Source organism: Cervus canadensis, chromosome 3, assembly GCF_019320065.1.
Source record: "Cervus canadensis isolate Bull #8, Minnesota chromosome 3, ASM1932006v1, whole genome shotgun sequence".
Lineage (NCBI taxonomy): Eukaryota > Metazoa > Chordata > Mammalia > Artiodactyla > Cervidae > Cervus > Cervus canadensis.
In genome coordinates, this window is record NC_057388.1 from 10,629,984 (window position 1) to 10,702,072 (window position 72,089).

Sequence of the window (72,089 nt, forward strand, 5' to 3'; positions counted from 1 at the left end):
TACAGGAGACAGGGATCAAGACCATCCCCAAGAAAAAGAAATGCAAAAAAGCAAAATGGCTGTCTGAAGAGGCCTTACAAATAACTGTGAAACAAAGAGAAGCGAAAAGCAAAGGAGAAAAGGAAAGACATTCCCATTTGAATGCAGAGTTCCAAAGAACAGCAAGGAGAGATAAGAAAGTCTTCCTCAGCAATCAATGCAAAGAAATAGAGGAAAACAACAGAATGGGAAAGACTAGAGATCTCCTCAAGAAAAGTAGAGATACCAAGGGAACATTTCATGCAAAGATGGGCTCGATAAAGGACAGAAATGGTATGGACCTCACAGAAGCAGAAGATATTAAGAAGAGGTGGCAAGAATTCACAGAAGAACTGAACAAAAAAGATCTTCATGACCCAGATAATCATGATGGTGTGATCACTCACCTAGAGCCAGACATCCTGGAATGTGAAGTCAAGTGGGCCTTAGAAAGCATCACTAGGAACAAAGCTAGTGGAGGTGATGGAATTCCATGAGCTATTTCAAATCCTGAAAGATGATGCTGTGAAAGTGCTGCACTCAATATGCCAGCAAATTTGGAAAACTCAGCAGTGGCCACAGGACTGGAAAAGGTCAGTTTTCATTCCAATCCCAAAGAAAGGCAATGCCAAAGAATGCTCAAACTACCTCACAATTGCACTCATCTCACACGCTAGTAAAGTAATGCTCAAAATTCTCCAAGCCAGGCTTCAGCAATACCTGAACTTCCAGATGTTCAAGCTGGTTTTAGAAAAGGCAGAGGAACCAGAGATCAAATTGCCAACGTCTGTTGGATCATCAAAAAAGCAAGAGAGTTCCAGAAAAACATCTACTTCTGCTTTATTGACTATGCCAAAGACTTTGACTGTGTGGATCACAATAAACTGTGGAAAATTCTGAAAGAGATGGGAATACCAGACCACCTGACCTGCCTCTTGAGAAATCTGTATGCAGCTCAGGAAGCAACAGTTAGAACTGGACATGGAACAACAGACTGGTTCCAAATAGGAAAAGGAGTACGCCAAAGCTGTATATTGTCACTTATATGCAGAGTACATCATGAGAAATGCTGGGCTGGAAGAAGCACAAGCTGAAATCAAGATTGCCAGGAGAAATATCAATGACCTCAGATATGCAGATGACACCACCCTTATGGCAGAAAGTGAAGAGGAACTAAAAAGCCTCTTGATGAAAATGCAAGAGGAGAGTGAAAAAGTTGGCTTAAAGCTCAACATTCAGAAAACTAAGATCATGGCATCTGGTCCCATCACCTCATGGGAAATATTTAGGGAAACAGTGGAAACAGTGTCAGACTTTATTTTGGGGGGCTCCAAAATCACTACAGATGGTGATTGCAGCCACGAAATTAAAAGATGCTTACTCCTTGGAAGGAAAGTTATGACCAACCTAGATAGCATATTAAAAAGCAGAGACATTACTTTGCCAACAAAGGTCCGTCTCATCAAGGCTATGGTTTTTCCAGTGGTTATGTATGGATGTGAGAGTTGGACTGTGAAGAAAGCTGAGTGCCAAAGAATTGATGCTTTTGAACTGTGGTGTTGGAGAAGACTCTTGAGAGTCTGCAAGGAGATCCAACCAGTCCATCCTAAAGGAGATCAGTCCTGGGTGTTCATGGGAAGGACTGATGCTGAAGCTGAAACTCCAATACTTTGGCCACCTCATGTGAAGAGTTGACTCATTGGAAAAGACCCTGATGCTGGGAGGGATTGGGGGCAGGAGGAGAAGGGGACAACAGAGGATGAGATGGCTGGATGGCATCACCAACTCAATGGACATGAGTTTGGGTAAATTCCGGGAGTTGGTGATGGACAGGGAGGCCTGGCGTGCTGCGATTCATGGGGTCGCAAAGAGTCAGACACGACTGAGCAACTGAACTGAACTGATGCTGAATTGAGGAAATGACAAAACATCCAATGGAAATCTAGAACTAGTTGTGTATATAAAGCTAATGTTGAGTTCCTGGAGCAAGAGTCAAGCTTTAGTGGTTAGAGTGATGATATTTGGTTCTTTCTTTGACAAAAGGTCTTCTCAGAGAAGTAGAAGAAGGGGCTCATCTTTACGAATCAAGAGAAGGAAAGGAGTTACAGAGTGAACCCCAAATAAGCCAGCATTAATAAGGCTACTGGTAGTGATGTCACTGAAACTAGCAGCTGTTGCCTACTAGTCAGCAGCAGAAGGACATCCTGCCTCATTCTCAAAGATACCACATGCAAATCTAACATCAGATCCATAGCTCTGCCTTTCATGTTCTTTCCCCATCTCTGTTAATGACATCATCATCCACTCAGTGTTCCAAAGGACTAAATGTCCTAAATTAATTCCTAAATGGAATTATTCACAATTCTTCCCTTAACCCTGATATTCTTGCAACAAGTTCTATGAACCTGTCCTTGAAACATGATTCCTTTCTTCTTTCTCCTAACCGACTGACCACCACTGTGTCATGTGGTACAGTTGCTTTTTAAGTACCTGCCTTCAGTATCAACTCCTTATAATTCATTCTTCCCATTGTCGGAATAATTGTTCTCAAACATAAAAGTACCCTACTGAGAATCCAATGATTCTCCACTTCTTGTAAGAGATACCTTTTCTCCTCCACGACATCAGTTCAGTTCAGTTCAGTCGCTCAGTCATGCCCGACTCTTTGCAACCCCATGGACTGCAGCACACCAGGCCTCCCCGTCCATCACCAACTCCCGGAGTTTACTCAAACTCATGTCTGGAGTCAGTGATGCCATCTAACCATCTCATCCTCTGTCATTCCCTTCTTCTCCCACCTTCAGTCTTTCCCAGCATCAGGGGCTTTTCAAATGAGTCAGTTCTTCACATCAAGTGGCCAAAGTATTGGAGTTTCAGTTTCAGCATCAGTCCTTCCAATCAACACCCAGGACTCATCTCCTTTAGGATGGACTGGTTGGATCTCCTTGCGGTCCGAGGGACTCTCAAGAGTCTTCTTCATACCACAGTTCAAAAGCATCAATTCTCCTGCACTCAGCTTTCTTTGTAGTTCAACTTTCACATCCATACATGATTACTGGAAAAACCATAGCCTTGACGAGATGGACCTTTGTTGGCAAAGTAATGTCTCTACTTTTTAATATGCTATCTAGGTGGTCATAACTTTTCTTCCAAGGAGCAAGAGTCTTTTAATTTCATGGCTGCAGTCACCATCTGCAGTGATTTTGGAGCCCAAAGAAGTAAAGTCTGTCACTGTTTCCATTTTTTTCCCATCTATTTGCCATGGAGTGATGGAACTGCATCCGATGATCTTAGTTTTCTGAATGTTGAGCTTTAAGCCAACTTTTTCACTCTCCTCTTTCATTTTCATCAAGAGGCTCTTTAGTTCTTCTTCACTTTCTGCCATAAAGGTGGTGTCATCTGCATATCTGAGGTTATTGATATTTCTCCCGGCAATCTTGATTCCAGCTTGTGCTTCCTTCAGCCCAGCGTTTCTCATGATGTACTCTGCATATAAGTTAAATAAGCAGGGTGACAATATACAGCCTTGACATACTCCTTTTCCTATTTGGAACCAGTCTGTTGTTCCATGTCCGGTTCTAACTTTTGCTTCCTGACCTGCATACAGGTTTCTCAAGAGGCAGGTCAGGTGGTCTGGTATTCCTATCTCTTGAAGAATTTTCCACAGTTTGTGGTGACCTACACATTCAAAGGCTTTGGCATAGTCAATAAAGCAGAAGTAGATGTTTTTCTGGAATTCTCATGCTTTGTTGATGATCCAACAGATGTTGGCAATTTGATCTCTGGTTCCTCTGCCTTTTCTGAAACCAGCTTGAACATCTGGAAGTTCTTGGTTCAGGTATTGCTGAAGCCTGGCTTGGAGAATTTTGAGCATTACTTTGCTAGCATGTGAGATGAGTGCAATTGTGCGGTAGTTTGAGCAGTCTTTGGCATTGCCTCCATGACATGGATACTACCTATTGCTCCACCTCTCTTCTGAACCTTTATCATAATCAGCCCACATTTGCCAGCCACGGGAAATTATACTCAGCTATTTCAAACACAACATGCCTGAAAGGGAATTGCATATTCCTGTTTATTTCACACAGTGGCAACCTAACAAACCTTAACCCATCAAGATCATCATCTCCTTCGGGGGGCGGGGGGGCTCACCTTATTATTCTCAGGCAAAGTTAGATACCTCATTTTTGTTTTCCCACAAAAAGACCTCTATCACATTGTTTTGTTTCCTTCTCATAAGTCCCCGCTAAATTATGAGTAACTGGAAGGCAATGATCATCCTAAGCAGCCTTCTCTTCTCAGTGCCTATGATTCAATACATGTTTGCTGAATGAATGGACAGATGATTCCCTTGAGAAGGAAGTCACTATTTCTTCCAATATTGACAGATGGAGTGATCCTTTTCTAAGAGAAATTTTTATTTTTAATCAAGATGTATACATAATTTCTGGAGAAGGCAATAGCACCCCACTCCAGTACTCTTGCCTGGAAAATCCCATGGATGAAGAAGCCTGGTGGGCTGCAGTCCATGGGGTCGCTAAGCGTCGGACACGACTGAGTGACTTCACTTTCACTTCTCCCTTCCATGCACTGGAGAAGGAAATGGCAACCCACTCCAGTGTTCTTGCCTGGAGAATCCCAGGGACGGGGGAGCCTGGTGGACTGCCGTCTATGGGGTCGCACAGAGTCAGACACGACTGAAGCGACTTAGCAGCAGCGGCAGCATACATAGTTTCTATGAACTTACAAAACAGAAAGAGACTCTTAGAGAACAAACTTTGGTTGCAGAGAAAAGGACAGCGGGAAGGGATAGTTAGGGAGTTTGGGATGGACATGTCCACTCTGCTATATTTAAAACAGGTAACCAACAAGGACCTACTGCATAGCATGGGGAGCTCTGCTCAACTTGAGGCGGCTGGCTGGATGACAGGGGAGCTTGGGGGGAATGGATTCATGTATACATATGACTGAGTCCCCTCACTGTTCACCCAAAACTACCAAGACATTGTTCACTGGCTATGCTTCAAAACAAAATAAAAAGTTTATTTTTTAAAAAAGATGTATACCTCATTTTTAAATGAAGTGTCTCTATAAAAGTTGTTCATTTAAGAAATAATTCCCCCCAACTCTTGCTCCCAAAGATAACTACTTTTACTTCTTTCACTTTTCTGTTGTGTAGTTGCTTTCATGATTCTAATAATGTATTTATGTTGAGTTTTGGATTTTATGTTTTTATTTTGGATTTTTTTTTTCAGTTTTAATAATTATGCCCTTTGAATAGCAGGATTTAGCTTTCTTAAACACACTACTCCTCCAACCCCCACCCCTCCCCATGGAGCTATCTATCCTATTAAGTGATTCTAGTTCTCCATTACCATACTTGGAAGTTATTATAAACATATATGAAACAACATACTATTTTTTTAAAGGTGTGCAGGAAATAAGAGTGTAAATATAGTAATTTTGCATTAAGAAAATAACTTCGGTTGATTATGAGACCACTCTGACAACCCTTTATTGTTCACTACAGTACATCTCTGAGCCCACTATTTTTAAAAACAACTTAAGTAGTGGAGATTCCTTAGTGTTCTTTGGAAAACTGGTCTAAAATGCTTTAAAGGCCATTTGATCTTTTTGTGTCATGAGTCTCCACTAAACTCTCTTGAACAATTATTTTTTTTATTTGTAATCCTTCAACTTACCACTGTCATTTTCTAGCTTTATTTTCTACAAATATTTTGGAGATGAAGTCTATAGAAAGAGAAAATTAAAGTTCTAAGAACTGATGAACTGTACTATTTCAGACCTTTGCCACTGACTGGCCACGCGACATTGATGGAACCACTTTATGTCTCTGGAATAACTCCATTACGCCTTACATGAAGTGCAGCAATCAGCAGTATAAAAATAGAACAAATGGTCTCTTCAATCCCTCCTTGCTCCCTGCACCTGCCATGGGCTTTCACAGCCACTGAGGCTTTTTCTGGACAGTTTTGTCAGCTTGAAGAACATTTTGTATCATTTGAGACAATTACAGATAGCTCACATTTATTTGCCATATTTCTTTACCAGTCTATCTTTCTCATGAGACTGTGAGCTTCCTTTAAAAAAAAAAATTATCGAGGTAAAATTCACATAACAGAAAAGCAACCATCTTAAAATGTAAAATTTAGTTAGTACATCCACAGTGTTATGCAACTATAACTATATACTATATAGTTCTGGAACATTTTCATCATCATCAAAGGAGACCCCATACCTGTTAAGAAATCATTCTCCATTGCCACCACTAGTATGCTTCCTGCCTCTGTGGATTTATCTACTCTGGATATCTCAAAGAAATGTAACCAGACATTATACAAGTTTTGGTATCTGGCTTCCTTTACTTAGCATATTTTTGAGGTGCATCTTTGTTGAAGAATGCTGAAGTGGTTTGCATTCCCTTCTCTAGTGGACCACGTTTTGTCAGAACTCTCCACTTTGACCTGTCTTGGATGGCCCTACATGGCATGGTTCATAGTTTCATTGAGTTTAATCCATGTGATCATTTTGGTTAGGAATAATCCTAGAAAGACCCTGATGCTGGGAAAGATTGAGAGCAGGAGAAGGGGGTGACAGTGGATGAGACGGTTGGGTGGCATCATCGACTCAATGGACATGAATTTGAGCAAACTCCAGGAGAGAAGGACAGGGAAGACTGTAGTGCTGCCTTCCATGGGGTCACAAAGAGTCAGAAATGACTCAGTGACTGAACAACAACCTTTTAACTATTGTCAATAGTGCCACTGTGAACAAGTTAATTTCTTAAAAACTGGAATCATTTACCATGATTTCCTTAGTGCCTGGGAAATCAGTTAATCAAAAGTCTGTTAAGAATACCAATATAAGCTAATGTTTTAATAGATACACAGAGACAGGCTCACACACACATATACCACAAATCTTGCTTCTCCTCCTATCTTCCTCATCTCAGGAAATGATACCAACATCTACTTTGCAGCCCAAGGCAGAAACTCCTCCCCCATTTTCTATATTTAATTAATCACCAAGTTCTAAGGATTCTAAGTATTAAATCTCTCTTCAGTCTGCCCTCTTCTATCTGTCTTCACTGCTTCAGCCTTCGGTTAGGCCCCCATCATCCCTGACCCTATTACGACACTTTTCTAAGTGACTGTCCAGCCTCCAGGCTCTTTCCTCACTGCCTGGTCCTCCTAATAAAACATAAATCAGATGGTATAAGTCTTCTGCTGAAAACCCTTGATGGAGCAGTTCTGTGTGGACTATACATTAAAAGAATACTCCTTCAGATAGCATAAGATGCCCTTCCTAATTTCTCTTTATCTTATCTATAACCTTATTTTTCCAATACTCTTTAACTCCATCCAAGCTTCCAACTCTGAATATGCATTTTCCCTCCCCAGACATTCTCTCTTCTCTTTCATGCCTCCATTCACTCAATAAATTTAAAGGATTGCCAACTCTGCCTCAAATCACATGAGGTCCTGTAGTCACAGGGGTGAATAAGACAGGCTAGGTCCCAGCTCTCATGGGACTCACCTTATAGAGAAGAGACCATGATGATTTAAGGTGGATGCTTACGTGTTACGGAATCTGTCCTATGTACTGTAGGAGGCTTAACAGTATCCTTGGCCTCTATCCACGAGGTACCAATAGCACACTCCACACCTCGTTAATTGTTATGACATTAATTACTTTTAAGTACAAATTATGATAAATGTCACTTACCTCTACACATGTTATACCATCTCCCTAGAAAGGGTTTTCCTTCCTTTTCTGCCTGATCAATTTCTCTAAGAGTCAGTGCCCACATTCCTTTTCCCTGTTCAAACTTCCCAAGTAGAATCAGTTACTTCGTGCTCTTTGATCCTCATTATCACCCCCGATAGGCCTTGTTAATATGTTGTTCACTGAATAAATGCAGTGAAGTAATAAATGCAGTAAAATATCTCTGTTTTCATGAGATAATGCCTTACTTTCTCCAGTTATAAAGTAATCCCTCCCTGTGAGCAGACCACCTCTGCTTCAGATTTTAGTAAACAAGGGATTTCAGTTGATATGGATTGAGTTTTGTATACTTTTCCCCAACCACAAGAATGTTAGTTCCAGTATATAAGAATTATGAGTTACTCCTATTGGGGATAATTAGAAAAAGGAGAAACTGGGTGTTGGGACTAAAAAAGTAAAGTAAAGCAGATGGCATGGCAGTCACAGAGGTTTTTGCCTAGAAGGTTTAGGAAAGAAGGGACTCTGAGGAGCCATAAAGCAGTACCGTAAAATGGTACTCCTTCAACTCAAGGAGGAGGAAGTGATCTCTGTGTGTGAAGGGCCTGGTGGCATGTGCTGTGGAGAGCTATCTCTGGGACCCAGAATGTAGGAGTCAACAATTCGAAATTATGAAATCTGAAAGGCCTCACACATTTGGATGCAGAAATAAATATGGGGTGGTGGGGGATGGAGAATATCGTTTCATGTGCATATTATCTTCAGCAAAGCAAAGCAAATTTATGGGCATTTCATTGAAATGGCAGAGGAGAAAGACCCTGAGAAATTTCTATTGAGCAAGAGATGGTAAATGGAAAGCAACTGTACCATAACCCTTACTAGTAATTTAAGATGTGAAAAATGTCACTGATACTCTCTTCATTTAGCATGCTGTCTTGATGTTTTAGAGATGATACAAAGGTTTATAATGGCTTGCCTTTAATCTTATTGTCCCCCTAAAATCTTAAATACTTCAACAGAAATATCTCCTTCCCCTCACAACTGGGGAGGATCCATTCTATTTGTGATGTTTCCTGAGACTGGAATCCATAGCTTATCCCTTTATCCCTGTATGTGCATCTGGCGTGTGACTGAAGCTCTATCACTGATTATTGAGGATGCAATCCCAAACAAGATGTGGTTGGTAAAACCCACCCTCTCCTCTCAGATGGAGAGTCTAGGAGAAAAGCGGAGATCGGGAGCAGGCACGACAGCAGTGGACTCAGCTGCAGGCAATAGCTGGAAGCTGGGGGCCGGGAAAGCACAGAGATAACTAGGATGTGCTGGGCCCAGCCAGGAACGCCAACAGCAGGTGAAGGAACGCAGGTGTTGCAGCAGGTGCTAAAATAGAGAGCCCGGGGAAGCAGAGCCAGGTAAGCAGGTTTGTCACAGTAACAGACATGAACGTGGAGATGGTTCTGAAGTTCAAGGGCAAGACTCCTGTCTCCAGGGTGTGGGAAAAGGTCAGATTGCCAAGATCCTAGCCCAAGCCCAGTTTCCAACATTGCATCTTGCATAGAAAATAGGTGTTTTGTTTTTTTTTTTTGACAGACTTGTCATTTTTTTTCTCCTTTCAAACTTTAAACTTTTTATTTTGCATTGGGGTATAGCTGATTAACAATGTTGTGGTAGTTTAAGGTGAACAGTGAAGGTATACATATATGTGGGTATATGCAAACCCCAAACCCCACTCCCATCCAGGTTGGCACATAACATAGCGTAGGGTTCCATGTGCTACACGATAGATCCTTGTTGACTATCCATTTTGAATATAGCAGTGTGTACATGGCCTTCCCAAGCATAGACAACAGGTATGTTGAGTGAATGAACACACGAATGAGTGAATGGAGTGAATAAAGCCAATTAGAGAGGAAATCAGGGGCAAGAGGACAAGATAAAAAGAGATGTTCTCAGAATGGGCTTACCATGTAGACTGGGTTTCAGATACATGAAGCTCAGCTAAAAGAAGAGTGCCACAGAGTCAAATCCAATGAATGGCAGTTAGAAAATGCTAGAAATGGAGCTTCTTCAATTCATCATGTGCAAGGACAGGGCCTGTTTCCAGAGTCTGGACAGGACTGGCTTTGCAGTTGTGCCTAAGTGGCGACAGCTGTAAAATAAGGAACCTGTCAGAAAACCCAGCAGGGACTCACAGGCAAAAATGATGACTTCCAGGATTGTTTTAGCCCCATATATTGCACATTCTGAAATTCTGAGTAGGAGTATGTATCCTCTTAGATACTCTCCTGGGTGCTTCAGAAGGAAAGTCCATTTTTCAAGGCTGTGGAGTGCCATTTTAACTCAAGTATCAAAGCATGACATGGGAAAAAGGGAATAGGTGCATATGTCTATGATGTCAATATAGAAATAAAACATTTCAAAACATCACCTGGGCTTTGTGGGGAGCGGAGCGAGGGCATTTTCTAGAATGAGTAATGGATTTGCAGTAAACCATGAACCTTTCCTGTCTCACCCAAGGAATTAAACCCCAGGTTCACAGAGTGGTGAATTCCAAGGTATTATAACAGGAGAAGTTAATTGGTCCAGAGATGAACTGATGTTACAAACGAGAACTTCATGTTCTAACCATTAGGCCAATCACACTCAGGTTTCTTGAGGTAAGGTAATATATCCTTTAACACAAATTTTTCCACTGGAAATATTATGTTACCCAAAGAGCCTTAAATAAAGTTTGGAGCAGGAAAAAAAGGCTAAATACAGTATCCCTTTGATGTTAACAGTATTGTGAATAAAGAACAATTAATAGCCTTTCAGATACCCATCCTCTTGAACCAAGGAGAATCAAGAAAAGATGCACTGTCAACAGATACATTAGAGAGCAAAAATGGATGTGGTGGAATACAGTATAATAACACATATATATGGAATTTAGAAAGATGGTAACGATGACCCTATATGCGAGACAGCAAAAGAGACACAGGCGTAAAGAACAAACTTTTGGACTCTGTGGGAGAAGGTGAGGGTGGGATGATCTGAGAGAATAGCATTGAAACATGTATATTACCATATGTGAAATAGATCACCAGTCCAGGTTCGATGCATGAGACAGGGCACTCAGGGCCAGTGCACTGGGATGACCCTGAGAGATGGGATGGGGAGGGAGGTGGGAGGGGGGTTCAGGATGGGGGACACATGTGCACCCATGGCTGATTCATGTGAATGTATGGCAAAAACCACCACGATATTGTAAAGTAATCGAGTGAGTGAAGTCGCTCAGTTGTGTCCTACTCTTTGCAACCCCATAGACTGTAGCCCACCAGGCTCCTCCATCCATGGGGTTTTCCAGGCAAGAGTACTGGAGTCGGTTGCCATTTCCTTCCCCAGGAGATCTTCCCGACCTAGGGATTGAACCTGGGTCTCCCGCATTGTAGGCAGACACTTTACCATCTGAGCCACCAAGGAAGTTGTAAAGTAATTAGCCTCCAATTAAAATAAATTAATTAATTTAACTTAAAAAAAAAAATGGATGTGGTGGAAGCTCTTTGGAAACTGCCTACAATGCAGCAGACCTCGGTTTGATTCTGGGTTGGGAAGATCCCCTGGAGAAGGGAAAGGCTACCCACTTCAGTATTCTGGCCTGGAGAATTCCACGGACCATATAGTCCATGGGGTCGCAAAGAGTCAGACACAGCTGAGCAACTTCCACTTTCCTTAACTGGATTTTCCTACTTTACTCTCCTACCATACTCACATCTGTTCTCTCTAATACCAGAACTGTCTAATTCAAGTTTAGGGGCTTCCCTGGTGGCTCAGTGGTAAAGAATCTACCTTCCAATGCAGGACATACAGGTTCGATCCCTGGGTCGGAAAGACACCCTGGAAAAGGAAATGGCAACCCACTCCAGTATTCTTGATTGGGAAATTCCAAGCAGAGGAGCCTGATGAGCTACAGTCCATAGGTTCACAAAAGAGTGGAACACGACTTAGCGACCGAACAACAACAACAATTCAAGTTTAACCGTAATAGTCACATTCCTCAATACTAAATCACCCGGAGGGCTATTAAAACACAGATTACTGCTAACCCACATCCCAAATTTCTGATTTAGTAGATCTGAGATGAGGCATGCAATTGTTCTAACAAGTTCTGAGGTGATGCTAGTATTATTGATCCAGGGACCACACTTTGAGAACCACTAGTCTGGAGAATATTTTTTTCTTTGTTGAGCCTCAATTTATACTCTGTAAAATAATAAGTAACGTTCAGATTGTTGTAATGGTTAAATATTGAAAAGTATTCCAGACAAACGCTGCTGCTGCTGCTAAGTCGCATCAGTCGTGTCCGACTCTTAGCGACCCCATGGACTGCAGCCCACCAGGCCCCTCCGTCCATGGGATTTTCCAGGCAGGAGTAATGGAGTGGGTTGTCATTGCCTTCTCCAAGACAAACGCTAGTTGTGATTTTAATCCGAAGAAAAGAGCAGGAGACTGTGAATCAGGAGACTCCTGGTTACAGGTCTACCGTAGGCTAGCCAGCCACATAACCTCTCTAGGCATGTTTTCTCATTTATAAAATGTGTTAACTCATGCAACTAAAACTTACGGAACACCCACTGTGTAACTGACATCTGCCAGACATTAGAAATATGGTAGAAAAACAAATCCCTTAATTTGGGAGAACAGCACTGAAACATATATATTACCATATGTAAAATAGATGACCAGTGCAATTTTGATGCATGAAGCAGGGCATTCAAATCTGGTGCTCTGGGACAACCCAGAGGTATGGGGTGGAGAGGGAGGCGGGAGGGGGGTTTGGAACGGGGGACACATGTACACCAATGGCTGCTTCATGTTGATGTATGGCAAAAACCACCGCAATATTGTAAAGTAATTGCTACTGCTAAGTCACTTCAATCGTGTCCAACTCTGTGCGACCCCATAGATGGCAGCTCACCAGGCTCCCCCGTCCCTGGGATTCTCCAGGCAAGAACACTGGAGTGGGTTGCCATTTCCTTCTCCAATGCATGAAAGTGAAAAATGAAAGTGAAGTCACTCAGTCGTGTCCAACTCTTAGCAACCCCATGAACTGCAGCCTAACAGGCTCCTCCATCCATGGGATTTTCCAGGCTAGAGTACTGGAGTGGGGTGCCATTGCCTTCTCTGGTAAAGTAATTAGCCTCCAATTAAAATAAATATTAATTTAAAAAAAAGAGAAATCCTGATTCCACACAGTATAATTATGATTATGATTTGGATGATATCTAAATTGTCTTCCAACTGTAAAATTGGGTGGCTTTATTATTTTAAAAAATTAGCTTTTCCCTATTTTTCAATAATTTTGTCCTTCATAAGTCTGACTTAAATAAAAACTGTATAAGCTATCAAGGAGTAATTAGATGTTACTATCAGGTGAGGTGGCTAAAATATAAATATAAAATATTCATATATTATTCAAGTAAATTTTGTGTGTTGATTACCACTCTTACCTATTAATAAAAACAAAATTTTAAGTGTGTGGATTAAGTGGTAAACCATTAGTGAAGAAAACAATTGGAATTTACATTTAGTTCCATATTCTCCAATTCATTTGCATTTTTCAAATGCATATTTCAAGGCATTTGAAAATATACAACAGGCAATAGATCCAAGCCCAAGAATGGACGTGACCCATTCTAGCATATCTGGGAAGGCTTAGACAAGTCTTTTCACCTAAATCTCATTTCTTTTTACTTGTAAACTTGGGAATAATAAAACATACCCCACCAAGATTGAGATAATGATTTTTGGAGGTCTGAGATAATTTATGTAAAACTACTAGCACAGTACTTAACGCACTGTATAATAGGTGGTTACAATGTCACATTAACTAGAAGATTATCTATGCAAGTATAGAATTCCAAAGGGCAAAATCAAGTTTAGACTCTATAAAGAGTCTGTCAGTAATACCAATAACTTAATTTGCTATTTTTAAATGAAATATAAATTACATAAATTCTAAATGTGGTATCATATATAATTAAGTCTTTATCTTTCTTTTTCTGTATGTAATATGTCTCAATTCAACTTAATGGGTGAATCAATCAATTAACAACACCCAGAATCTTCCACTGCAACTGAAGTTAAAGTCTCCTTATTTCTTCCAGCCACTGGAAAAGAACTGAAAAATTTGAGTCTGGAAAGCAAGACAACCAAAGTCCCAAAAAGCCAGAGTAGACTTTTGGAATGCACCAGCATTATGGTGCTCTTCAAATTAAGGATGGATTTGGAACTAGCTGAAGAAAGGTAATCAACATCATCTCAAAGGAAAAGGCGGGCTTAAAAGCTGAAATTTATGTAGCCTAATAAATCCCTCTGAATTACCGGGCTTGGAATAGTCAATAACAAGATGCCACAAAGCACCTACAGCCACACAATCTGTGCATTCCAGAATATGAGTTGTGCTTAAGTAAAGAAGTGATTATTTCATATTTCTAAACATGAAAAATAGGGCACTGAATCCCAAATGAGTCCCCCAGATTAAACTGGGATTCAAAAACCGTGATATAAATTGACTCTGTCTACACATTTTAAAGGGATCTCCTGGGGGGAAAAAACAAAACAAAACTGATTATTCACTACCAAATTAAAAAAAAAAAAAATCTGCACGCTCTTAGGTGTTCTTTGTTTCAATATTAAGAAGCAAATAAGGAGGAATACAAAGTCAGAAACCTAAGGAAGGACAAGAACATTTCAATGGAAAGCTCTGAACGGGGTCGGGGGACTTCACTGGTGGTCCAGTGATGAAGACTTCACCCTCCAATGCAGGGGTGGGTTCAATCCCTGGTCAGGGAGCTAAGATCCTATGTGCCTCTAGACCAAAACACCAAACCTTAAAACAGAAGCAATATTGCAACAAATTTAACAAAGACTTTAAAAATGGTCCACACCAAAATAAATAAATAAATAAAAATTAAATGAGGTTTGTGTCAAGATTTAACATCTGCTTTGATAGTATCATTCTAACACAAAAAATTCTCTTCCACATTAATCCTAACATCACCTTTAACCTATATCCTAGCTCTCTCCCAACTCTTTTATACTCCTGATGTAACATAAATTCCCCTCTAGACGTGTTTATTTCATTCTTCCACATTCTCTCAGTAGGATTTCATTCCATTGGAACCACCCTCACCAAGGACACCAGTGATCTCCAATTTGTTAATTTGTTGTCTTTCTAGCCTTACTTGACCTTTCTTGCTCTCCTCCCCCAAACAACCTGCTTCCTTTCCTTCTGTGATGGAGACACTATGGTTTTCTTCCATCCTGTGTGGGTGTTCCTTCTCAGTCACCTGTATGGATTTTCCTCTTCTACTGTTGGCTGCTTACATGTTGGAGCTCTTCAAGCTTTTGCCCTAGGTTTTATTGATGTCAACTTCCATTGGCATGTACAACCTGGGGGATTTCATCCACTCCTGTGACATCAGTAATCTGCTGACTCCCTTATTCATCAGTCTAGGCCATGTACAAGTTTTGGATGTCAGGCCTAAATATCTAACCCACTATGAGACCTATCCACCATTGTGGATAGGACATAATCACCTAAAACTGAACACACCCAGACTTGACCTCTTTATCTTCCCCCTCCTTCACTCCGAGTCTTCCCCCTCAAATGTTTCCCTGCTCAAGGGGTGGTACCTCCAAGGCAATCAGTTGCACAGGCAAGAAATCTGATGCTCCCCAAGTCCTTCTCCCTTACTACCCACGACCAGACATCAGTCTTTTTCTTCTACTCCAAAATGTTTACAAAGTCTGCCAACTTCTCTCCAGCTCTACCAGCCCGACCCTAGGCCACCATAGTTATCCTTCAGAACTCCTCCTGCAGCCTCCCAACTGGTTTCTTTGTCTCCACTGAGTTCTCATTCTAATCATTTCCCTACACTGTAGCCACAATCATCTTTCTTAAAAGCACTCTCTAAATACACATTTTCTGCTTAAAATCATCCCAACCCTCTCCATAGCATAGTCGAGAAAACACAAACACCAGAACACAGCTCAGAGGGTGCTTTCTGACCGAGTTCCTGCTGAATCCACCAGTCTCACTTCCAGCTCCTTCCTCTGCTCTCTCCCCCTTCACAAACCCACTGTGCTGAGAGGCTTCCATTCCTCAGAACTGCCTAATTTACTAATCCCTCTGTGACTGGGTCTCTCCCTCATCTCTTCTGACCCTATTCATATTTAAGGCTTGAGCTTCTTGCATCCTCCAAGAAGCCCTCTTTGATCTCACCCACCTAAATCTGACTCTGGGGGAGACTGAGGGCAGGAGAAGAAGGGGACAACAGAAGATCGAGATGGATGAGATGGTTGGATGGCATCACTGACTCGATGGACGTGAGTTTGAGCAAAAGCCCGGAGATAGTGAAGGACAGGGAAGCCTGGCATGCTGCAGTCCATGGGTGGCAAAGAATCAGACATGACTGAGCAACTGAACAACCACCACCTAAATCTAGATTAGGTGTTGATGTGATCCCCCATAAACACTTGGAAGCACCCTCTGCTTCCCCATCACAGTGGTCCCTGCACCCGTCTCTTAATCTCCAACAGATGTCATGGCCCCTGAGGGCAGTGACCGTGTTCTGCACCCACCAGTTAGCACAATGCCTGGTTCCAGTACTAAACAGTATTTCAGTGAATCCTCCTCTGGTCCTATGTAAATAACCAAATGTTCCAATTGATAAGATGTAGGGCAGGAATCTCCATGTCTTCCAAACAAACATCACAGAGAGAAGTCAGTCCTCAAACCTCTTCAGCTACCACCTTAATGATCAGCTAACACCTTCTTAGCAAAAGACCATCCTCCCTAGAAATAGAATAAGATAGTGTAGTATTGGTGCTTTCCACAGAGTGGATCCTCAGATATGTTTGAAAGGCGATGTCAGTTTGAAGCTTGATCAAAGGAAAGAAAGGAATAAAAGCATAAGACAGCATGGTCTTATCAGGCTGTTCTACATTTTTTCTTTTGCGTGTTTTTAAAATCATGTTTTAATTAGAAGAAAATTGCTTTACAATGTTGTGTTGGTTTCTGCCATACAACAGGACCAGCCATGATTACCCATCTACCACCTCCCTCCATTCCCCGCATCCTACCCTTCTGGTCTGCTCTGCATTTTTTAAATCAGTGGGTCTCTTGACCCCCCTCTTGCCAAACTTTATGGTGTGGCCCGGTTTGTAAACTGAGAGTTGTAGGGAGCTGAAGTGATCATCTTGTTTTCGATGGAGAACAATTTAGGAACAGGAATCCAGGTGTTAACTGCCTAATAGCAAAATTTAGAGGTCTTTGGTATCTAGCTCCTTTCTTTTTTCTCTCCCCTCCTCCACTCTCTGCCTCTACCCTGCTTTACTCTCTTACTCGTTTTTCCTCCTGCTGGGTCTCCAATCCCCCCACCCAGTCACCAAGGCTTCCCCTTCACTCACCCACATCATCACAGCCATCTTCAAGACACTCAGTTTAGGCTTTGGGTCAGTTTTTTCCCCAGTCCCACCCCCCACCCACCCACCCCCGTTCATTCAAAAGATTCTCACTTTGTTTGGAGGCACAAAATAGTTAACAGAGATCTATTTAGATTACAAATCCGTTTAGATTACAAATGCTTCCATCTGTAAGCATTAAAGAACTCCTCCAATAACACAAACATTTAATTAACTATATTCGTCACTAAGTGGCAAGAAAGAGAAGGTCAAAATAATGTGTAAAAAACTGCTGGAACAAAAATGTCTCCCTCTTAAAAAATTCCCTTTCAGTTTTCTCCATTTTCATTGTTTCCTCTGGATCCAGGGCCTCCCACCAAATGGCTGACGACTGCCAGCTTCAAACCCTGCCACATCAACAGGGCGGGAGCCCGGCAGCCTCAGCTATTTGCATCAGGTTCCAGGAATGCTTTTCCAGTTATCAGTTTACTCTGCAGAGAGATTTTTCCTTTAGTTTATAAACGTGTGCTCGAATTTCTCGAATTCTCCAAAACTTGCCGAGAATTTTGTTATGCTAAAAGGTAAATTATAATCACATTTCCCAAAGCGTTACTGCGATTTCAAAAGTCTTCTAAAGTTATCTCCCAAGTCAGTGCTCTTCTTAATTAGAATAAGAGGTTTTTGTTTTTGTTTTTGTTTTAGTTTTGGGATTTTTCTCCTTTATTTCCACTAACTTTTTAAGTTTAGAGGAAGCAACTAGTTTAAGAAAAGTTTATTTTATAGCAGCTGCTGATAGAGTTAACTTAGGCAGAAATCCCTCTTTATAGTAGTGGAGGAAGGAGAGAAGAGATGGGGGGGAAGAAAGGAAAAAAGATTAGAAAGGAACCACAGCCTACTCATTTCTGTTTGGTGGAGACAGAACCGACCTAAAGATGCCCCTTTTGTGCTACCTTCTGGGAGAGAATGGTTGTCTCGTTGGGGGTGCTGAGCAAGCAGGGACGCAGCCCCAGACCAATGGCCTGTCCTCTGGGCCTGAAATGAATCTCACAAGGGCTGGGGAAAGGGCCATCTGCTGATGTTGACTGCACTCACTATTCTGGATTCTCAGGAGTTCCGGTGTCTTACTTCCAGTGCTTCAGGGTCAAGGTCCCAGCTCCTCCTCTCCCAGTGGGAGAAGGGGGTTGGGTGTGGGGGAGAGCTAACATCCAGGCCGGTGGGAGCTTTGCTTGAGGTGTTCCCAGAGCAGGCAGCCTATATCCCAAACTCAAATTAGAAGTCCCTCTAGATGGCCTAGGCCTTTTCTCCAAGGTGTGGAGAGGAGCTGGGAGGTGCCTGGGCGTTTCCTGTTCAGAGTGGGGTCAGTGAATGGGCAGAGGGGAAGAGGGATGGCGTGGGTTTGGGGGACTCTGAGTTTGGGCTGGGATGGAGCCGGTAAATGCAGACAAGGAGTCTGTGGAGAAGAGGAGGGGGAGACTGGAAACCTGAAAGGGAGAGGGTGGACTTTCCCTGAACCTCGGGAAGAGACTGCGAGTGAGAGGAGCCCAGGTCGGTCAGTTACAATCACTTCGCAGCGTCGGATGATCCCCAAAGCCTCGGTTTAGGATCAGCCTCAGCAGAGGGCAGCCCGAGGGGCTAGGATTTCTCCGATGACTTGGTCGATCTGGTCTGCTGGCAAAGCCCACCCTCCCCTTGCGGGAGCCCACGCTGCCACTAGCGCGCATCTCTCCCTTCCCGACAGGGGGTCTCCTCGGGACTCCAAGTCCACCCTCCAACAGACGGAACCCCCCTCTCATCCCTTCCCGCAGCCAGAAGAGAGAGGGAGCGTTACTTCTGAAAAAGTGGGCGCACACACGCCCCAGAGTTGGAGAAAAGCGGGGCGGGGGTGAGGGGCAGGCTGGAGGGGGCGGAAGGAGGGCGGCCTCCAGCTGCGCCACGCTGTCGGACCCGCTCCGGGTCCTCTGCCCCCTGGGCCCTCCACCCTGCCGGTGGCCCGCAGGGCACAAGGCAGGCAGGGCTGGACAGCTCCCGCTTTGATCTCTGGGCTCCCGTCCCTTCTCCAGCTGCCGGGCTGCCCCCGAGAGCTGCAGACTCTGCCCACGTCGGTGGCAGCAGAGCCCTCCGACGTGTCCATAAGTGTTTCCAAACTTGGAAAGGGCGGGGGGTTGGGGGGAGGGAGGAAGGCCGGGGCGGGGGATGGGGAGGGCGGAGGTATGCAGACAGCGAGTCAGAGTTTCCCCTCGAAAGCCTCAAAAGTGTCCACGTCCTCAAAAAGAATGGAACCAATTTAAGAAGCCAGCCCCGTGGCCACGTCCCTCCCCCCGCTGCGCTCCCTCCTCGGCGCCCCCGCAGTCTCCTCCCAGCTGTGGCTGCCCGGGCCCCCAGCCCCAGCCCTCCCATTGGTGGAAGCGCTTTTGGAGGCACCCTCGGGCCGGAGAAACTTGGGCCGTATAAATAGGGCAGATCCGGGCTTTATTATTTTAGCACCAAGGCGGCAGGAGGTTTCGGCTAAGTTGGAGGTACTGGCCACGACTGCATGCCTGCGCCCGCCAGGTGATACCTCCGCCGGTGACCCAGGGGCTCTGCGACACAAGGAGTCTGCATGTCTGAGTGGTAGACATGCTCAGCTTTGTGGATACGCGGACTTTGTTGCTGCTTGCAGTAACTTCCTGCCTAGCAACATGCCAATGTAAGTGCCTTCAGCTTGTTTCGGGCAGCCTGGGGAAGAGGTTAGAGGGGTGGGCAGGAAAACCTGGTCTGAAATGGAAAACCTCGCCAAGTTCCAGGTACTGCTAGGAGGGCAGGCTCTCTGGCATGTGGAGAAACGCTGGCATATAGGAGAAACGTGGAAAATACTGTAGAAATGAAAATCAAAAGAGGCTCCCGACTCTCGCCGAAAGTTAGGGAACTTTTCTCTTAACTCGGAGTGAGGCTGTGATCCTCATCTGGATCCTCCAGTTACTGAAGCTCAAAGGGAGCAGAGAATCTTTTTCTTTAAGGATGAGATGTTATCTGACATGACCGAGGGAGCCAAAGGCCTCCACCTAAAAGGCCCCATAACTGCACTGATGCCCACCTCTGTGAAACCTGAGGCCTGGTTTAGAAAACCTTTTAATTAAGTTATTAAAAAAAAAAAAAAAAACTCACGCCCTAAAGACTTTTCTGGGTGTTCTAAGACTGGTCTGGATGATGGTGACCATGAAGCGCCCTCTGGAGGGAGGACAAGGAGAGCACAGGGGACCAGGGCTTAAGGCTCATGGAATCCCCATTTAAAGACTCCACAGGGTTATACGGAGAATGTCTGCATTTCTCCTTGAACCCAATCCCAGAAGCTAGTCAGTGTTTCCCGGCAAGGAAAATGGATACTTTCTGAAATGTAATTAGCTTCTCATTTCATTACCTGATCATGGAAATGGTAACATGATTTAGCTAAAATCTGCCCTGCCTTTTGTTGAGCCTGAGAGTTATCTTTTCAACATGTTCCCAGTGACAGGCATTCTGAACTTAGCAAGTTGGGAAATTATCAACACTGATCTGGGTCTCAAGAGACCCGAGTTTTTCCCATGACTCTGCCAATAATTTATCATGTGACTGTGGGCAAGTCAAACTGAGCCTTTTCTAAACCACAGGATAGAAAGTGGATGGACTCCAAGGCTGCTTTCCAGCTGTAGGTTTCATGACCAGATTGGGTATCTGGCCACACCCAACACTCTAAAACTTGGCTCCACCCATATGCCACGGTGTCTACCATTGCATCATTACTGATGCATTTGTGTGTGTGTTTTCTTCCTCCATCCACTTTTAGTATACTCACTGTGAATACTAAGGAATAATTGCATTGAACAAATTCACGTTACCAGGCTCATTTTTTTTATGAGATCTGAGGGTGGTGGGGGAAAGGGTCCTCTCCTAAAGATGAAAATAGACCTAGGGAAGCTTGAAGGTACAAAGGACAATTCAACTTCTGATCAATATCCAACCCCAGTCTGAATAAAAGTTACCCAACACACATTCTTCAAAATGGCTCAGTCTGAATAATTAGAAGGCAAATTTCCAAAACCATGAGGACTTCCGTTAATCAAGCCCAGGCATAATTATTCTTCCTACTGATGAACACAATGAAGTAAACATATTATTTTCCTAATTTAAAAGTAATTCTCATAAATTGCCCTTAAATATCAGGGCTGGATGTGGTCCACCCTCCTGAATTGTGACTGCTACAACAGATGTTCTCACTCCAAATGACACACTTCTTGGCCACCTAATTAAAGCAATTTTGGGGGTGATTCATTTTGTTGCCAGCTTGGCCACATTTGTATCCTGTGTTAGCCTGTAATTTTTATACTGTAGGAGCGGAATTCAGCCTTTAAGAACTTACAGCAATTATGGCAAAGGGGGAGGTTACTACTTTGGTGTATTTTTCCCATCATTTTTCTAGATCTTTAATGCAGTTTTTCCATTTATACAGAGCAATTCTTTCTCAGGGCCAAAAGTGATTTATGTCGGTAAAATGACCTTACCTAATTTAAGTGAACCTATTTAAAGCAAAACTTCAGATGTCCAAATGAATCCATTTTCATGGTGACTAATTCACAAATTAGGCCTTTTGAAAAAGGACATTAAGAATGCTACAAACACTGTAATGTTAATGTTATATAAAAAAGTAAAATCTGCTTTAGGTAATATAATTTCCTAAATTTCCCCCCCTTTAAATTTCTAAGTATCAAAAGTTATCTAAACTACAAATTATTCCTCATCAGTCTAGTGGTTTTGCTCACGTTCAGTGAGCCACTGTGCAATTTACCATCATAATTACTAAACATTACACGTATCCTTTAGACACATCAATGTTTCGCAGCATTTATAAAATAGTAAATAATTAACAATTTAATTCAAAATATATTTACATATTAATATTTAAAACAAATGGTCCTGTTGATCCCTGCCATCATTTTGACCTGCCTGATTTCCAAGTCATTAGAATATCTTTAATAAAAAATACAACTGGTCCTTTAATTAGGTAAGTCAGTTTTATAGACAAGTATACTCATTTGTTAATCGCTGCTGGTGATCAGTGAAATAATACTAATAATTATTTCTTTTTTCCCCTTTTCTCTATAGCCTTACAAGAGGTGAGTAAAATTATTTTTAGAATTTTTTATTTTAGACTTTGATTGCCTTGGCCACAGTAATCGTCTCTGGGGAAGGAAAAGGAAGCTGTATTGGTATTGACCAACCTCAATTTCCAAAAAAATCAAGAGTTAAGGTAGTCCAACCTTTCTGGTTGCCTCGGGAAGTACCCACCCCAGTTTCCAAAATGGGCGGGGCTACTGAATAAGGCCACCCTAAAACCTACACCCATAAGAAAAGAAGAATAAATAATTCAGTGGAAGGTTGGGCGTTAGCACCAGCTTCCTCGGAGCTCGACTTCATCAAGCTAGAGAATTTTGTCACCCCCTGGAGTCATCTGCAAGATTATTATGAGCAAATTCTTAGCCATGAACTGAATTTGAGGTATAATTATAGATAAGTATATATCTGAGACCTGTATATATTTTTTATTGATAAAATGTAAATTGTACTTTGAAATATTAAGATAATAGTAATGTGCAGTATGTATAATTTGTAAGTATATTTGTATACTACATGGAAATGGGAGCCATTTTAAAATTTATACAATTTTCCTCATAATAATCTTTTACTTATTCTCTTCTAGGCAACTGCAAGAAAGGTAAGAATCCAATACTTCTCTGTATCTGAAATGATCAGAGATAACAGAGTTTAACTAAATTTATGGTACACTACAGAAGGAAAATACCTTGTCAAGATTTTGTGCATATGAATATGCATTAGCTAAACCATAAAATGAAGTAGCTTTGATATGTAAGATAGCAAAGCTTGATTATCTTCCAGAGTCATCTCTAATTATATTTATATTATACAACTGGTGACTTACATACTAAAGGAAAAGAAAAGATTTATTTTTGTTCTAGAGATGAACTGAGTATTTTATTAATTATAGGTAGTAGACAAAAGTTTATTTTAAAGAGCTTTGACAATATAAATATGCTATTATTGATGTTACAAAATGATAACTTATCCACAGAAATTATCTATCTAAAAATAGTGGTTATAATATTGGCCCTAATGCTGGAGACTATAGCCTCCAATAAAATGACATGTAATTATAATAAAAACAAAATACTTTTATCTATTGTATTGTGCTATTTTTATAGCTACTACCTAATAACATTATGGTTAGATCAGCCTCCTGATTAATCATTATCAAGAATGCTTTGCTCATTCACTGGAAATTGCTTAGACATTTATTATTGTGCTGTTTGTATCTTCCTTATAGGGCCCAAGTGGAGATAGAGGACCACGCGGAGAAAGGGTGTGTAATTTTTTAACTATTAAAGGGCTTTGGCCCATATTTTAATAACTACATATTAGAAACTACAGGAGTCTGACAGTTTATAAAAATATTGTGTATCCAGATAATTGCCTTCCTTTTAAGCAGATAATGCCTTACAGAAAGTGAATGAGCATTATTCTATATAATCAATATTATTTTTAGGTCAAGATTATCCTTTAAGAAAGCAAACCTATTAGAGACAGCCATATCCTTTGCATGGTCTATCTTTCTTTGTTTTAAGTTGACATGTCCAACACGTACATAAGGGAGATATACCTACCCACCACCACATGACCCCCCTTTTCCAACATGCTTTGTTTACCTTTCAAGTAAGATCTCTTATGGAAGCTGAATATAATAGTGAACCAGCAGTCAACAACATGTTTCTGTTTACATTAACAAATGTATAAGTTAGGCTTGCATTTTATTCATGGTGTTCTTAGATCTCCTTCCTCTATTTATGTGGTATGTGTAATCACGTGGTTTTTCACTATATGACACTTTCATCAATATATAAATACCCATACCTTGTATCCATTGAGAAGTGCAGATGTAAATGTAGTCCATTCAAGCAATTTATTATAGGTAGGATTATGTCAGTAAATTATTTAACAACATAAATAGTATTAATGGTAGGAAAACTGCAGGATTTTCTATGCTGTGATAAAATGACTATTAATTATCATATCGATTCATCTACTTTTCACACACAACATGCTAAAATAATTGAGTAAATTCATCAATCAGAAATTGACAGTCAATATACATAGTATATCACTGTGCACTGTTAACCATATGAATTTATAGCTATAAGTTTTAGCTTTATTTGAATACTGGAGCTCCTTTATGATTCAGTATCAAAGGGCTGACATAGTCCTCTTCCAAGAGGAACTATCCTGTCTTGTGTCTTCTTTGGACACCAGCTACTAAACCTCCTTCTAAAACAGACCCATGTCAATAGTGACAAATGTGTCATTTTAAACTTCCACACCCCTTGTACCTTCTGACCAACTTCTGATCTTATCACACGGATCCTGAGGGCTCCTTTTTGAAGTACAGGTCTCCGTGAAGTCTGTCTACCCTGACATAACTCACTTTTTCCATCACAGGGTCCACCAGGCCCACCAGGCAGAGATGGTGATGACGGCATCCCAGGCCCTCCTGGTCCCCCTGGCCCTCCCGGCCCCCCTGGTCTTGGCGGGGTAAGGTGTCTTTAAGTACCGTTAACTCCAGTTTCTTATACCTGTGTTGGAAGAAGGCGCATTGGGGAATTTATTTTTAGTGGTTTTGAGGAAGAGTCTGGTATTTTGATATTAGTATAGTATTTTATTTCATTTCTTTGGTTTCTTCATTCAAGATTCTGCTTTGCCAGATCTCTTTGTGAGCCCGTGTCAATTACAGGACAAGTCTTTGTGTTCACTGAAGGTAGCTGCAGCCCTCGCGACCGTTATTTAATTTGGGAATTTAATATCTTTTATCAGTGGGGCACAAATAAGAGGGGTTGCATTATTAAAAAGTTTGATTAGATTGAATTATAAATGAAATCCTTGATCTTAAGCAATTTCACAAACATCCCACTCTTTTTATTCTCCTTGGCTTGAAGTCTGCAGAACCAACATTCAAAGCCGTTTTGGGTTTAATTTGCTTGAAACTAATTTGAGAAAAGTACATTTCCCTTTTTCATTAATATCTTCTTTTAGCTTTATGCTTTAACAATGGTATGAGCGCCAAATGGCCTCACTGCAGGAAGGAAAACATATTTGCTTAATTGGTTAGCACTATGAATCAGAAGCCTGATTCTAATGCCCAACTATATGCCAGTAAAATAAGACCTTTCTCCCCCAAAGATCTTATTATGATTGCTTATCTACTGAGTGCATTAAAAAGCACCTTCTTTAATAGATCTACCACTATAAGAGAGATCTTTAACAGTAAAGCTATTACTGGTGAACTATTTTTAAAAGTTTAATCTTCCAAGGGGCATTTTAATTTAATTTTCCTCTAAACTTGAATACTCTTTATACTCTTTTTGAAACTACAGCAAGAAAAAGATCCCTTAGTCGTTTTGTGTAGTTCCGGAGGAACAGGGCAACAGGTGGAAATGCAAAGTTGTTCTCTTGGTTTCTGCTTAATTTATCAGGGGCCCCCAGTGACTTTTAAAGTTTAGAAAACTCTCTTCCTCAATGTACAGGTAGAGAATGGGGACTGAAGTGAGAGGGTTAACAGGGCAGGAAAAGTTTCAAAATAAAGTAGGGAAGCTCCCTATTTCAAACTAGGGGTGGCCCTAAATTTTAAATTCTTGAATTTTTTTAAGAATTTAGCTCAGTAGGGAAGTCTAAATTAAGAAAGATGTAAAAAATACTGCTCCCTTTTAAACATCAACAGAAAAATCTTTAGAAGTAGAATGAGAAAAATGAACTATATGGCCAATAGTTGTTATATATATATATATATATTTTTTTTTTTTTTTTCTTTTTCTCCCATCTAGAACTTTGCTGCTCAGTTTGATGGAAAAGGAGGTGGCCCTGGACCAATGGTATGTTTATCTCTAATTTTTATCTTAGCCAGAAAATTATTAAATAGGGAATTTATTTTTAAAGTTCACATAGCCATTTATTTAGCTACCTAGGTTAATAGTACTCAAATCAGATAAAAGCAGTAGCTATTTTTATATTCAAATCTATAAAAATCTAAGCCTAGGTATGGGGGTTCCATTTTCTCTACAAACATGCCTCCTTATGATAGATCAGATATTTATTTCCAAGAAATAATCTCTGGACATAGTAACCATAATTTAGGCAAACCAATTTAATTTAGAAGAGTGATCACTCTGATTAACTTTTTTATGCCCTTTAATAGTGCATAGAATTTTAAGCAACCAGTAGAGACCCAGAACTGTTAAGTTCTATGAACTTGCTAGAAAGGATCAGCAAGTTCTAGTCTAGCCCGTTCATTTTCTGTGTGTGTGTGTGTGTTAGTTACTCAGGTGTGTCTGATTCTTTGTGACCGAATGGACTGGGGCCCATCAGGCTCCTCTGTCCATGGAATTCTCCAGACAAGATTACTGGAGTGGGTTGCCATTCCTTTCTCCAGGGGATCTTTCCAATCCAGGGATTGAACCTGAGTCTTGGCATTGCAGGTAGATTCTTTACCATCTGAGCCACCGAGGAAGCTCATTTTCTATTTAGAGAGTTTAAGGTCTTTCCCAAGGACATACATGTGGTTAATGACAGAAAGTCAGGCAAGATGTCTGATATTCAACATCATGGCTTATGTATCTAGTAACTTGAATAAAACATTACTTCATTCAACAAGTATTTACCAGTTATCTTCAATAAAACCCAAACTCTATTATGCCTTAGGGATACAAGCAGTGAATGTGACAGATTCTCACCATCTCTCAAGGAATTAATAACATAGGAAATGTTTCTTTTTATCCATTTTGATAAAAAATTCTTTCTAAAGTCTGATTAATTATAAATCAGTATAGGAGAGAATATGACTATGGTGATAAAAGTCTTATCTTTTACAAGTAAACCTTCTCACAAGCATTAGTGGCTTTGTTAGGGAGAAAAAACTGATAAGAAAATGCAAAATATATACTAGTATGTATAAAATAGAGGGGAAAATCGCTACAAGTAAAAACATTAAGCTGATTAAACACTGCAGTTTAGTACATACCCACACATAATTTAGTGATTTTTTAATTAATTACTTGCAAACAAAAGTATTTATCTGCCCAAAGTTAAGATAGTCCTTAAAATATAAATTTTACCTGGACAATGTACGCAGTGCTCTGTCTTCAAAAGATGTTCTGCTGTAGCTAATGGTCCGCAATAAGCTAATACACTGTAAGGGCAAGACAATATTTTCTGTAAATTAAAACTCTCACTTGAGAAGTAGTATGCCTTTAATTGATGATTTCCAATTTTCTGATTTTGCTGGTAATTTAAAGCATTCATAGCTGAAATGAGGAAGTAGAGATTTTCTCTTGGCTTTGTTTATATTGGATATTTGAAATTAGCCATTTCAGCTTATGCTGGACATTAAAAGCAGTATCTATATCTCAAGAAGAAGCTTAAAAAAAGGTAACTCATTAATTAAAAAAAAAAAAACCTACATAAGTCTGGAAAGTTAATAAGGATTTCAGATTCCCCTGACTTCAGAACATCTTTCTGGTGGGCAAAAAGCATTATGTTTTACTTTTAAATATCAGTGAAATATAATTTAAGCTTGCACATCGACAGGCATTCACAGACATATGTAATCAACAGATATGTGTTTCACAAACAGGCAAGATAGGCAGCAATAAAGCATTAAAATAAATTTCCATGTTGGAAAATCAATAACTATAAAACCCCAAAGGGTTCTTCTCTGAATTAATGAGTAATCATTCTTCACCCAACAGCCTCCACAAAATAAACTACCTTTTATGTAAATGAAATTGTTGCAAATACATGGAAAAAATGAATAAATATAATTAAAAATTCATGGTGTCAGGAAAAATTATTTTTTAATGTACCCCTGAAAATATTATTTTGATTGAATAGTGACAGTTTTTCTTTTAACGTGGAAGCAATTTCTAAAACCAAAAAAAAAAATAATTCTTATTATTAAAATGATGTGCTTTTAATAAAATCTGTATTGTTTCACTCTGGGCATTAATACAGTGGGGCAGACTTGACTGCAGAGTCCCCATAGACAAATTACCTGAGGCTTGTTTGTGCAATATCTTCAGCGTTAGAGGCATGGCCTCTACAGAAGAAATTGCATGGGCTTTGCAAAGGGGGCTCACAAGGTGTATGCAGCTCCCAAACCAGCAACACTTGGTTTGACTCTGTGTGCTACAGAGTGAAGAACCAAGGGGAGAACAGTCTGCTGCCATTTGGGCCATATTTTCAGTAATAGTAACGTATAATAGATTCTTCCAGTAGGATGTTTCAATAAATTTTATTTTGCCTTCACCCCTTACTACATCCACTTTTGTTTGACATTTTCAGCAGCCACCAATAGCCTTTAATGGAGCCATAAGATTATAACAAAGATTATAACATAAGATTATTAAACAAAAGATTATAAGCTCCTTCTAATCATTAAGAAAGACTTTCGATCCTTTGCAATTTGTGCCCCTGGTGGCAATAACAATACCAGTTTCTTAGCTAGGTAGGATATGAGGAGATGACATATGATCAAGGAAGGCCAGATGGAAACCCTTCACTGGCTGAACGCACGGTAGTTGTATATTCTGTACCATGCAAAGCCTGAGTCGCCTCATTTCATTAGAAGGATCTCAGCACACCCTACTGCACGCGACCTTAAGGCACCGGTGGCCGCGCCATCCAACCAAGTTACGGTTTGGGTTAGGAGAAGAGGTGAACGCAAAGGCAGAGAAACAGTGGAAGAAACTTGGGTCAGTAAATGCTTCCTTGCAAGGGACAAGAACTTAACAAAGTGAAACCAGGCCAGTTCTGTTCACTGGTCCACCACAGGCTGTGGCAGTGCTGAGCTGGTCCCGTCTGACCCACCCCCAAGCCATGATGACTTCCAGGGCTAACTGTGTCTGTCCCCTTCACAGGGGCTGATGGGACCGCGCGGCCCTCCTGGTGCCTCTGGAGCCCCGGTAAGTACCGGGAGCCTGCACTCTCTCTTGGGTAAAGAAGACAGAATAATCAAAGGCTTGGAGTGTGACTTACTGTGTTTCTCTTAGGGCCCTCAAGGTTTCCAGGGACCTCCTGGTGAGCCTGGTGAACCTGGTCAGACTGTGAGTACTTCTCCCCCTGTGTGATAAGTATTTTTTTTCCAAGAGGTTTATTAATATAGCATTAACAACATGAGGGGTCTTCTGTTTTCCTAGGGTCCTGCTGGTGCTCGTGGCCCACCTGGTCCTCCTGGCAAGGCTGGTGAGGATGTAAGTGTTTACTCTTAAGCATTTCCAAGTGTGCCATTTAAATACTCCTGCCTCAAATAGAATTTCGAGATTCAAATGAAGTATTCTGCCAAAAGCTGAATATGCCTGATGTAATTCTCCCCATATGGAAAATAATGTTTTAATGAAATAATGATTAATTTTCTTGTATTTAAGGAAATATCACCGGGCCGTGTGTCCGCAGAAAAAAAAGAGAAAAGGAAAAAAAAAAGGAAATATCATTGTTAATTAGATATGTATCTGGATCCACATTTTTATATAATGCGTTTTTTCACCCTATTGTAAAAACCAAGATGTCCCCACATTCATCTGATAGTTTACTAAGAAAAGGTTTACTCTCTATGATGCTTTGTTTTAGGGTCACCCTGGAAAACCTGGACGACCTGGTGAGAGAGGAGTTGTTGGACCACAGGTAAGATTTTTTTTTTTTATAACAGCATATAGTCCAAACATCAGAGGTATCTCATGTATAAAATAGTTGCTGAAACTAGAATCAGACTAAGTAGCAACATAGATGTCATACTTATGACACTCACTGGGGGCATCCAACAAATAAAGGAGCCAAGTTAAGAATGCATACAGTTTTTGTTAATGCTAATAATGTAGCATTAATGACAGTAAGCATATTGTAAACAACTGAATTGTGGGTTCTAAGAGTATCATAGGATTAGTTACTCAAATTATAGCATCTTACTCACCTCTCTGCACTTACACATATGCTAGTCTTTGATTCCAAGCTTGGACTTGGATGAGAAGAAACACTTTGGAGGGAAGAAATCAGGATCTCTTTATTTGGAACAAGAATGTCATCTATCATCTGTGTTTCTTTTTAGGGTGCTCGTGGTTTTCCTGGAACTCCTGGACTCCCTGGCTTCAAGGGCATTAGGGTGAGTGCCTTCTTTACCCACAAAAGAGAAAATGTTGATTACTTTTAGTGAACACCGCAGGTACATTTAAGCTCCTGGATAACACATATTGATTCCAAATTCCTGGAATTTGCCCGAGTGGAGAGAGAGTTAAAGAGTAAGGTGGCCAGAAAGTAACATGGAATGTAGCTTTTTTTTTTTTTTTAGTCTGGTCATAGCTTCCAAGAAATGAGGATCCTATAGAGAAAACTGTATTAAATGGGTGCAACTTAAGAGGTATCTAAAGCTGTCTGAAGATCATAAAATTATAAATGATGGAAAGTATGTGAGAGAGCATCTAGTTCTTTATTCTTCTCTTTCAAGTGAAGGAGGTTTAGTGACTTCCCTAGGGCAACAGAGGGAGTTTGTCAGGGGCTGGGGCACTGGGACTTCCCTAGGGCAACAGAGGGAGTTTGTCAGGGGCTGGGGCACTGGGACATCATATTCTACTGAAGCAGTCACAGGATTCTTAGAGAAACAGTAACTGCAAAGATATAAGATGTTTGAGTTGACCGATTGCTGTAATGGAATAGCATTTTAATAATGAGGATTTGCTTTTCAGGGTCACAACGGTCTGGATGGATTGAAGGGACAGCCTGGTGCCCCAGGTGTGAAGGTAAATACTAAATCAGAAGTCTTGTTTTTAAAACGATTGTAATTTCCTATCACCATCAACAAAATATATTTTACTGAAGGCTACTCATATTCTGAAGCATACCTGATTTCCTCCTCAATTCTTTAAGTCCCTCAATGGTCCGGACTATGGGATTCTGTAACAAAAGGCCAATTATTAATAATATTCATTTAATTTAATACCTATTGAACGATTGAGATAAAATAATGTCAATAGTTTCTTCCTCCATTTCCTTTCCTCCTGTAATTTCAGTTGCTCTCTGTAGCCAAAATAAAAGTAAATAAACATATAATCAGATATTAGAACACTATGTTATTTTAAACTGTAAATTCCCCTTTGCCATGCACTAATTAGATAGGTACATTCATGTCACAATACACTTTTCAACCTCTTTCCTGTGATTTATCTGTGCACACTCAAAAAAATTTTAATTAGGTAATTAAAGTCTCAGAAGTGTGTTATCTCTTGGCTGGGCTCTTCTCTGACAGCATTTTCAACTATAAAATGTTCTCTCTCCTATTAAGGAGATAATGTGATATTAAAGTGAATACCAACGTAATTACAAATTAATGAGTAACGAATACTAGTGGGACCAGAAATGAACATGAATATGGAGAATATGTGCTAGCTTTGCAGCTGCCACACAAATGGATAAGGTCAAACTTCCCCTCCCTAGAGCCTAAGATAATAGCTCAGACTACTAATCACAGCATCATCAAATGCTGGGGCTGCAAGGAGCCTTGGAGACGCTCTCGTTTTGCAGATGAGGGAAACTGAGGCTTAAAGAGAGTGAGTGACTTGCCCAAAGTCACACATCTAGTAGAAGGGCACAGGCTAGAACTCCTGACTCCCACTCTGGGGCTTACTCACAAAGAGTACACTTCAGATAAAAATCCTAGAAATGAAGCATTTTAAATGGTCTCGCAGACCAGGTTTCTTCTATATCTAAATTAGATCATCTTGAAGGAAAGGTCCTTTTCACGTGCCTTTGTGTTAAATTACCACCACCACCATGGTTTTTACTCAAGAACGTAGATTGGAAATAATACAGCTCTATAAAATATTAGGAAGCTTCAAATTTTCATGCATATTTTATAAAAGTAAAAATATTATGTACAAAATAACTTTAAAGAGAGTAAATATGTTGCAAGCAATTTATCCTATTGTCTCTTTTTGTGTTATTTTCCTAATATATAAGCCTCATCTAAATGATATCCAAAATCTAAGGGGAAAATTGGGGAAAGGGTAACTAACACTCAACCACATTTCCCTAATACTGTGGTATCTTATATTATCTAAATAAAAACCCATATTTTATAAATTTTTAAAACTTATGTGATTGGCATAATTGAGAAACAGTCTATGTAAGAAATGTTACAAAATACATGAGTGGTTGAAACTGAAGTGACAGTGTAAAAATTAATCAGAAAAAAGTAATTGATATGTATAATGAATAAAAACTCAATCCTTCTTCTCCATGTAGGGTGAACCTGGTGCCCCTGGTGAAAATGGAACTCCAGGTCAAACGGTAAGTATTGGTTACTTTACTGTAAATACAAAATGCGTACCCTCTTTGCAAGCTGGAACTTCTTTAATGTTGTTGCTAATTACCATTTCCCTTGGCATTGTATTCTTTGATATTTTTCTAATAGCCTTCTGCCTAGTTAATTGAAATCCATTACCTTTTAGTTGGAATTAGAACAAGACCTATTTATTTCCAGTGGATTCTTGAACATGTTAGAAATTGGAAAAAGGCAAATGATGCCTGTGACTTTTTCTTGAATTAGCAATTCTGGATCTCACTGGAAATGTTTCTGCTTCTAGGGAGCCCGTGGTCTCCCTGGTGAGAGAGGACGTGTTGGTGCCCCTGGCCCCGCTGTGAGTGCTTCCAGTTTGGTTCTTTTTCATTCTTTTTTAAAAGCGTCTAATATATGCCATTTAACTTTGCACTTGACTTTTTTTCTCTCTTTTCTTCATAGGGTGCCCGTGGAAGTGATGGAAGCGTGGGTCCTGTGGGCCCTGCTGTAAGTTGTGACTGAAGAATTTGGAAGGATTGGGAGTGTGGGATGGAGCTGTCTTCTTTATTAATTCCTTGTGAAATAACGCCATTTCAGACACCTTACCAAATGTTCTCTGAAGGGTCTGTTTATAAGAACTGCTATCCTCCAGGCTTGTAATTGATATACAAAATAAAATCTACCTCACCTGGGATTCCTGGAATGTCTTCCCTCTGATAATATACCAGTGATGACAGACTAGCTGTCAGTTTTCTCTTGGCCAACATTAAATGTGACCACACCACTCTAAGCCACTTCAGTCTTCTGTTACTCTTATGAATTTCCTGGGAGGAAACTTCTTACCACCTTCTCCTGTGATTTCAGGGTCCCATTGGGTCTGCTGGCCCTCCAGGCTTCCCAGGTGCTCCTGGCCCCAAGGTAAGAACGCTGGTGACCAGTGTCACCACTTGAAAACTTTTTTATCGTCATGTGAAAGAAAGGGACTATGTTTGCAGGTAGCCAGTTACAGAACAGCAGCTTGATTACTCCCTCCCTCAAACCGGATACAGAACAGCGGGTTTTCTCTCTCTAAACCTGAAATAGACTGTGTCTCTGTAGCTGAGCACGCTGGGCATAGACAAAGATGGTAGCATGGAAACTGACTCCATGAGGCTCCTCTGGCCTACTCTCTCAGACGACCTGGCACTGCCTAGTTGAGAACCAGAGTCTCTACCAAGAGAGACAGACATAGATGAAGATAGCAGTGGCAATCAAGATGGTCACAGCAGGCCAGGAAAATAGGAATGCAAACCCAGAACTGTGGCGCATGCTCAGTCGCTCAGCTGTGTCCCAACTCTTCACGACCCCAAGGACTGTAGCCTGCCAGGCTCCTCTGTTCTTGGGATTATCTGTGGTACCAGACCACGTAAGGGAAATTATTGCAGTTCTGAAGAAATGTCCTAAAACTTGGTGACCTAAAACCAGAGATATGCTGTCTCATTTTTTTTGCTGACTGATGCCTTGGTGTCTATTCCTGTTTTAGGGTGAACTTGGACCTGTTGGTAACCCTGGCCCTGCTGGTCCCGCGGGTCCCCGTGGTGAAGTGGGTCTTCCAGGCCTTTCTGGCCCTGTTGGACCTCCTGTAAGTAGACATTGTCGTTAATCTTACCGAGCAGGAGGAAGGGAACGAAAAGGGTGAAGGCAGGACCATAGAAGAACAGAAATACTCCTATGAACCATATCCTTCTCCCTTCCTTTTCCTCACAGGGCAACCCCGGAGCCAACGGGCTTCCTGGTGCGAAGGGTGCTGCTGTGAGTATATGGCTGCAATACGCTGCTGTGGCTTTCAGCGTGTTTAATGGGCGCTGCCTCTCATTGTCTCGTGACGGACCTTGCTGCCTTTCTTCCCCAGGGCCTGCCCGGTGTTGCTGGGGCTCCCGGCCTCCCTGGACCCCGGGGTATTCCTGGCCCTGTCGGCGCTGCTGGTGCTACTGGAGCCAGAGGACTTGTTGTAAGTGGTCGTTGAATGGTCCCCTCATTCTACAATGCCGCCCCTACCCTCAGTTCATCCCCGTCTAGACTTCCTCTCGCCATCTAATCATTCTCTTTCTTCACTAGCATTTGTAGTTTGTATTCTTTCTATAAGTTCAGGCACCTGTGTGTATACTCTGCCCCCCTCCACACACACACCCCTCCTCCTATCCTGGAACATCACCCAGAGGTCAGGGAGGCACACCTCTGTTGTACCAGACGCATCCTTCCAACACCATTCCCCTGTAGGTCGCTTACATGGGAACTGAGCGTATTTCATAGAGGACTAAAGCTCGCGTTACCCTGACTCATAAACAGCCCCTGATGTTTGTCCCCCAGAGAACTGTGACAGATGTCTGTCACTTGACCACTGTTTTGTATTGGACCCTAGGGTGAGCCTGGCCCAGCTGGTTCGAAAGGAGAGAGCGGCAACAAGGGCGAGCCTGTGAGTAGCTCTGTGGTCACAGTTTTATGGGATTACTGCTTTTTCAATCCAAAGAGTAATACTTCTCCCTTTTTTAAGTTGTTGCTTTTTCTCTAGCTGGATATAAAGACAAATTTTATTTTCCTGCGTTTCCTTTTTGTTGTTGTTGTTAAATAGGGCGCTGTTGGGCAGCCAGGTCCTCCTGGTCCCAGTGGCGAAGAAGGAAAGAGAGGCTCCACTGGAGAAATTGGACCCGCTGGCCCCCCAGGGCCTCCTGGGCTGAGGGTAGGTTCCAAATGCTCTTGACACCCAGACATGCCAGAGGCACTCCTTCATTGGGAATTGGTTAGAATTACCAAGCGCATTTTCTAGATGAAGGAGGCATCTGCTTTCCATCTGCTGTCTTAAATCACTGACTCTCAATTTGATATGTTATAAAATTGGTCTGGAAACAGGGTTGACCTACTTTTGCAGAATGCTTCTCCCACACATTCCTTTGGGGTTTGGAGGAAGATATTTGGCTTGGTTTGTTATTGTATCCCCTGCTGAAGGGCATCAAGGTTTCTTGCATGCGTGCCATGTTTCAATAAATTCTGCTCTACCTGATGGGAGAATTTTCTGATTTTCTTCTGTGTTCTGTGTACTTTCTTACAGGGAAATCCTGGCTCCCGTGGTCTACCCGGAGCTGACGGCAGAGCTGGTGTCATGGTAAGCTGTCCATTACTCACACCCTGGAAAGGAACGTGATGCCTCTGGTGGTGGGTATGACATTGGCTTTAACAACCTCCCTGCCCTCTTCTTTTCAATAGGGCCCTGCTGGTAGCCGTGGTGCAACTGGCCCTGCTGGTGTGCGAGGTCCCAATGGAGATTCTGGTCGCCCTGGAGAGCCTGGCCTCATGGGACCCCGAGTAAGTTTCAGATTGATTCTGAGAAAGTCACACCTGGCACTATTTCCTTTTTTAAAGGGATGATTAATATTTGAAGACAACAATAAAAAAAAAATCAAAAGTTAATTTGTTAGTAAACTTGCTGACAATTCTCTTTTTAATTTAACTTTATCAAAGCCCAGTAGATATTTTGACAAATTTAGTTAGTTCATAAATGTACTATTTATTACTTGATACAATGGCTGTGAGGTTTTTGGAAGAATAGATTTATTTTAATATATCCAAATTAGGTTGGTTCTCCTATCAGCATGAATCTTTTATCTCAATTTGTGAGTTTTATATAAGGTGTTCACGAAATGTATTAGGACTATACATTATCAGTTTATTAGATTCATAAGTGAGTCATTTTTCTAGCAATCACAAAGTGCTATAATGTATTCAGCATCACACTAGCCATGGAGAAATGACCTTTAGAGCCATAGACACTCTAATCCATAGCAATAGAGTAATTTTTTGCCTCCATTATCTCTTATGGATGGGTATCAACTGTAATTGTACCGTAAATAAGTAATAAAGACACCAAACATAGCAATAAAAAAAAATCCACTTTGAAAACTGCTTACTAAATGTATTTGTTTTTCTGTTACAAGATAGAAAAACATATACCTTTTGCCCATACAGTGTTGTTCAAAAGTTTCTTGAGGTATCTTTAAATGGGTCAGTTGCACTAAAATTCAATAAAAGGAGAGGCATTAAAAATAGAATGAAGAAAGTTTTCAGAGCTTTTTCATACCTCCTGGCTAGGGCTAATATCCCTAATTTTTGCCCTAAGGCAACAAACAAAAATTGGGAGAAAAGTGCTTTTGTGACATTTCAATTCATTGGAACATTGAGTATATGTGTGAAAGTGCCAATAGGAAGACATCCTCATTTGTTTTACAGGGTTTCCCAGGTTCCCCTGGAAATATTGGCCCAGCTGGTAAAGAAGGTCCCGTGGTAAGTATCACTTATATTTTCAAGGACACTTACTGCACCCTTATCAAGTCTATTTTGTAGCTTATTTACACATGAAGATGTTTATACTGAAAATAAGTATCAGCCACACATATATCTGGGAATGCAAAGTAATATTGTAATTACAGAGTCCAAATGAGCACAGGAGCAAAAGGAAAAAGAAAAACAGGGCAGGGAAAATTGAAGAGAGTGATTAAGGTTTGGAAAAGAGAGGAGAAGGGGGGAATTAGTATACATATGAGATTCACTTGCGTGCGTGTGTACTGACATCCTATTCAGAAAAGGAAAATGGATTCATAACTTACTGACATTTTCTAGAAGTTCTATGCATTCAGAAAATGATTCTGTTTCATCCCATGGCAGAATCGCAAGCTTGAGGTTGTGAGATCCTGTGGATGCTGAGCAAACATTAAATAAACTCTGGTTTCAGGGTCTCCCTGGAATTGATGGCCGACCTGGACCCATTGGCCCAGCTGGAGCAAGAGGAGAGCCTGGCAACATTGGATTCCCTGGACCCAAAGGCCCCACTGTAAGAACCACCACCTCCTCCTCTCCCTCAGCACTTTTTTGCATCACATTTCATCAACACTCTCATTTCTCTCTGGCACCAGGCCCCTCTACCTCAGGGGGTCCCTTTCAACACAAGAGAACTGCAATTTACCACTTACCACATTAAAAGTTGACCTCTCCAGTATGTCACTGTGAAAACTCACATCCTGAGTTGCGTACTTCTGTGGACACAGGTGGACCTTACTGTAATCTAGAGCTGCACAATGATGGGTCATGCCTTAGATAACAGCATTCAAGGATGAGGAAGCTAAAAAAAAAATAAGATATTCATATTTCAGAATTGTCATGGTTAATTTGACATTAAATGTGTGTTTTTTAAATGTTTATTATAGGGTGATCCTGGCAAAGCTGGTGAAAAAGGTCATGCTGGTCTTGCTGGCGCTCGGGTAGGTGCTCATTTCTATGTCTCTCTACCCATGTGGTATTTATTCACGTAGGGTACACTCATTGGAAAAGACCCTGATGCTGGGACAGATTGAGGGCAGGAGGAGAAGGGGGCGACAAAGGATGAGATGGTTGGATGGCATCACTGACTCAATGGACATGGGTTTGAGCAAGCTCCAGGAGATAGTGAAGGACAGGGAGGCCTGGTGCGCTGCAGTCCATGGGGTCACGAAGAGCCGGACATGCCTGAACAACTGAACAACACATCTTTGAGGCCATTGCATATCATTCCATCACTTTCTTTCTACGATGGTACCCCCAAGGTTCCTTTTACAATCAAAAAATGTCTTTTCTCTTTAACCACACTTAGAAGGCAGTGAGCTGTGGAACAAATCAGAATGTATATTAAGTCAAAAATATTTATGGATGCTTTTGGCTTTTATTTAATTCATTTTGTGATTAAAAAGCTATGAATATGCTAGTAGCATTCTCTGGCCTTCATAAGTTGCCCTTCATCCATGGATTTCCCGTAAGCCATATCAGAAAGTCAGTAGGCAGTATTTGGCCTCGGATGGGGACCCACAATATATTTAATTCATGCTAAAATGTCAAGCTTTGTTTTCTGGAAGTCACACGTGCTTGAGGGAACCTTGCATTGTCTGACTCATGAGTGACTGACTAACATGGAGACTTTCTGCTAAACATTTTAGGGTGCTCCGGGTCCTGACGGCAACAATGGCGCTCAGGGACCCCCTGGACCACAGGTGAGTATTCGCCCACTCTTGTCCTGTGCTGCCTGAAAATGAATCTAGTCCCACAGCAATGGCCATTTCTGTTCTCCAGTCTGAAACGTATGTAGCTAGAAAGCAAGTGTGGCATGTGCCTCTATGTAACCTCTCCTATCGCTTTCAGGGTGTCCAAGGTGGAAAAGGTGAACAAGGTCCTGCTGGTCCTCCAGGCTTCCAGGTGAGTCAGCCAAAACGTACAGACCAGGGGTCCGTATGATTACTTTGGTCAGGCTCTCCAAGTGTAAATCATGGTACCACTGTCCCCCACCACACAGAGCATGATTTCAGAGCTGAAGCGACTCGACAGAGAGTGAGAAGCTGCTGTGTGTCACAGGGACCCAGCCTGGTGCCCTGTCATGACCCAGAGGGGTGGGACTGGGGTGGGAGAGGCAGGGTGGCTCAAGGAGGGGGAGACTTATGTATACTTATAGCTGTTTCACAGCATCGGCAGGAACCAACACAACGTTGCAAAGCAGCTATTCTCCAATTAAAAATTTTTAAAAAGAACTGAAGCAAAGAAGGGTACATGTGTTTCAAGGCAAACTTTTCTGTAATCCCTTCATAACACACAGTGGTTAGTGATCATGTTGATACTAGATAGTTCCCCCCAAAACCAATTATTAGAAAATCCCCCAAATATAGTCATAAAGATTGAGGTTTGTATGTTTTCCATCTAGGGTCTGCCTGGCCCTGCAGGCACAGCTGGTGAAGCTGGCAAACCAGGAGAAAGGGTGAGTAAAACAAGTGATCATAAATTCGCCTAAACTTGGGACCTTTTCTCTGTTTAATATCCTACTGTAGTGCAATTATGATTATATAAAAGGAAACTTCATATTTCATATGTTAATGATAGTGTTCCACGTATGTTGGTACTGTTGGAGAGAATGAGCCAAGTTACTCATTTTCATTCAAATTACTTTGTTTTAAGGATTGAATGAAACATCACATTATGGAAGTGAAATATATCATGAACAGTCCATTTAATAGCCTTACTTTTTTGTATTGTTCTTGGTAATGTTAAAATACAGATTATTTCCCTCTCCATAGAAAAGAAGTAAATGCACTGATTTTCCATCAAAGTAGGCCCTGAAAAATTGCTTTTAATGTTTTTCTTGGCATTCAGACATGACACCGCTATTCACAATCAGGGCATGAGTTCTGAGTCATTTTATCTATAATTGTGATGAATGTGCTTCAATTCAGTTACATTCTGTGGCCTGCTCTCCTTTGTCAACAGTGGGGCACATTAAGGAGACAGCTGGTCAGTAATAAAGGAGATACACTTGGGTATACAATTAACTAGGTAATGGGCAGAATATGATTGTTTCTATTAAGAGAGCAGTCTGTTATATAACTAAAAATAGGCAATGTCTGATACTGTTCATCATCATTATTTATTATATTATCAAAGGAAAAGAGTCTTTTGTCACCTTTAAAAAAGCAATACACTAAATAATGAGAAACTAAAATTTTCTGCTACCAGGTTCTAGGGGAGATCTATCTTTTATATCAGTGAAATTCTCACTTTTTTTTTTAATCTTTCCATACACCACTGAGTTTTCTTGTTCCTAACAGCCTGTATACTTATACACTCATGGAGGTAGAGCCCATTTGGCTTTATTTTACTCTTTCAAAAATTTTCTAAACATCATAAACATAAGTGGATCTAGAGAAAATATGTAAATGTCATAATTTATTCCCATGTTTTGCCTAGGGTATCCCTGGTGAATTTGGTCTCCCTGGCCCTGCTGGTGCAAGAGTAAGTATTACTTTCATAAACTCCTGGCAATATTTTTAAGACAAATAATGCTTTCTTCTAAAAACTACTGATGACCTTGTAACAACAAATTTCTGATACTCTTATGTAGTCAAGTCGATTTCTAAATTGATAATAGACTTTTGTATCTAATTGCTCATATTTCTTATTAAAAATCCACAAGGTATAAAAAACATAAATGAACTAATATATGTATTATATTCAGTGACTTATACAGACATGTGAGATATATTTATATGAGAGTGGCTTCACCTGAAGTAAGGAAAAGTAATATCCTATTAAGATTTAAAGTTAATTTTTGCCATGCCTGTTGGTGCTCAAAGTCTAAAATCTGAAATCATGAGCCTACTCTTATTTAAAAAATTAAATAAATTGATATAATTTGTCTGTGGTCATTAGAATAACTGGAACGATTGGTTGGCACCTAAAGTATCCTGTTATGTGGCTGGTTACCATAGAGCTGGGATGCCCACACAAATGTAGTGACAGAGGACCATGGGGACGATCCCCTGGAGAATGAAATGGCAAGCCACTCCAGTCCTCTTGCCTGGAAACTTCCATGAACAGAGGAGCCTGCTAAGCTACTGTCCATAGCACTGCAGAGAGTCACAGGCCACTGAGCAGCTTCACTTCTTCAGGACCGTAGAACCAAATCGTAACAAGGGTCTTTGAGACAGTTACAGTGTGGGCTTACATGTTAAATATTCTGAACCATAGAGTGCTAGGTTGTAGTGATATTTACATGCAAACTGGGACATATTTAGGTAGGTAGAAAAATAAATAGACATATATACAAATATACACACTTCATATATATATTCTGTTTTTATATATACACACACACACACACACATATATATATATATTATACCTGTTACATCCCTACTGTGTGCAACTGTAAAAAGAGAGCATAGATATGAGGATATACAATCTTATTTACACTTGGTATTGCTTTTCACTGAAAATGATACAATCTTTCCCTTTGAATACTGTGTATAACTGGCATCTCTTTTTACCTATGGATTTATCAATATCACAGAAAAAGACCAAAAAGAGGAAATGAATTCTCAAAGTTGAAGATTATACTCTAGAGGCAACAGATTGTGACGTTGTAGCCGTAGACCACTAGAACTGAATAAGACCCTAGAGATTATCTCATCCATCCCTTTGTTTTACTAGTAGAGAAATTATGGGAAAGTAATTGTAATTTGCTTGTAAATGGGGAGCTGGGATTCAGAAGCTAAACAAGCATGAACTCTGATGTATAACATGATGTCTCAGAAAATGATGAACATCACAACACTTCTGATTCCTTCCCACAGGGCGAGCGTGGGCCCCCAGGGGAAAGTGGCGCTGCTGGACCTGCTGGGCCTATTGGAAGCCGAGGTCCTTCTGGACCCCCAGGGCCTGATGGGAACAAGGTAAAATGTGATTATCCTATGCTGCTGGTTTGACCCAGCATGCTGCAGAATAAGTAAAATCCTTTACAATAGTAAATGAATTATTTCTCGGATTTTTAAAATTTACTTTCAGTTCTGTAATGATTTCCACCTCAGTAAATAACAGTCTGATTCTAGTAGACCCAAATTATTCCAAAGGAAGCAAAACCCTAGTGTTCTATACACATTAATGAATTAGTATGGGTTTTTACTCTTTTCTCATCATACTATTCATACTTTTGTCTTAATCTAGAAACACCATATATATATATCTGGACACAATTTTTAGAGAATGAACTTTTACTTTCCAAACATCCTAGAGGAAAATTTCAAAAAGTAATTAAATTTTAATGAGAATTTATGATGATAAAAACTAACTGGATAGTACTTTCATCTCCAAAACCTAAACCTGAAAACTTGTGTTTCAAAATAGAACCTGTGATTTAGATCTTAAAATAGATGGAATTATACATTTCTGAAAAGCAGATTACTTCAACCACAGTAAAGAGAAGGCAATTTATACTACTTCTGATTCTTACCCTTAAGGGGTAAAGAGTCACTATAAAAAGCTATTTTGGTATATGGAAGGATATTGGAAAAAATAACAATAAGCTAAGAGGGCGAGAGGAAGGAAGAATGGAAATATTGGTTCTCTGAGAAAGTACTTTCAAAGGGTTTTATCTCGGAAGCCAGTCAACAGGTTTTAAGTACATGGAATTGTAAGGTTTTATAGAAAAATGGAAGCTATAGTCCCCACTCTTAAGAAGATTAAAATGTAAACATCTCCCTGGTTGATGAGGTCTCTTTCCACATTTCCTGTCTAGGCTAAGAGACTTAACCTTGAAAAATGTTTGTGGGCACACATTCTTCACTTTCTGCTTCCCATTGTCCTCTTCTCCTGCAGGCCTGCCTTTCTTTAAGAGCAGGTTATAGAAACCTTGGCGGGTACCCATTCCCACCACCCACTTCTCTTCAGTCCTGGGGTCATTAACAGCATCTCCCTCACTTACAGCCTCCCTTTTTCGGCAGGCCTCCTTTGTGTCTCTCTAAGCAGGCGAGAATGCTATCCATTAAATGTATAAATTGGAACCCTTCAAGAGTTCGTCTCTCCACTTTCTTCTTTTCACCACAGAAATAACTGATTTCGCATGTGTTTGGTTCAAGGGCGAACCTGGCGTGGTTGGCGCTCCAGGCACTGCTGGTCCATCTGGTCCTAGTGGACTCCCAGGAGAGAGGGGTGCGGCCGGCATTCCTGGAGGCAAGGGAGAAAAGGTACGGTCTCGGCGTTGGGCCTTCATGCCTACTGTTGATGAACTCTAGCAAACAAGGCTGCACAAGGTTAACCTTTTTTTTTAACCATTCTTGGCAGATGATCTGGTAGCATTTTGATGTCTATCTGTATACATTTCCCTCTGCCACCTAGCACCTACGTGGTGCTAAACTCACTAATCTGGCAAAATTCCTTGCTACCATGGAATTTCACGCAAACAGATGGTGTTGAGTAATACATGAGGCTCATTTTAATGCCACTAACAATAATGCCTCCGCCGGCCCTAATTAATGGGAGGAAGCTATACTGAACAGCTGTCAGCCACGCTGCCGCATTAGTTATGCCATAAGAGGGATCGGCCGCCGAAGCCCATTGTGACGTTGCCTTATAATTCTGTCCACACGAGTTTGTACCTCGCTTGATTATGCTTCAGGAGGGTGCATGGAAATTAGTAAAGAATATTTAACACTAATCTGGAAAGGGACTTGAATTATTTTTTTGCTGTTATTTTTTTCCTTTGATATTTCTATCAAATGAGTATTTCCATTCGATTTTTTAGAAGATGGTAGGAAATCAAAACATTACTAAAGATCTTAAATGAATAAAGGTATAATAGGATCTTCTGTAGGGAAAAAAAAACAACTTCAATTTTGATTCAAAAGTTTGGTTGGGAAATAAAAAGTTGCTTTTGCTTTATACTTTTAGGGTGAAACTGGTCTCAGAGGTGACGTTGGTAGCCCTGGCAGAGATGGTGCTCGTGTGAGTAGCACTTATATTGTTTTTTTTTAAAAAAACATTTCACTCCATTTGAGTTGAAAAGCTTTCCAAAACTGAACTGACAAAAGAGGGATTCAAGGTTAGTAAAAGGGTATTCCACTCTTTCCTGGCTAATCACATCATTTTACATGTTCCAAAAGAAAATTCAAAAGAGGACTTACTCCCTTGAAAATTATGGCCTGAATTTTCTACCTTCCTTAGTTTTAACTGTTCCGAGTACAAACTACCATCCCAAATCTCTAGGTTTAACAGAACATTAAATTATTGTTTCAACTATCATAAGGCTTTAGAAAAAAGCAGTAACTCTTACATTTTAAGAAGCCATATCCTCTTGAATTTATCATTCAAGAGCAGCCCCAAGATTAACTGTTAATGGCTGGAGGTGCCAGTGATAGCCCCATGGAGGTATAATAACCCTACTCGAGATTACCGGCATCATGGCTTTTCCAGGCCGTAAGCCACTTTGGTTCTTCTCGCCTCTCCCTCAGTGCTGGGAGCTCCCTGTGACACATTCATCAGAGTCCTTCCTCTGAATCACACAGTCCTAACACTCCTTAACAAGGCTAGTCGTTTGCTACCCTCCAGGGAATTTTAAAAGAGCAGAGAGTTCAGATCTCTGCAGTTCCTAATCTGGCCATAACCTAGACATTTCCATGACCTTCTCCACTGCGGTAACTCTCCTCCTGGGAGTGGCTCCTAACGTCTTGATAATTAGATCTGAAATGCATCAGAGGCTTTCTTGATGTCTGTCCCGAGTGTCCAGTGAAAGTGTTCCACCACTGAATGAACACAGCAAGGGGAAAGGCTGCGTGCCACTTCTGACGGCATGGGGTGTTATTAACAAGGCTTCTCTTTTGGGCTCTAGGGTGCTCCTGGCGCTGTTGGTGCTCCTGGCCCTGCTGGAGCCAATGGGGACCGGGTAAGCATGCATTTTCACCGACTTGCAACTCTCTGACTGATAGCAATATCTAAAATTCCCTGCTGCCCTGGCCCCACAGGGCCCCAGCAATTCATTTTTATGCCTTGGTATAAAGCCCATCTATTTAAAAACATACCTGTTAGTATGGGGCAGCAGGGAACAAATGCTATGTGGTTAAAGTTCTCTTCTTTCTCTATACATGTGCCCAGGATCTGAGCTATACTTTAATCCCTATCTTTTGTTTGAAAGTCTTTTCCTAATGTACTGAGCTTTGCTGAAACCTTCAACTGTGGGGGAAAAAAAAATCAATAAAGTACATGTGTTCCCATTTCACATCGAACGGTCCACTTAAAATAGACATTATTTATTGTATTGTGCAAATTGCAGCAAGTAGATCAGCCTCGTGTCCATCTAATTTATAGATGATTTATAATATTTCTGATTTATAATATTTCTACAAGAGTATGACCAATACCCCTTCAACCTCCAAAATGAATACAACGTTAGGCAGAGTAAGAGTCCATTTCATTTCTATCTGTGAGACGTGGATTCGTCACCTCTTTGGATGCAACTGTGAACTCTGACAAGAACCCACTGTCTACCTGTTTCCTTTCCCTCCTACCTCTTTAAGCATCTGTGTGAGGTGCACTGATGCGCTCATTTTTGGCCCCCTTGTAGGGTGAAGCTGGTCCCGCTGGCCCTGCTGGCCCTGCTGGTCCTCGCGGTAGCCCTGTAAGTAGAAACCTGGATCACTTTGGACACTCGTAACTTTTAGACACCGATGCATCTGAGGTTTGCTAAGCCACTTTGCAATCCCTTCTCCCACCTAGGGTGAACGTGGTGAGGTTGGTCCCGCTGGCCCCAATGGATTTGCTGGTCCTGCTGTGAGTATCACGTGATGAAAGTTAATCCGGAACCACCCCAAGTGAACAAGTAGAGTGAGTTGGAACACCTAAACTGTAACTGTTCGTTTCCAACAGGGCGCTGCTGGTCAAGCTGGTGCTAAAGGAGAGAGAGGAACCAAAGGACCCAAGGGTGAAAATGGTCCTGTCGGTCCCACAGGCCCCGTTGGAGCTGCTGGTCCATCTGTAAGTTGAATCCACAAGTGGTCAACGCAGCCTGTGCAGTTACCCATGAAATCTTGTAACAACATAAATCAATCAAGTGCCTCCTGCACATCAGGGAACATATCAGATAAAAGATGATTTGTAAAATGAGTTAACACTTGTGTACCCACCTTACATATTATAAAAGTATCATAAATATCGTTTTATCTCATTTATTGGATAACCCCCTAATGGTGGTAATACCAAAGTGGGAATTTTATGTAACACAGATAATCTCTAGATTTGCTTCTAATAGACATGGAAATAATCCATTTGAAGAAAAGAGTAACATTTATAAAGATTGTTTTGTGATTTGACCCCATCTTTCTTTGTTTCCATGTAGGGTCCAAATGGCCCACCTGGTCCTGCTGGAAGTCGTGGTGATGGAGGGCCCCCTGTGAGTACTTAGAGTGGATTTGTATCGTTTTTCTTTCTTCAGAAGCTCTTAGGGCCAACTGGAGAGTTTGGAAAGTTTTGGTAATTTGGACTATAATAAGGAGAGTCTTGAGGCTCAAGCTAACTCTATTTGGAGAAATTCTGATACTGAAGTTAAGGGTCATGTTCTTGGAATGTTAACTTAAATTCCAGCTGAAACTCAATGCACTGTATATTCTTACCACTTCACTTGAGGTAGTAATCACAAGGTTAAACCCAGGTAGTTTCATTGTGAAATGGGTGAAATATTTCTTTGGTACCTTTTATCCTTCTATTGATACAGCCCTCTTCTGCCTGACCAAGTCCCTTCCCTGGGTATCGACTCCCTAGAGACCCAGAGCTCCCTAGGAATGAACTCCACTGACTCCTCCCTCCTCTCATTGGACAGCAGTTAATACGCTTGTCTTTCATTGTACCTTCCTCTGAACACAAAATGACTCACTCCCTGTCCATTCCCCTAGCACCCAGCCAGGTGGTTAAGAGTTACTAATAGATACCCGTTGATGTATAATAATAGTATAGTGTCTTGCCTTTGTAACCACCATGTAATATGATAGCATTTCAGAAAGAACTATCAGAGCCTCAGTGCAAAACACGTGCATTGCAGTCTGGACCGTGGTGCTCAGGAAGATGTGTGGAGATGGAGGGTCTTTGGGGTCCTGGTTAAAATAATACCCTCTCCAGGGCTGTCACTACCTACTGTTTGGTCCATCCTTGGTCACATGTATTGAGGAGTTTCCAAAGGAGAAATTTCCTTCTTACCCAGATTCCTGGAGTTGGTGCTGACTGTGGAATTTTAATGTGCTTGGCTTTTAGGGGGCTACTGGTTTTCCTGGTGCTGCTGGACGGACTGGTCCCCCTGGACCCTCTGTGAGTAAATCACTTCCCAAACATGTCTTCATTTATTTACTCTAGCCAAAACCCCTAGCCTCTAGTAGGAAACTGTTAAGAAACTCTCTATGGAGAAACATGCTACTAGTATTTTGCTATTACTTTCCTAATCTGAAATCAGTTGTTCTGAATCATTAAGGCAAAATCATCAGAAATTATATTTTCTAATATCAGTTTAAGAGGCTTTTATTCATATGAACACAAGGCCCCTTGCCCCTTTTAGGGGCATGGTCTCTGTTTAAAATAGAAATCAAGACAGTTTTAGTCACTTATCAGTTATTTCTATATCTAATTACCCTTTATGGCCAACATTCTGCCTCCATTGTTAAAGTATAATTGTTCCTGAATTTAAAGGTGGTTTGGCCTCTAATTTAATTTTGATCCAGACTCTCCTGTCAGGACTCAAGAGAATTTAATTAATTACCAAGGATTAAGTCTTCTGGTTAATGTTTCAGGGGAAAAAAAATAGCAGAGATGTTGATTTCTTGGAATCCTTTCACAGGTTCATAACAGGAAAATCTTCATTCCCTGTAGGCATTTAATTAAACCTAGTTGAGAGCATATGTGATTCCTCAATTATGAACAAAATGCCTGTACTGGCTTTCTTCGAGAAGAAACGAGTGGAGTCCTCCAAAACCCACAGTCCCATTCATTTACAACTAACTGTTACAACTCGGCATAGCTCTGATTCCAATATGCTGGCAACTATGGTACAGCATTGCTTTTCCTCACAGATATTTGCCATACCCTCTGCCTCAGTTGTTCAGCTTGTTATAGCCTCAGGAGAGGAAGATGAAAATTGCTTCTTTCTACAAGAAAGATTGTTGAAAGGTCTAAACACTTCTCCAAACTGACCAGGATATTATTTTGTGGCTTCAAATTGTTGACATCTTAATATTTAAAACCTCAGCTGCTCTCTCCCTGCTCCATGATGATTAACAGAAGGTAAGTGACCTCATACATTTGCTCACAGGGTATCTCTGGCCCCCCTGGCCCCCCTGGTCCTGCTGGTAAAGAAGGGCTTCGTGGGCCTCGCGGTGACCAAGGTCCAGTTGGTCGAAGTGGAGAGACAGGTGCCTCTGGCCCTCCTGGCTTTGCTGGTGAGAAGGGTCCCTCTGGAGAGCCTGGTACTGCTGTAAGTGATTTCAGACTCTTCTTTCTTAATACCTTGTGTTGAATTAAAACAAGTCCCATATACAATTCTTCACGTGGCATATATTTGTTGATGAGTATTGCTGGTTCTCAAGTAGAGCTCAGTTGAGCCAAGAAATCTATCCAACAGATACTGAGGTGTCAGGGCTTCAGTAGATACTCAGAAGACCCTGGGTAGAGATGATAATAAGTGAGTGAACTCGCTGTCTTATCAATTTAGCCCTTTAAGCTGTTGACGGTACCTTACTGGTACTGGGATTAAAGCAAAATTCGATCGCTGTGGTCATCCTACTGTAAATTAATCAATCTCAGTAAGCTACCAGTTTTTTTAAACATGCAGTGTGCAGTATTATTGCCACCTCTGAAATGTGATTTTACCAGACCTGTTTCAGTTAGAGGCCAAGGTCAAAAATTTTGCTTCCCAGCATAAATTCTATGACTGTATTCCCTCACTCCATGATGGCTTCATTAATCCCAACCACGTGTTTTTAAATGTCATTCCACTGGTCTCAAGGAGAAACCAGGTACAAAGAAATATACATGCCAAAATGGAAACTAATTGTCATCACTAGAGAAAAGACAGCCAAAGATATGTCCTACTAATAGGAGGTCACTAGCCTTTTTTCTGGGTTTCCCAGGTGGCACTAGGGGTAAAGAACCTACCTACCAATATGCAGGAGACTTACAAGACATGGGTTCAATCCCTGGGTTGGGAAGATCCCCTGGAGGAGAGCATGGCAGCCCACTCCAGTATTCTTGCCTGGAGAATCCCATGGATAGAGGAGCCTGGTGGGCTAGAGTCCATGGGGTCACAAAGAGTCAGGACATGACTGAAGCGACTTTGCACGCGTGCAGCCTTTTTCTACACTAAGGATAAACCCATTCTCAGAATCTCAAACCAACCTGTGTTACCCCGTAGGGTCTTGCAGTAACACTCAGTATTTTTACTGTTGCTTAGGGACCTCCTGGCACCCCAGGTCCACAAGGTCTTCTTGGCGCTCCTGGCTTTCTGGGTCTCCCAGGCTCTCGAGGTGAACGTGGTCTACCGGGTGTCGCTGGGTCTGTGGTGAGTGTTTGACACCATTCTTATCCTCATTAACATCATAAAAGATGCTAAAAGCTGCCACTTCAACTGTGACAGATTGATCACTGAATAACTCCACTTAAGATTTTTTATTCATGGCATTTCTTTATACAGATCACATGTCACTTATTTGAGAAGCTTTAATACTACCTCCCTTAGACACATGTTATAAAGACACAGCTTAACATTATGCAGAACAATTTTTGTTCTTTTTTACATGCTTAACAACAATATAAGCTCTAATTGCATTTACTCCTTTGAGGTATGAAATGCTAGCATCATTTATCCTGGAGCAAGAATGAAACCCTGCAAGTTCTGAATCATTCCATTAAGCCTAGTATGTGACAGTAACTAGGAACCATCTAATCTCTATAAACGCTCTCACCTTGAATTCATTTTATCTGGAGTATCAGATGAAATGAGGCTCACTTTGTATAGAACTTCCCCAGAGTACATACAACGGACCATCTCAGTGCATAGCAGGAGGGTGAGGATGACCCTAATGACTTCTTACCATTAGGTGGCCCCCTCACTTTCCATTTACCTTCTCTCTTAAAACTGGAGTCCCCTGATGAGGACTGCTTTGGGAGAGTGAGACTAGCCTTCCATCCAACAAAAGGCATTTTGTCTCCTCTGCCTCTTTAGGGTGAACCTGGCCCTCTCGGCATTGCAGGCCCACCTGGGGCCCGTGGTCCCCCTGGTAATGTGGGTAATCCTGGCGTCAATGGTGCTCCTGGTGAAGCTGGTCGTGACGTGAGTCCAACGTTTGGTTTGTAAAATCTAACTTAGCAGTATGTCATTGTGTGCAGTGTTGTAGCCTGAGCTGAAGTCTAGTTGTACTAACCACTCTCAGGACTGAAAATACTAGAGATAACTTGGGCTGGAGAATGAGTCTTTAAGTAGCATACTTGAAGGTGGCCGAAAGACTAGTAACACCTCTAAGAAAAAAATCTAGGTTTGCAGGTTTCTTGTTCCTGTTTTTGAACAGGCTGAAAGCAGGTTCTCTAGTGGGCACTGGGAGTAATGAAGGCAGGTAGCCCAGCTGTAAGGAGCCGGTGGGCTACAGTCTCCCTAAGTGCCTTAACCGTGTGATGTCTTCACAGGGCAACCCTGGAAATGATGGCCCCCCAGGCCGCGATGGTCAACCCGGACACAAGGTCAGTATGCCTCGTCATTGTTCTGGGACCTCAAAGGGGACTGCAGTACACGCCAGACTGATGCTGAGCTTCATGTTTGCCTTCCATAGGGGGAGCGTGGTTACCCCGGTAACGCAGGTCCTGTTGGGACTGCCGGCGCTCCCGGTCCTCAAGGCCCCGTGGGTCCCACCGGGAAACACGGAAACCGTGGTGAGCCTGTAAGTGCACCAACACCAGTCCCTTAATGCTGTCGTCCTTATCGGGCTTCACCCCCAGCCTCCCCACGCTTGGGAACTGTGGGGGCCTGGGGAGGAGGACCTTGGGCTTGGCTGCTAAGTGGGGTTTTTCCTTTCTGATTCGCAGGGCCCTGCCGGTGCTGTTGGTCCTGCTGGTGCCGTTGGCCCAAGAGGTCCCAGTGTATGTACATGGAGGTGGTTTCTGCACAGTGTTTAGGGAGGATCAGTCTAGACTGTCCATTAAGAAAACAAATAATACATAGACTATATATATATATATTTTTTAAGTTAGTCCATGTTGAGAGTTGCTACAGACAGCTTTTAATCTCTTGTATTTCAAATCTCTTCTTATTGGTATTAAATAATCACAAAGATTGGACTTCCTCAGTGGCCCAGAGGGTAAAGAATCCGCCTGCATTGCAGGAGACCTGGGTTCAATCCCTAGGTCGGGGAAGATCCCCTGGAGAAGGGAATGGCAACCCACTCCAGTATTCGTGCCTGGAGAATTCCATGGACGGAGGAGCCTGGTGGGCTACAGTCCATGGGGTCGCAAAGAGTCGGACACGACTGAGTGACTAACACTTTGACTTTCAATCACAAAGATTAGCCACTTAAGAGAGAGCTCAACTAAAGAAGATTAAGGAAAGAGGTGGGACTATCCCCCACCTGGCTTTTAGACCTTTCCCATATTGAACTATGTTTGTAAATAGACTGAACAATACTTGTGAAGAACTGAGTGTTGTTTTTTAAAGGTAAATGTCCTGTCTGTCCTCCTTTTCCTTCGCAGGGCCCACAAGGTATCCGGGGAGACAAGGGGGAGCCTGGTGATAAGGGGCCCAGAGGTCTTCCCGGCTTAAAGGGACACAATGGGTTGCAAGGTCTCCCGGGTCTTGCTGTAAGTACAGTATGGAGAAACAGCTTATATCTCTACAGATCTTAAAGCCCTTCAGCCAAGAATGAACTTCCTCTGAATTTCACTGCTACTGTTCTAAAATGTCCTACATCGTATTCATTTCCTGTTCTCTGACCAACTCCATAGCTCAGAGATAATGCTATTTCATCCCAACATGGAAAGTTGAGGGTTAGAGGAGATAGAAATGTACATATACTAAGATCTCCCAGGCAACAATGTCCTTCAGCCCCACTTAAATAAATATAATTAGAGGAATGACTAATACTGCACTGTGAAATAGCTTGTAGAAAAAAAAAATAATTGAATAGACATAATGAAAGAAAAGAGGCCCATTTTACATTTTTAATTTTCTCAATCCAGAGTCCATTGAAACTAAAACTTTCTGTTCAGTTTTTTAAAATCTGTTCCTCGACACATGTTCTGAAAGTGTGATTTTCCTGTTCTCTCTTTGAAGGGTCATCATGGCGATCAAGGTGCTCCTGGTGCTGTGGGCCCCGCCGGTCCTAGGGTAGGTAAATCTAAGAGATGTTTCTCTCTGAAAAGAGCCTATGGCAGACAGTGAGCCCCAGCCGGCTCCTCCCTTGCGGGGTGTTCACTGGCGCACACAAACTTGGTGTCCTTCTTCCCTAGGGCCCTGCCGGTCCTTCTGGCCCTGCTGGCAAAGACGGTCGCACTGGACAGCCTGGTGCAGTCGGACCTGCTGGCATTCGTGGCTCTCAGGGTAGCCAAGGTCCTGCTGTAAGTATGCTTTGGGGAGATAATAAAGGGCATCACTGACCTATGGGAATATCTTCCTTAGACCACACCAAGACAGTGAAGGGCTTCCTTGGTGGCTCAGACGGTAAAGAATCCTCCTGCCATGCAGGAGACCTAGGTTCGATCCCTGAGTTGGGAAGATCCCCTGGAGGAGGAAATGACAACCCACTCCAGTATTCTTGCCTGGAGAATTCCCTGGACAGAGGAGCCTGATGAGCTACAGCCCACGTGGTTGCAAAGAGTTGGAAACGACTGAGCGACTAAGCATACAAGACAGTGATAACAACACATTAAAGTAGCCCCCCCATTTCCCTGCTTTCTAACATATATAAAAATTATCTGTACCTCATGAACTCTTTAAGCCCATCCCTGCAAGGATGCCTTGGAGCAAGTTGTTATTACATGAATTTGATTCTGTTTTACTTGTTAGGGCATGCTTTTGTGTGACTCTCCATGGAAAACCTGTTATCGTTGTTGTCTCTCACCGTGACCAAATCCAGAGCCTCTTTATTTCTCCCTTCCACCTTTGCAGGGCCCTCCTGGTCCCCCCGGCCCTCCTGGACCTCCTGGCCCAAGCGGTGGTGGTTACGATTTTGGTTTTGATGGAGACTTCTACAGGGCTGACCAGCCTCGCTCACCAACTTCTCTCAGACCCAAGGATTATGAAGTTGATGCTACTCTGAAATCGCTCAACAACCAGATTGAGACCCTTCTTACTCCAGAAGGCTCTAGGAAGAACCCAGCTCGCACATGCCGAGACCTGAGACTCAGCCACCCGGAATGGAGCAGTGGTAGGTTGAGATATCCAGTCAGAATGACCCTTCTCACAAGTTAGGCCTTTCAAAGTCATCTCCCACTGATAGTTAGAATGAAAGGGTATTTGAGTCAAAATGGCATTATGTGAAATCCTACCCAGTTAGTAAAGTATTTTCTTTTTCCAACCAGCACCCATTTTCAAGATTGTCTTGATACGTGTTTCTGCCTTTTTCATGGAAATACATACCCTGATTTCGATTTTCATGGAGAGGAGAAGAAGAACTGTTGAATTTTGAAAATAGTCACCCTCTTCCTGATAATGTGGAGTAGACAATATAACAGTATGATCAAAAATGTTACTTTTGGGAATCAGAATCTCTGACTAGTAATTATTAGAAAGTAATTATTAGAACCTATGCTCCTCTCACTCAATTAGAGGTTTTATGATCTAGGTCTTTTTTTTTTTCTTAAGGTTACTACTGGATTGACCCTAACCAAGGATGTACTATGGATGCTATCAAAGTATACTGTGATTTCTCTACTGGCGAAACCTGCATCCGGGCTCAACCTGAAGAGATCCCAGTCAAGAACTGGTACAGAAATTCCAAGGCCAAGAAGCATGTCTGGGTAGGAGAAACTATCAATGGTGGTACCCAGGTAAGGAATTTTACAAACATTCCTTTCCTACTAAATACTATCTAGCACTATTTGCTTTTTAATTATCCTCATTTTAGCCTTTTACCAAAATGGGCTTTTTAAAAGAATCTGCTCTGTTTTGGGGTTCTGTTACTTCCTGGATTGCATATTACAGATAGATTGATTGGACATGTCCATACAATCCAAAAGTTATTATTCAAATATGACTTAACTGATAGTCACTGGAGAAAGTGACAACGTCACATAGTGTGAAGGAGTACAAGCCATCATCTAGCCCGGTATCCATGAACATATGTTTTCAAGATGTGAGCTTTTCTGAATTTCTAATTAATAGTTTTCATTAACTCTATTGGTGGAATATAAAGGGGTCTCTAAACCTCTACCTTCTTGCTCTCTTATTTTTAAAAAGAAACATATATGTAGGGGAAGAGAAGCTTTATCTGAAACAGGTCCCTTTTTGAGATGACTTGCCTCAGCATGGTAGTTCCTATGTTCCTTCTAGGTAGCTACTGCTTCAAAGACAAGTGAATTGAGTCTCCTTTAAAAGTACAGGTTCATACTTGAGTCCATTATTCTTCTCTATACCAGACTTTTTTTTTTTTTTAATTTGACTCTTAGTATGTGTGTCCTTCTTCATTTAACTGGAATTCCCATCTTATTCTCTGTAGTTTGAATATAATGTTGAAGGAGTAACCACCAAGGAAATGGCTACCCAACTGGCCTTCATGCGCCTGCTGGCCAACCATGCCTCTCAGAACATCACCTACCATTGCAAGAACAGCATTGCATACATGGATGAGGAAACAGGCAACCTGAAAAAGGCTGTCATTCTGCAAGGATCCAATGATGTCGAACTTGTTGCCGAGGGCAACAGCAGATTCACTTACACTGTTCTTGTAGATGGCTGCTCTGTAAGTAATAGTGGAATATGGGAGTAATATTTATTTGGGAAGTGGGCTAGTAGAGCTTAGACCATTAAATGAACAGAGGAATGAGAGACCTAACTTATTTTTCTCTCATAAATATATTTGTTTAACTTCAGATGGTAAATCCAGAGTATTCTTATCAGAAATTGCCTTCTGAAATTCTCTGAAATACTGAAATATATACTATGTTCCATGTATTATTTTTCTTTTAACATGTTTTTTAAATGATGATGTAAAGCCATAACTTACAATTACTTGAGGTTAAAAGGCCCAGGCTGTAATTTATAATATAGTACATAATGGGCTTCCCAGGTGGCGCTACTGGTAAAGAACCCACTTGCCTTTGCAGGAGACATAAGAGATGTGGGTTTGATCCCTGGGTCGGGAAGATTCCCCTGGAGGAGGGCATGGCAACCCACTCTAATATTCTTACCTAGAGGAGCCTGGAGGGCTACGGTCCACAGGGTTGCAAAGAGTTGGACATGACTGAAGCAACTTAGCATGCATGCATAATAAGATAATTATATATGAATAATATCTGATATATCATATATTTCTATATAAATATGTGTTCTATATAATTATATCCTATATAATTGTATATAATATATCTAATTATATAATATGATACAAAATTATTAGATTCCATAACAGTGCTGCTTTATGTACATTCTTGTCTTCTCTTTTTTAAACAGAAAAAGACAAATGAATGGGAGAAGACAGTCATTGAGTATAAAACAAACAAGCCATCTCGCCTGCCTATCCTTGATATTGCACCTTTGGACATCGGTGGCGCTGACCAAGAAATCAGATTGAACATTGGCCCAGTCTGTTTCAAATAAACGAACTCAACCTAAATTAAAGAAAAAGGAAATCTGAAAAATTTCTCTTGGCCATTTCTTTTTCTTCTTTCCTAACTGAAAGCTGAATCCTTCCATTTCTTCTGCACATCTACTTGCTTAAATTGTGGGCAAAAGAGGAGAAGGATTGATCAGAGCATTGTGCAATACGATTTAATTCATTCCCCCTCCCTCTCCCCCTCTCCAAAAGATTTGGAATTTTTTTTTTCAACACTCTTACACCTGTTGTGGAAAATGTCAACCTTTGTAAGAAAACCAAAATAAAAATTGAAAAATAAAAACCATGAACATTTGCACCACTTGTGGCTTTTGAATATCTTCCACGGAGGGAAGTTTAAAACCCAAACTTCCAAAGGTTTAAACTACCTCAAAACACTTTCCTGTGAGTGTGATCCACACCGTGAGGTGCTGACCAGAGATGAGCTGAGGTATTTCTGTTTTTTTTGTTCAAAATACAAAGGTGCTAATTAACAGTATTTCAGATACTTGAAGAATGTTGATGGTGCTAGGAGAATTTGAGGAGAAATACTCCTCTGCTGAGTATTGAGCTGTATTGTGTATTTTTTTCATCTGACTTAACATCAGTACTTTACATCTTATTCCCACAAAGTAAGTGGACCGTTTGCCCAACATTGTCCTCCTCTTTAAATCCAGCATTTGTTCTTTGCTAGTCTCATTTTCATCCTCTCCCACGGTTCCAAAGAAGTCTTGTTTCTTGGACAAGCAGAAAAATTAAATTGTACCTATTTTGTATATGTGAGATGTTTAAATAAATTGTGAAAAAAATGAAATAAAGCATGTTTGGTTTTCCAAAGAAAATACTGAGTAGAATTCCTTGCTTCAGTGCTCTTTGCAATATAAATATAGATTATAGCAGCTCTACCAGCCATAATACCAAGTGTTTCTCATTAGATAGAAACTCTGCAAAAAGGGCAGTTTGGTATGGTAGAAAGAGCAGGGAACAAGCACCCTGGAGATCTGAGCTCCAATTCTGGCTCAGCTCCTTCCAGCTAACTGACCTTGGGCATTTCACCTTCCTGAGTTTCACTATTTATCTATAATATGGGGAAGATTCCTTCTCTGAACTAACACTTGCCCTACTCAAAATACATAATACCTAAGCAACATGGCAGAGGTTGACCCACGTTTGTTCTAAGTAGAGGTCCATAGAACCTTTTGGTTTATTACCCATTAAGCACTTTGAAACAGTGGCTGCAAGTTGGTCTATGCACAATTAATACTATTAACTAAAACAGTTTCAAATATTCAGTGAAAAATGCCATACACTTAAATCTGCTGCAACTGAGTACAGTGCCTGTGGAGAGGTAATGTGGGTGCTGTCGATCAGTGCAGACAGTTGCGGATAATAGTACCATGAACACCCACCCGCCAAATCAAGTTCATTCTTCTCCCCTGCACCTTTCAATGACATCTTTAATACACTTAAACATAGTAGTGTGTCAAGGAAAATGTTAAGATTCATTTAGAACTTATTTCCTGTTGCAGAACATAATTGTGATTGTAATATTTGCCTCCTGCTATAAAGTCATCTTGAGATTCAATTAGTTTTAAAAGGAAAAGACTGAACATGATAAAAATCTAAAATTAACTCTGAAAAGTTAGCAAGGTCTCCTAACCAAATGATAATTTCAAATTTTGGTCCTCTACCACCAAAATCAGGACACTAGGATGCTTATTAAAATGCAGATTCCCAATCCTCAGCCACCAAATTAAGACCTAGTAAGGAATGAGTATTCTTTTAAGCACCTTGAAAAATTCTGACAGTGCACCAATTGGGATACCATTGGATAAGGTGATTTCAAACCATCCTTTGTAGCTTTAACACTTTATGTCTGGCAAGAAAGAATCAATACCCTTGACCAAGTAACATACAGAAAACTGAACCTTTGGGATCATAGTACTAGTACTCCCCACAAATTGCTAATTGAAATAACAAAGGTAAATTTACATAATAACCAGTTAGAAATCTCTGGATTAAAAATATGCTATGCTCAGGCTTGCAGTATAAGAAACAACCATAAAGATAGCATAAAGAAGGGAGAAAGAGAAGCAGGAATAAAACCGACATTTATTGACTACCAACTATGAGCCTTAACTATGCTATATGATAATGACTTGTCAAACTATATCCAAATAGGGATATTTCCTAAGCCAGCAGACACTTAATACTCACTTACTCATCTATCTGTGACTAGTACAGTGAAATAGTTAAATAACAGTATACCTGATGGATAACAATAAGGAAGCAAATGGTGGCATATCTAACAAATACCAATGAGGGGAAAACGATATATCTAACAGGTAATAAAAAGAAAACAGTGAAATAAAAATTTATATCCCAGTAACATTTATGAGGATACTTAAACAAAAGAAAAAAGATAATAGAATGTCACAGTCTTTAAAATATCTTCAAGTACACTGTCATTAAAAATATTTTAAATGCATATAAAAATACTAAGAGTAGGTATATTGATGTAGTAACAATAGAAGTGATTTTATGTATAAATTATCCAAATTTGCTGCAATGTAGTTATATTACTTTTGTCATTTACAACAAATTTAAAATATCGTGAAAAGAAATAAGCAGCCACAAGTGAAAACAATCCTGGTTGAGGAGGGACCAACCCCAGAGGAAGGGTGGTCATCCTCCCACTCACCCACCCACCTTCTGAAAGAGAAGGAAAATCCTCACCTAAAGTGTCATTATTCATCACATCCCAGCTGCTCTGGGGGACACTGGGGACAGGAGTACAAAGCCACACGGCAGCAGCATCCTCAGGGATCTCACAGTTCAGTTGCAGGAAGAGAACAAAATCATGTGTGAACACAATTTTAAATGAAGTGTCCTCCAACGGTAGCAGAGGACTCCATTAATTAATGAGATGGAGTGTCAAGAAACTGACCCTAGCCTCAAGCAATAGCAGTGATATTGGGACTGGCCGGCTAGCTCTTGCCAGAGATCTCATTTCACCTTCGAGTCCTCCGTCTGGCTAAATGTTTCTTCTCCGGAGGCCACATACTAGAATAGTCTGGTACTTACCAAGCCAGGAGGTCGACTCTTTCTGTTCCCAGTGCCGGGCAACGTCCTGAAGGCTTGACCCTTGAACAGTAGATCCCCTCTTTAAAGGCTAATCACCGGACTCCAGGGATGCTCCTCACAACATCTCTTGACCTTTGGTCATACGAAGGTCAGCTGCCTCGAATTTGTGCTGGTATGAGAGGAAGGAAGATGGCCCAGCAGAGAGTGAAGGAGCTAGGTAGCTAAGATGAAGGGAAGAGATACTAATCAAGTCTGGTAAAAAGGGTCATTTAAAATTCTAAAATCCATACAGCTAATGCACTGGCAAAAAGCAGAGACACCTGACCAACGCTGAACACATCTGTATCTTTAATGCCCAAAGACTTTTTTCAGCTATTCCACTTAATATCACTGAAAAGGAAGTTCAGAAATTGAATTATATATAAGGAAAGTTGGAAATGTCGTTTGGGGTCAGAACTATGATCCATCTAGATGAGTGCTTTGCCTTTGACAGTGGCACCTGGGGAAATTTGGGAGAAAGAGTGGTTGGCACTTCCCATGAAGCCAGCCTCAAAACTCCCATTTAATAACCCATTGTAAATCTTCTTTGTACATAGATGTATCTAAACCCTTGCAGAGCCCTCTATCTATTTTGAAATATGTTGGTATTACAGTACCAACAGGAGAGAGCTAATGCTGAATTGTGAGCTCAGCTTCCAGGCCCTCTGATCAAGTAACTAAAATAGGCTTTCTGTCCCTATGCCTGGATCAGCCAGGGAGCCAACAACTCAGCATCCTCAGGGAGCACCCTAACTGCGGCAAGGGGGCCACAGGCAGCCCACAGTGACTGACTTATCCCCACAGTTCAGAGAAACGAGCACATAATTTGTGGTCAGCAGCCAAGGTTAAGAGCACCAGCTCCACTACTGACTAGCCAAGGGCCCTTGGGAGAGTCTCTAAAGTTTCCTGAGAATTTGGTTAACAAATCTCTGCTCTCAGAGATTTCCATGAGCACACCTACTCTGCCTGTCTCAAAGGACCACTGGGAGAACCAAATGGGGAAGTGTGAAAGTGCTTAATGAAGCGTAGACAAATGTTACTTGTCATCGTTAGGTTCAAAACTTCACTTGTCACTTGTAGTCACCTCTTGATTTAAGTTCCTATCTGTGGCCCTCCAATTTAGGGGGAGGAGAGATTAGAATTTAAATTTAATTAGCACCATTCTCTAAATTGGTGGTTGATCAATTTTGAGTTGTGCCTTCCTATCAGTAAAAATGTAAGCTCTTAGAATTAATTTTGTTAATCTCTTTATATACTAATGCTATATGTGTACTAATATATTATGTGCAATATAAAACCTAAGTGGAAAAAATTTTTAGAGAAAAAATAAAAACAAAGAGAAAATTTCACACTTCTCTGGATCATTTGGCACACACCCTGGTGTGCACCACCTATCCACCCCACATCTCTGAGACTATTGTTCCAAACAAGGATTTGTGGTAGGCTCCAGGGGAGGGCAGAATATCAATAAATTCCTGAAACAGAGGGCTAAATTTTGTGTGCATATGCATATTTATTGGAAAAGGGTCCACAACTTTCTTCAACTACTCCAAGGGGTCTAAGACCAAAAATGATGTCATAAGCAACCAACCAGAAGAAATACTACTCACTTCATTAAACTTGGACTTTTCTGAACTGTGACTCTCATATCTCATCTTGGGTCTCATACTCAACATGCTGCTTCTCCTATCCTAAGACCCAAGAGAACAAACCAATGGCCCAAATTAAAACGGAGGTTTGTCATTCACTCTTCCACTTTCCTCCTATAGACCCTCTAGCCTATGTCCAACAAGTTTCAGCACACGCTTTACGACCCAGCCTTATACTCTGCAACATCAGAATACACCAGTCCACAAAACCTCTTCAAATGAGAACAAAGCCAGTCACGGAGAACAATTAATGAGCTATTCTCTTTACATAAAATATGCAGATGCTGGTCATATATATATGTATATTTTTTTAAAAGAAGTTTTAACCTAAAAGGGATTAAAACCTGCCCTCTGTCAGAAGTTGTAAAGACAATAATAGGAACATGATTTTCAGGGACCCTCAAGTCACCTCATAAAACCAAATATCTCTTCTTCATCTGACTGTTCGCAACAGAAATATTACTCTGAGTCCAAAGTATAAGAGTAATCTTGGACAGAATTAGCAACCCTAATGGATTCTAGAAAGATATCTTTAAAACTGCAATTTTTTGCCTGGCTGCAGCAGTGTACAGTAGTAACAAATTTAAATCTAAAATGGTTGAGTAATAACCCATACTTTCCTTTTGACAAGTTGGATGGCCTGTGGTTTGTTATTTATGTTAAGGGAAATTACCATTATGATGTGAAACTCTATCTTTGCTGTTGTATTTTATGTTTCCTCATTTTACCACTAAAGGTGACATCATTCATTATTTGAAAAAAATAAAAAATAAAATAAAACTGCAATTTACTACATATTCATAGATGTTCTATACTATTGAACATAGACATGCAAAGTATTTTTCTACTAAAGTAAATATTTTTTCTGCTTCAGCAATGATGTTGGTGTCCAATGACTTAATTATCCATAAACAGCATGGAAGAAAATGGAAATGAATTATTTTCATGGAATCTATTAATGCCAGGCAGGATAAGAACACTTACTCATACCACTGCGCTGAGTGGATTGCCTTTCCCTCCCAATGGGATGTCACTTCGAGTTCACTGCTCCCCCTGCTGGCGGGACAATAGAACATCCCAGCCTTTTAACTGCCACATGCACATTACCAGAGAATGAACACTCAGATTTAGGAGAAAATAGAACGACTTCCTGCACTTATTTCCTGTCTGCCCCAGACACATAGCCTTCTCTCCAAATGGTGGAGAGACAGTGTCCATAGGGGCCTACCTTTACGTCCTTAATGCTCTCTTTTCCTTCTTACCCTCTATCTGAAAGAGATGGGAATACCAGACCACCTGACCTGCCTCCTGAGAAACCTGTATGCAGGTCAGGAAGCAACAGTTAGAACTGGACATGGAACAATGGACTGCTTCAAAACTGGGAAAGGAGTATGTCAGGGCTGTATATTGTTGCCCTGTTTATTTAACTTATATGCAGAGTACATCATGCGAAATGCCAGGCTGGATGAAGCACAAGCTGGAATCAAGATTGCTGGGAGAAATATCAATAGCCTCAGATATGTAGATGACGCCACTCTAATGGCAGAAAACCAAGAGGAACTGAAGAGCCTCCTGATGAAGGTGAAAGAGGAGAGCGAAAAAGCTGGTGTAAAATTCAATTTACCCTTCTAATCTATCCTTAATCTCTCTCCCATGGAGCTAATAAGTGGAAATCCCAAGTGGAAACAAACATAAAGCTCAAAAGGAGAATGGTCTTTTAGGTAAGCAGACCTGTCCCATGCTATAAATTCTGGCCCCCAATACAGTGAGTAATCCTTCAGGGTTTAAGCAAGAGTGTGTGAAGATTACATGGAACAGAGAGAAGAGGGTATGATAAAAAGAACAGGGGCTCAGTGAGCAGAACTGTCTGGATTTAAATCCTGTCTCCAGCATCTCATCATCCATAAAATGGTGATGATGATGATACCACCCATTGGACTGTTACGGTTGGAAATACGAGTGCAGAGCAGCTTGTAAGGTTGGTGTAGAGCAAGTTCCCAGCAACCCTGTTATCACTGTCCTACAAGGCTGAATCTTCTCTGAAAGCCCTTAACTACATTGCTGAGAAAAGCAATCACCTTTCCACAGGTGCTATCTTCTGTGACACCAGTGGTCTAAAACAACAGTATCACTGCACTTTAATTTTTTCTACCACAAATGGATTCCGGCAAACTTCCAAAGCCTCACAATTTTGGTGAATACCACTCCACAATCCAACTTTAAGAAATACTTTTATTAAAAGTTTGTAAATCTTTTCAATTTTTTACAACAAAAAAACAATAATGATTCCACCTTGACAGTTAAAAAAAAGAAAATTTCTGACAAATAGAACAAATTTGCACTTAACTGGTCTCTGGCCTATGCCATTAGGAGCTTCCAACTTTTGAGAGAAAGTTTCTGAGCATAGAAATGGTCTTTCTGCTTACTTGGAAGCCAGTTTTTCTATACAAATGGGCTATAATTCATACATTTTGAATAATCTAGACTTCTGATACTTAATTTTCACAATTTGATTTTTTAAAATTTTGTCTCTGACAGTGGTAATCCTATCTCAAGAGTTATCAGTACAAGAAGTGATCATAATTATTAAATTCATGTCCTCTGGAAAATGTCTTATCCTATATAAATTTACTCAAGGGTTTTAAACATCATTAAACCACCTATTATTGCCAGTGCTTTGAATGTCTATATGAGTAATATTATAAGTAGATCCACTTCAAAGAAACATAGAAGAAGCTTTGATTAGAGTTATTTCCAACATGGTTTTTCTATTACTGATTATTGGTCTCCTTTCCTTTGTAATACAGAAGTCTGAAATAATTTCAAAAACTTTATCAATGTAACTAAAGTTTCCATCTACCACTTTGTTCATTATGATATGTTCCTAATCAAAAAAAAATTTTTTTAAAGACCTTGTTTGGATAACATCTAGAAAATTGCCCATTTAACCATTTTTCTAGATTATTCACAACAAATATTTACCTTGGGCATGCTATTAAAATACAGTGAGCTTACGGTCAGTTTGAAGCACCATATGTTTTCTTAGATTTTTCTTCAACTAAAATAATACAATAAACACTCACCTTGTCATCATAAATTATAAAAAGAGCTGTGCTTTTCTTCTCTCAAGCTTGGAAAGGCTATCTGTCAAAACAGAGGACAAAGTCCACTAAATCCTTTGAACCTCTGAAGAGAGAAAGACAAATCGGTGCCAAAAATGACGCACCTTCCCACCCATACGCAAATTAAACTGTGTCCTCTGTAAGATTTATAGGGTAACCGAACTCTTTCTATTATCATTTTTGCTAGGTATCTGTTAAGCGAGTCTAATCCAGTAAAACAAATTAATATGTGGGGGAAAATCTCCAGTCGTCATTCTCAGTTGGGGAAAAAACCAGGCACACAGTTTAGTCACCCTATACTGAGTGATATTATGATTTAATTGGTCTGAAATATTGTTTTAAAACTCCCTCAGTGATTGTAATATGCAGTGAGTCCCCAGAAAATTTGTACTAAAGTTACAGTAAAATCACTGGTAAAGTTGGAAGTATGTGAATATGTGCTTTTCTTCTAGAAAGAAAGTGTGCAATGCTCCTCCAAGTTTTTCCAGACCCCACATAATAACTCTAATCAGAACTGCTGGGGGTGGGGCCGAGGTATCTATTTTCAATGAGTAGTGAGGTGATTCTCATGTCCTCTCAAAGTTTGGGAACCACTGGTTTATTGCTGTTATCATATTATTGACGTATTCTTGGATGATTCTGTTCCCCTCTCCCCAGAATGTTTAGGACTACAGCTTTAAAATCATCAGCTCTTTAAGCTGCTTTAAATGAGAACATGTAATGGCTCATTGAACACATGAGCAATTAATTTGGGAACAGTTGCAGTATTACAAATGTGATTACTTATTGCTAACCCAATTAATCCGGTCAGAAGGAATGTTAATTACAAAGGAGTTTGGAAATTAGCATGAGTGCATGACTAAATGCCTATATTTTGGCCTTATTGTATTGTCTGTCTGGTAATTTATTTTAAAAATACTTCTATAGGTGGGCTTATGTATATATATGCATATAGGTAATAAGGTAACATTACCCTACATTCCAAGGCTGATTAAGCAATCTTGGAATTACCCTAACTATGAACATTCACAGTGGTAGAGGTGGCTACTCTGGTATTTCAAACAGCATTTTTGAAATCTACACCAGAATATATATATTAATTAGCATGAAAGATGTTAAAAATAAGTTTTCATAGTTGACAATGATCTTGATATTTTGACTAATAAATATTTAATATTAAAAAAAATTTGGGCTAAGCCTTGCTCTGCTTATAGCATACCACTTGACAATAAGATGGATAACAAAAGACATAAAGTCCAATCTATTTTCAATCACCAGACGCTACCTATACTCACCCCAAACTCTTCAATCACTAAATTGACTTAGATCAGTCCCCCAAATCGAGAAATGGCAGGAGATGACCAAGAAAATGATACCCAAAACAAAAATGTATTTCATTGATTAAAAACTAGAATAATGTATAAAACAATAACTGTATTTTTCTATGAGCAGTGTAATATCAATCAAAACAAATTCAGATATAGAAGAAAGCAATTGGGAAGTCTTCAAAGCTGCCAAGAAATTCTCTCCTAATTTGGGTACAGCAAAGTTTTACTAGGTCTGTGCGCTTTTTCGGTCCCTCCCCCTTGGGCATAATCGAAAAGATAGAGGCAGAGTCTTAGCCAAGCTGGGCCATTCCACTCCTGTCCTCTGAGAATTTAAAACTTGGAGTGGGGAATGACAGAGACTGAGGACCACTGAAGTTGAGGCATGCTAATGACAATACTCCAGAGACAGCAACGAGCTTCTGTAGATGAGGTGCCAGAACAGCACTAGTTAGGGGTTGTTCTTTGAATTATGAAATAATCCAGTGTCCTTCTACTAACTTTCTTTTTTAAGTTAGAGAAAATTGGTTTCTGTTATATAAAACAAACAAGCAAAAAAAAAAAAAAACAGTTTTGGTAAACACACCTAGTAAAAAGAATATGCTAAAAACGGGGAAATACAGGACCATCTCAGAATAAGCAGCTACTTAGAGTTACAGAAGTAAGAACCAAACATTTGAACTGTTTTATAAAGTATCCGGAGAAAGGACATTGTTGGAACACAATTCTCTATGGATTTATAAAGTTTCTGTAAAATGTCTTGCAAGCAAAAGTATGTCAGTCACTCAGTACTGTCCAACTCTTTGCGACCTGATGGACTATAGCCCGCCAGGCTACTCTGTCCATGGGAAGAATACTGGAGTGGGTTGCCATACACTACTGTCTATGTTTAGGACTATGTTTTCAAGAATGTTTGTTTAGTAGCCTTGGAAGACAGAGGTAGCGTCTTCCTCCACAGTGGAGGGCAAGCTACTGTCCAGTGTAATAAAGATGTTTCCCTACAGGGTAAATGTCAGGCAGGTTTGGTTACAGTCCACTGTAAAAGACTGGGGTTCCCTATACTTGGCGGTCCTCATTTGTGGCACATTCACAGAGTCGCCCTCAATGCCCCCTGAGACCCGGGGGCAAGAGGACCAGAAGGAAACATAAAGCTCATGTTGTTGGCCTTGCTATAATAAAGTCCTTTTCTGACTCAGAAGTCACATGTCTTCTGCCAGCATCTATTAAACTGTGGCAGGCTAATATCATAGCTTTGAGGGAGAGGAAAATTTCAGACCCTTCACAATTCTTGACAAACATTTCAAAGATGAATTCATATCATAATGAAGCCGCATCAGTTCTGTATTCCTGTATTTCAAGTTGCCTAGCAACTAGTTGGTCACCATTGATCTGACAATCCGTAGTAATGAAAGACCATGCCGTGTAGAAAAGCATGATTGAACTATATGCTTCTAGATAACAGGTTGTCTGATTCGGCTCTGTATCTCCTTTACCACCTAGCCCAACACCTAATATAGACAGCATGCTCAATGATTTTATGTTGAACAAATTGTTAAATGAAAGAATTGTTGACTATTAAAATAACTCTGCTGGGATATATAGAGAGTTGTAGCAAATAGGATACTTTTAAACCGGTGTTACTTTTCCTCAGAATCATTCTGTTTCTTCAGGGTCACTTAAATGTAAATAATAGAGGTCCATTCAAGGAAGCTTAAGAGACAGGGAGGTGTATAGGGGAATAAGAGCAGGAAAGGTAAACAGCTTTGCTGAAACTGGAGCTGGAATGTGGCTATTTAAGGTGGCTTTAGAGATCTCAGGGGCAGGTATTTGAGACTCTTTTCTCTACAGCTCCACCACTAATCTGGTTCATTCACATTCGGCATGTTTGTCCTTTCAGATCTGCTATTAATTGGCAATCTTTTTTTTTTTAACTTGCTATTCTAGTTCCCTAGGGAGACATTCCAGTGCAGTTCATAAATCCCTTGGCAGCCTATTAACTCGTGACCTTTGAGTCGACATCCCATCAGCTCTGATCATTAAAGTCATGTGATATAACACGTGGCCACCTAGGCATCAGAAGCCATGGATGGGGCAGTTTTTAAAGGGGCTGAGAGCATAAAGGCCATGAAAGGCCATTCTGTTTGAATGTATGTTGTCTCTCTATCCTCACACTCTTCCTATCACATCTTTCTCTTGATAAATGCATATCTTATTTTATCAGGTTTGAGTATTATTTTTAAATACCAAGTGCTCTTACACATTAGCTTTTATTTTAAAAATGCTTGCACCAAAAACCTTGTGAGAGATGGGACAAAGAATACAAGTTAAAAAATACAAAATGAAAGGTCATTAAATGGCAAAAAACTGTTCAGTTCCTCTAACAATTACAGAAATATGAAGTAAAACTTCACCTGGTCTATGGCCAGGCTTCTTTTGAAAATAATAATGTTTTAAACAAAAGATCAGCCCCATGTATAGTTGGCATGATGTGTGTGTGTGTGTGTGTGTATGCAGTGACATTATATGACTATGACATATAATCTCACATATAAATGGGTACAAAATTTCTGGAAGGCAGTTGATCAGTATGTATCAAAAGACTTAAAAATGGTTATACTTTTGACAGGTTACTATTCCTCATCTAGGAATGTATCCCAGGAGATGAATCCTTGATTTTCCTAAAGATTTTTGGACAAGAGTGTCTACATGAAGAGTTTCCCAAAAAGCTGTGAAAGCCTGGTTTTCTTTCTACTGCCCAAGTCACAGCAACACACAGCTATCCCCCAATGAAACTGTTCAGAGCAACCTAAGCTTTGAAGGACAACCATGCCAGTCTGAAGGACAAGCACGTGAGTCACAGAAGTCTGAGAAAATGCCAGGGTGTTTGCAGAATGAAGCCAACAGAAAGAACCAGAACACTGAAGCTCTCAAAAAAAGCCACAGCAAATAAACTCCGTGAACTGGCTTATGTGACTAAGTGCTAATCCAACTCTCTGAACAGGAGGCGTTGTGGCAAGAAGTCCCCCCAAAATATCAAAGATTGTATTTAAAATATATGTCACATTGCCTCCTCTTCCATTAAAGGCAATCTCCCACTGGTTATTGTGAAGTCACATTCCCCTAGCTTCTATACTTTAAGAGTATGAAAGTGTTAAAAAAAAAAATGCCTGAAGAAAAGATACCACAACAGCATTTAAGTATATGTGCAAAAATAATGGTTGATCATCATGTCATATCTTGGGTGCAACAGCTGTCCTAGCCTTACTTAACACTGGAAAGCAATCAAACATCTAAAAAATAGTGGATTGGTTAAAGTAGTTATGTTCTCAAAGAGTACTTAATGATATGAGAAAAAATTCATAACTAGATACAACAAGTAGATTACAGTGAAGTTGCATGTCATGCAGTAGATTTTAAAATCAGCACATGATTTTAAAAAATCTCATATGGCTAAGACTGCCCATGAAAATCTCCAGTTTGGACACCAAATACAGTAACTTCAAGACAGTTTTTCTTTTTAGTATTAGAATAGGTAACTGTTTCTGTGACTGAGCATCAAAGCTGTTGGCTTAAGTTTTGACCATGTTGTAGGAAAAATATGTATTTTTACCATTAGAATCATAATCAGTGTAGCAAGATGCACATACCATAAGAGACAGAGAAATTGAGACACATTGAAGAAACAGCAGATAACTATCCCCTGTCTCATTCCATATGCTCACAAATGAAATGAACAGGAAATTTTAAAAATCTATTTAAATTGTTCTCTCTCACACACACACATGCAGAATAAAATTCACATGAGCTAAAAGTAATGTCTGTCTACATAAATCATTATAAAAGTTCAAGTTTGTTTAAAATTTTTCATTTTACAAACATATGCATAAAAAATTCAGAAAGGATCTATGTAAAAATTTTAATAGCCATCACCTTTAATAAGAAATGAGTATTGTCAGTTTTCTTTCCTGTACCCTTCTTAATTTTTCAAAAAAAAAATGTAAATGAACATTTAACACTTCTATTACCAGAAGAAAACTGATTATTTTAAGTGATATTCAAAAAATATAGATGATATCTTTAAAACTACACTTTATTACAAATGCTTAACAATATGTAGTTTTGGGTGTGTAATTTCTGTGTCTAGTGAACAAGCATTTGGTTAAACAAACTACTGCTAAACATGACAGAAACACGCAGACACATTTATAAAGAAGGAATTTCAATCAACAGAATTCTATTAGGTTACTTCAGTAAAGCAGTGCTATTAGGGACTATTGAAGAGAACACGAAAACCGCCTCCTTGCATTGAACTGGACATTTAAACATACCTGTCAAAAGAAAAGAAAGGTTTTATCTAGACATGGATTATATAAATACACATAGTCTACAGTAAATTACCTCAGAGGTGTCCATAAATTCCTACCCTTTATGCATTTCCTTAAAATATCATTAAAATACCTATTACACAATACTTTCCTTCATTCACAAAAGATGCACAGATGCATTCATGTAATAAAGGAAACTTTTCACTAAAACACATATATCACTCTAGTAAGGCTATTTCAGTGATTGAAAAAAATATATGTCTCATGAGAAGGGTTCAAAAAACAGGTCGATTAAAATAGTTCTTTGATTGCATAAAATTACTGGTGGTTGATCCATTGTGTCAGATGTGAAGTGAATCAAACAGTAAGTTTTAACTTCTTAACATTAAATTGAATTAATAAATTGAGAAAAGACATGGTTCAAGTAGGATTGAAAGGTTTTCTGCTACAACCAGACTGTTTAGATACATCAGCAACACAGATACTAAGACAGAATATCTCATCAGAAAGCAGTATAGGCTGCAGAAAATTAACAGAGTGCTAGACCCAATCTTGGTGTAGAATTACATGGAAGGGATTAGGAAGTGAGGGGAAGGTAATTAAGTAGAAAGAACAGCCGGAAAGAACTGAAAACCTAAAGATCAGATGGTCTGAGTTTGAGCCCCTCACCATCTGTTGGCAATCATCAAAATTTATTTGATCTTATTGTGTATTTACTTTGTAAAAGGGGGGAAAAAAATAAAACCTCATTCTAATAAATGAATAGGTGGGATACAAGGCGAATGCCTATTATAGCAGAGCTCATTATGACAGAAAGCAAAATCATTCCCATTGCAACATAACAAATACAATTAATGCGATTTAATTGTTCCATCTTTGTCCACGTCCCTAACATCAGCATCATAAAAAGGTTCTTATGTTTTCCAGGCTTTTTGTGATTTAGTCGGAGGGCTTTGTCTGTAATTTTATTGTCATTGTTTATTGTATGTCTGTCCATACAATTTGCTCTTGTAAAATTTCTGAATGACTGCATGTATCCATTAGGAAAGTAGGTCAACCAGCCACTTATGTTTCCCATTCTAATCAGCGTCAGCACCTGTCATTTCAGTATCGTTTAAGGATGTTACCATCCACCCAGTTATATAAAGAAGAAAATTCATTCTTTCTTCTACTTTACCTCTGGCCTCCATATTCACTCAACTACTAAATCCTTCTAAATGTTCTCCCTACATGCTTTATCTTTTAAATATTTTGGTGCTTCCTCCTCTTTTATCTGTGGTGTGGCCTTTCATGGTCTTTTACCTTAAAGACTACCTGCCTCTTTTCCTGACTCCCTCAAATCCGTTCTCCATCATACGGAGAAAATACAAATCTGACCTTTCAGTTCCCCTTTAAAAGATTTCTGTTTCCACAGTCATTTACAGGATAAAGTCAAAAGGCATCTGCGTGGTATATGAAACCCTTAACCACAGACCCCCTGACAATTTCACCTCTCTAGCTCTTCACTCCCATCTCACAGTTTATACCCTTCAGCAAAACCAGAGAGAGTAATTTATAAAGCAACTAGTAATGAATAATTAAGCAATCTTTATTATAATCAACTCATGAGCTGCCTCAGGAATGAGTGTTTTCATTCATTCTCTAGGTCTATGCCATGCATTACTATTTTAATATTAGCTGGGAGGGCTTCAGAGTGAGACGGCCTTGCAAGTAAGGTGGACCAGACTACACAACCAGCTATCCCACTGGAGAGTCTGAGCAAAAGATCTCCAAACAGCTCAGCAAGCCTGGCAGATACGTTCTTGTACCTCTGGACACATATTAGTGTGACCTGCCAGTCAGGCCGTGTACAGTTACACAGGAGAGCTATATATTTTCCTTTATTAAAAGATGATTGAGACCGTATTTTCCTTTGTATCATCTTTCACATACCTAGCAAACACACTTTTAGGATGCCAGGTATTTGGAAACTTTATCAGAAAAGAATGGCTGCATCGAATCAGGAGTTTAATTTAATTTAGTTCTGAAGTCGCCTGATGAAAATTCATTGATGTCTGGTTTCTAGAGTTATATTTGCATTGCAGATGGACTATTTAACAGTCCACATAATCAGTAACATTACTGCTGAAGCCAAGTTTGTATTAATGAGATATTCTAATATCTGGGTAAGAAGTTTCCTTCTGAAGTCATATCACATTTGCTTGCTTAAGTTTGTTAATCATAAGAAACTACTTTCTTTTGATGAAATAATAGAATATTTCCACAAAGCAGTCAGCTCCTTGTACATGATGCTAATTTCCTTTTAGGGACTAACCTATCTTGATAAATGGAAATATTCTACTCTATGCGCGCCCCCCCCCCCCACCAACCATCCCACTATAGAAAATAATGTACAGATCCAAATTTGTATGGGCTGGCTTAAAATGCTGATTCATTGCAGTGCCAAATGCCAATGAGGGAATATTTTAAATATCTTGGGTATTCTATATATCAATAAATGGATGAAATAAATATTGAGCTAGTAAAAGGTAAACACTGAATGTTTAAATATTAAGTTTTCTTTTTAGGAAGAAAGGACAAGAGTTGTATGTATTCTTTTATTAACAATTTCATTGAGGTATAATGGTGGTTTAGTCGCTAAGCCATGTCTGACTCTTGTGACCCCATGGACTGTAGTCCACCATGCTCCATCATCTATCAGATTTCCCAAGCAAAACTACTGGAGTGGGATGTCATTTCCTTCTCCAGGAGATTTTCCCAACCCAGGGATTGAACCCACATCTCTTGCATCTCCTCCAT

The 72,089-nt window shown here is 40.5% G+C and overlaps 1 protein-coding gene across 2 annotated transcripts; it reads left to right on the forward strand.

Moving 5' to 3' along the window:
* The first annotated feature begins 19,336 nt into the window (after positions 1–19,336).
* On the forward strand, positions 19,337–56,065 carry COL1A2 (collagen type I alpha 2 chain). Of its 2 annotated transcripts, XM_043462618.1 has the most exons (52): positions 19,337–19,894; positions 22,327–22,337; positions 22,922–22,936; positions 23,564–23,599; positions 24,730–24,822; positions 26,109–26,156; positions 29,196–29,240; positions 29,328–29,381; positions 29,475–29,528; positions 29,905–29,958; positions 30,380–30,433; positions 31,014–31,067; positions 32,569–32,613; positions 32,910–32,963; positions 33,065–33,109; positions 33,467–33,520; positions 34,125–34,223; positions 34,349–34,393; positions 34,494–34,592; positions 35,004–35,057; positions 35,214–35,321; positions 35,691–35,744; positions 35,846–35,944; positions 36,866–36,919; positions 37,368–37,466; positions 37,840–37,893; positions 38,602–38,655; positions 38,804–38,857; positions 39,357–39,410; positions 40,394–40,438; positions 41,779–41,877; positions 43,060–43,167; positions 43,871–43,924; positions 44,808–44,861; positions 45,540–45,593; positions 45,692–45,745; positions 45,842–45,949; positions 46,311–46,364; positions 47,219–47,272; positions 48,267–48,428; positions 49,404–49,511; positions 50,175–50,282; positions 50,633–50,686; positions 50,776–50,883; positions 51,029–51,082; positions 51,689–51,796; positions 52,269–52,322; positions 52,445–52,552; positions 53,103–53,361; positions 53,799–53,983; positions 54,652–54,894; positions 55,605–56,065. In XM_043462618.1, the coding sequence occupies exons 1-52, from the start codon at positions 19,825–19,827 to the stop codon at positions 55,749–55,751; spliced, it is 4,095 nt and encodes a 1,364-aa protein (XP_043318553.1). In that variant the 5' UTR covers positions 19,337–19,824; the 3' UTR covers positions 55,752–56,065. The 2 variants fall into 2 exon arrangements, with proteins under 2 accessions (XP_043318553.1, XP_043318554.1); XM_043462619.1 differs by lacking the exons at positions 44,808–44,861; positions 45,540–45,593; positions 45,692–45,745; ... (3 more) ...; positions 48,267–48,428; positions 49,404–49,511 and having other exon boundaries at positions 19,481–19,894.
* Positions 56,066–72,089: the final 16,024 nt, after the last annotated feature.

What these genes read in the sequence shown, in the direction of transcription:
- COL1A2 (XM_043462618.1), top strand. Translation starts at nt 19,825, where the DNA reads ATGCTCAGCTTTGTGGATACGCGGACTTTGTTGCTGCTTGCAGTAACT. An exon ending in CTGGTGAACCTGGTCAGACT is followed by an intron (nt 29,382 to 29,474) that starts GTGAGTACTTCT and finishes CTGTTTTCCTAG; the next exon opens with GGTCCTGCTGGTGCTCGTGG. An exon ending in CAGGTGCTCCTGGCCCCAAG is followed by an intron (nt 33,521 to 34,124) that starts GTAAGAACGCTG and finishes TTCCTGTTTTAG; the next exon opens with GGTGAACTTGGACCTGTTGG.